Genomic DNA, 72,036 nt, shown 5'->3' on the forward strand with positions numbered 1-72,036 from the left:
TTTCTTTAGAAGTTGTTTTAACAATCTTTTGATTGTGGGAGCCATCTTCAACCTTCTTCTTGCCATTGATATTCTTTGGAGGGGAGATTAGAGCCTTTTGAAGGGAGTTGTGAAATCTTTCGGGATTTCAAGGCTTCTTAGGACTTATCTTTTAATTTCTTGCTGTCAATTTTTTCTTTTAAATTCTGCTTGTGTCGATTTTATTTAATCACTTTGTTTGCTATTCTTGTTGCGTTTCAGGCGTTCCAAAGCATTCCAAATCTGATTCGCCCTCTTCTTTACTAAAGATCGGATCGCCCCTTTTGTTCTTGGCGGCAAAATTCGTTCAAAATCCCTAAATTCCTTGTTCTTGCCAATTTCTTCTTTTCAGATTTGGGTTGTTTTGATTGCTAGAATTTTGGGAAAATTTAACTTGTTGTTTGTGTCTTTCTTTTCAGATTCAGTAGATTGGAGTATTCTTTGGGTTCAATTACATGTTCTTGATTCCCCAAGAACATTTATTAACACTTATTCCTATTCTCAATTTGATTCTTTGCTGATTTGGGGATTTTTATTCCAGATCTGGAAATTCAAGGTTCTAATCTTTTTAATTTCTGTTTTGTTTCAGATCTGTTCGTTTAGAGCCTCGTAGGAGTTTTCTCGTGACTTGGCAACTCGATCTTGGTCCACGCGCAACCCCCTATCACATTGGCTATGCCAACTAAGTTCGCAGATTCCCCTACAAAATCCAATGAGTTTAACTTTATGCACAGAACCTTTTTTTCTTAGAAATTAAGTAGTCTTTTATAAATTTGTATGAATAAACCCCACTAGGTTCCTTTAAACTTATAAAAACTTTTGCTTGGATACAAGGTAAATAAAGATTTGGAAATCAAGTGGAGGGATCAAGTCAGTCTCCACCAGAGTTAGGAGTTGGGAGTGATAGCTGACTTATGTATATAGAGGGGCACTCTCAGAGGCCACACCTCAGGGTCTACATTCATTGCTTCTGTAATTTGATCATTAATTTAAATCTAGTTAATAATAGTCATGTTTACTTAAGGTACCAAAGTTGTTATAATTTATTTTAAATGAAATGAGTCTTAGCTGTAGTTAGTTGTTGTAAAAGTTGGGTTGTCTGAGTGCGTAGTAAAATTAGAAAAAATATTTCTTAATATATTCGGATTGTGGCTGACATTCGATACCAAGATCTGTCGATCAGGTTAGGTATAGGGTGTTACAAAAAGCCTCAAGAATATCTGGAGGTAGTTGGGTTGAAATGTATTGAAGCCCTAATACTTCCCACCTCTCTCTAACTTGATTAAAAGTCCACTGGCTTTCATCTCTCAGAAGTGGACCCTGCAAGATGTCCTTAATTGCTCCCAGTCGAGACTAGTTATTAGTCTAGAAATTCATCATTCTCCCATGTAACGACCCAAAAGTTAGTGGTGTTGAAAAATGTTGTTTCAGAACCCCGATTCCATAAATCGTACTCGTAAATATTTTTATTAAGTAATTACAGAGATATATTAGAACTGAAATGAATTTCAGTTAGGTAATTTCGTTGAATTAGTACTTATTTAGAGTACAGGGACTAAATTGTAAATGTTTCAAAAGTTCAATTATTAAGGAAATTTACAATTAGAATTTAATGTGAGGGTCTTAAATATCAAATATACCCTAGTGTTTTTATGGTCGGTATAATGTTATAAAATTTTAACAATATAATGAAAATTTATAACAAAATAACATAAATAGAACATTTGAGTGGAATGAAAGAGAAATCAAAATCTCTTTACTCTCCCATACTCACGAAAGCTAGAGGAAGAAGAATGAAAGTTCGGCCATCAAGGGTTTTCATCTTTGGCTTTTAATTTGGTAACATCAACCCAGATCCCTCGAAAAGGAAAGGAAAAGATAAAATTGTTTATAATTAGCTGTAACGCGGTTTGTGCAAGTGTACACAGCCATTCAAGTAATAAGTAAGTAAAATGAGTCATCGTCTCCACAGGGATTGTATAAGCTTAACCAAATATTTGTACAATTATAACTTCACAATTTTATGTAAAAATTCAATAATTTGGATGGTGATGATTAAACTAAGTAAAATTAACTAGATGCAAAGATTGATCCCTATGCAATTCTAATCTAGATGCAATTTACCTAAATATATGGATGAATGGCTTTAGCAACAAAAAAAATTAACATTAAATGGGCTAGGATAATTATATTAATCAATTTAATTTACTTTATCACGCTTAACAATGTTCAGGAATACTTCCATTGCAACTCGATCTTTCATGAGTTTGGAAACCAAATTAAGTCCTTTTGAAGTCTTTTACTTAGTTAAATATGCATTTTACTGATCATATTAACTAAGGGTTTCTTAGCATTTATGTAAGGTCACAGGGACATTTACGTTTGTAATAGTTTAATTATGTAAACCTAAAAACTGTGCAAGATAATAGAGCTAACTAAAGATATTACGAACCTCAACCTAGTCGGGTTTAAGGATCTAAATTGAGCATTGTAGTTTTCAATTATGTGTCTACTATTCGTCTTCCAGTTAGGATTGCTCAACTAACCTGAGTGCACCCAATCACATATGAATGAAATGCATCATGATATTAATTGAAAACATGATTGACTGAGGCTTAAACATATTAAACATATATAAAATAGATATTATTGAATTAACATAATCATCCTAGCAAATAGGATTTAAAATATCATTTTTGATGTCAAAAACAATAAACTCAAAGCAAACATAATTAAAATAAATAACAAGAGGAAAGAGTAAACTCTATTCAGCTCAACAGCCTTTCGGATCTATTCTGACTAATTTGCTCCTCCGTTCTACTCAATGCTTCTTTTGCTAAGGAGTTCCTACGGTGGTTGGCCAAAGAATGCTTTTGACAAAGCCTTTGTTGGCTAAAAGGATGAGAGGGAAATGGGCGACTATGCAGGGGAAGGAAAAGGGAAATAGAACATAGAGAAAATGCTAATGAGAGAAGAGAAGGCAAATTTCTTTACATAAAGCAGATGCATGTACAGCCTCGCCCTTATATTCCAAGAGACAACTTCGATCTTTTCCTTTATTCGCATGTTTAAGATAAATCTCGCAAATTTCCAATAGATTCCACTGCTAACTCCCTTTTCTTGATCTTGGTCACGATCCATCATTTTCCTATCCTCGTACTACTCATCAGCTTCTTTAAGGGAATTGGAACATCGAAGGCTCTTGGACAATCATCTTGAATCCTCGGGCCATGAAGTAAAGTCACGAACTCTTCCATCGCCCTTCTTGTGTTTCTCAAAATATATTTAGGCAGCCGTATTATTTTCCACTTTATCAAGAAATTTGTATTCCACGACAAGCTTTCCAAGTTAGTAATCAAACTTGAATCAACATCTCTTTTCTAAGATGCAAATGCAATGCAATCATAATCAAAACAAAACAAAACGGGTTAGTACAAAACAAAAGCAAACAAAAAGAATCCTAGTCGGGTAAGTACTAAGGGTTGGAGTGGCTCTACCTAAGATGGGTTCCTAAGGTCTTCTATATACGGTTTGGCTCTAAAGTCAAGGTACCCGAACCAGCAGATTCCTCGATCCTCACCCATTAAGGCTCATACAGACCGAGTTCGGTTCAGGGGAATACATTTCCCTATGGCTGCACGGAGATGAAAATCTCACGAAGACATAGGTACGGATGTATCCCGAAAGTGATCCACTATCCTGCACGGAGGTGAAAACCTCACGAAGGAGTAGCTTCTCACTCCCACTTAAATAGGTAAGACTAAACAGTCTTTATGCGATATGATGCCAAGATATAAAACTCGATTTACAGTAATCATACAAACAAGTGCAAAAAGAGGATCGTAATTTTTCAAATCAAATTTTCAATTTTTGACAACAAGACAGAAAACAAATCAATTTTACGGCTTGACTCTCTAAATGTCCCCAGTGGAGTCGCCAAGCTGTCGAAACCATTTTTTTGTATTTGAAAAATGAGGATCGACTTTGAAAATGAAAATGGGAGTCGCCACCAATCCTTTTTCGAGGTGTGATCGGGTCACCTTGAGATTTTAATAAAACATATTGATTTATTAAAATAACAATTTTGGTCTTCGAATTTTGAGAAAACAGGTTCGGGAGTCAGTTAACCACAAGAAAGTGTTAGCACCCTCGCTACGCCCAAAAAATTGGTACCAAATTGATTGTTTAATGTCTTAGTGCCGAAAATTTGAAAAGATTTTAAAATACGATCCTTTAAAAATAAATTTTGAATAAAACGAATTAGGTGATAAGATTCACTTATTTCAAAGAAATAAATTGTCACATTCAATGAGTTAGAGTGCAACATTTTAAATCCTCAAAATTAAGTTTATCTTTTAACTTTTGAAACTTGTGCATTTTGAGAAGGATATCTGGTTATTCGGGTCAAATGAAAAATTAAACCCAGTAAGTTAGGATTCAATATCCCGAAATTCCTAAACACCGAATATTGCCTTTATTTTAAAAATCCTTAATTCGAGGTAACAAAATGTCATATCCAGTTAGTTAGGATTCAACATTTTGAAATCCCGAAAAAAATTTATTTTGAATTTGTATGGTTTTATTACAAATAAATACTTGGCTATCTAAATTCATTGAAAAGAATCGAAGCCCAATAAGTTAGGACACGATCCTCTCGAGAATCGCGAATACTGACTATTTTGAAAATCTACAGAATAAAATGATTTTAATGCTTTAATGAAACATAAATTTTTTAAAACAAATGTAATATGATTGAATGGTGATGTAGAACGTAAAAAAAAAAGAAAAAAGTTGGTAATCCAAATACACAGTTAAAAGAATAATAAATGAGCAATAGATAAATATAAATAAGAATAGCAACAATAGTTTTATTCATATTATACAAATATACAAACTAATATGATAATAACACCTATACTAATAGTAGTAATAGTAATAATAATAGTATTATAATTAAAATAAAAAAAAAGTAAAAAAACAAGGACAATTCCAAAAATAAAACAAAATATCAGGGTCAACTTTGAAATAAATACGAAGACGACCAAATTGAGAACCATTGCACACCAGAGGGACTATTGCTGCAATTAGACGCACAAATTCAGGCTTTCAAACTCAATCAATGAGAACGACACCATTCAAACATGGATTTAATTGGAATTGGAACCAAATATGAGGTAATAATAAAAAATCAAAGAAAAAATGATTTGAAACGAAAAAGAATGCGGAGGGACTCATTGCGCAAATTTCCCTTCGATCCAAAAACGCGCGGATCTGCCCTCGTCCAGGTTGGGTTCAAGCGCGAGTCATGGCCACCAAAATGGTACCGTTTGGAAGCTACTGATGCAAACTTCAACGGCGCCGTTTCAAAAGTTAGCATAAATAATAAAACCCTAAACTAAACCCAATTTGCCATTTGAAACAAAAAACCTAATCAATCTCCTCTCATTCCTGCACCGTTTCATGCCTTTAACCTCCATCCAACTCCGATTGCGACGGAGTAGAAGGCAAGTCGACCACCAAGTAAATGTATTCTTCTTTTATTCATCTTTTCTTTCATTTTCGCACATGAAAAATGAAAAAAATAAAAGAAAACAAAAGAAAATAAATAAATAAATAAATAAAACTGAAATCACCTTTGAATTTCTGCTTTTTGTTTTTTCTCTCTGAATATTCTCTTTGATTTTTTGTATTCAATTTCTCTGAATGCGTAAGTAGTTTACACTATTCGAATAGCCTTTTTATAGCCAGAATTACAGAAAAAATAAAAATAAATAAAAAGAAATCCTCCCAAATCCCCTCTATTACCCCTTTTTCTGTTATTTCTTTTGCTGGTGTGTGTTTGTTGCAGGTTGTTGCAGGTGCGAGGCCAGGAGAAGACGCGCATAGAGGAGTCAGAGATTTCTGGCACACGCACGAACGAACCTAGTGGCTGGAGCTGAATGCTTTTGAAGGCTAGGGTTTCATTTTGAATCGGCCATGTTAACTGGGTTAGAGTATTTTGGGCTCAGGTTTGGGCTTGGTGTTGGGTAATGCGATTTAGGCTAGTGGGTTTTGTATTGTATTGGGCTTGGGCTAAAGTAATTTTGATTTATTTAGGTCTGTAATATTGGACTTCGAAAGTGGACTTTTATTTAATTAATTTATTTATTTAGTTTTTATATTCGGGTTCGGGCCGGGCAAAATTTGGGTATTACGGTATGTATGTGCTCTTTTGGTTGGTTTTTAAGTTGTTGATTAAGGTACCAATTGTGGCGTATTGGTTAGGTACTTAGGATGGTTGTTAAAGTGATATTTTTGGTATGGTACATAATATTTAAATGGTTTAACATGTAAGTTAGTTTATAATTTTGGATAGATATGAAATGGTAAGTATGTGATTTTGTTGGATATGATTAGGTATGTCCTTAGCTGATTATTTTAATGTCTATAATTGTATTTGAGGAGTACCATTTGAGTTTAGGTGATTTTGGCATGAAATAGACATTCTAAAGATAGAATTTTACCATTTATGAGCTCAAGTATCGATATTTTGGCATTTGTTATCGATACTTGGCCATATGAATAGTTTTAAAATAAATAGAATGTCAAAAATGGTATCGATATTTATATGAGTATCAATACTTTTCATTAAATATCGATACTAGAAAATAAATATTGACACCCTTGTTTTGCATAACAAACAGATTCGTGATTTGGTATCATACAGTATCAATATGTTGGATTTGGTGCCCTAAGTGTAGTTTATTCGTCAACAAACACTTATAACACCCCAATCCCCGAACGTCAATTGAAGTGTTACTCAAGTAGAAAACAAACATATGCATAGTTAAATATTCAGTTCAATTGCTATACATATAAACTTATCCAGGCAAAGGCTTAAAAAACTTCTTCAAAACACAAGTTTATTTAATAGTATACGCCATAGAATAAAAGTAAATATATTTAAATCTTTTAAGTGAAAACTCTTCTGTGAAATACAATACTAGAAGTAATGATTACTTATATAACAATTTCTTGATTACTTATAAAACAATTTGGCGTATACGAGTAGAAATCATTTCGTAAATTAGAACTTAACAAACTTTGACAAATCCCTCAAGGGGTAACATTCTTTTAAAAACTGTAGCTGAATAAGAAGGCTATTTATTATAGATTCATTTTCAAAACAGAGTTACATGCTACCCCCAAAACATATGCATGTTACAAAACAAAAATAGACGAAGCTCACTACACAGATTGCTTCTTCTGGCTTAGTTCCCTTCTACAAGCTTACAACTCAAGATCACCTGAAATAAGGGAAAGAAAAGGGGGTAAGTTCAAAAGAACTTAATGAGTTCTAGCAAGGAAAACTCAACACTTAAATAAGAACAGATACATTGAAAGTTCATAACATATACTAATACATTAGACTCTATACGCCGAGACATATGGGTGAACACTTAACCTTGGCTTATACCCCCTTTCAGACGTACTCAAATATATGGAGCATACCTTCTTTCATAAGATTGGTCATACACTTTTATCCTTTCCTCCACTTATCACTATAGCCTTAACAGAACAGATGCTTCTCCGTCATTATAGTATTTTCTCACAAGTACCTTTGTATCACAACCTCTCCTTAGGCGGACTCAAAGTTGCTTTCAAAACTTACTAGGGCAGATTCAATATATCAATCATCAATTCTTTACGAATACATTACGATCTCAATGTATCAATAGGAATCATAACATACCCTCTTAGTCATTAATCTTTCTTTTCATTTCAACCAATATATGTATCACAAAAACATACACAGTATCATATTAGCTTATTCTTTTCAATACATATCATATAACAAATACAATGACATATTAACTTACTCTTTCATAACCTTCATTGGGTTGAACCTTAGATTTCACTTATCAAAACAGATATTTTATATCATGTCATTTTAAACACCTATGCGTTCCTATGAGTTTAGGGTTCTTTACCAAGGTTAACAACTAACATGTCCTACCTTAGGCAACTCCCATAATGTTAGGTTGGTTAGCAACTAGCATGCCCTACTAAAACCTAACACTCACACCAACTGGTTAGTAACTAACATAGCCTACCAGTGGCCACCAAACTGGTTAACAACTAACATGTCCTACCAGTTGCCTATCATATATCCCCATCTAGTTAGCAACTATCATACCCTACCAGTGGTCACACATATCTACCATTCTAGTTTGCAATTAGTGTGCCCGGTCAGTGACCCATCTTAATTGGGTACCAAGTTCATATCCCCAAGGAAGTCATTTTTGTTTCATGCCATAATCATGCACATACACACAAACAATTACATATAACATATTTCTAGGATTTAAGTTCATGTTCTTACTTAGACCTTAACTATGACATCCACACTTTAATGTTGTACACAAGACAAAGTACAACACAGAAGAATCACACAATCTGGATACTCACAAATGATTTCAAGGAAGTTAGCTATTCTATCTCTAATGTTGCATTCACAACTCTTTCTTTCTAATCAATTACTTACTGCATCTTTTCTAACGAACTCCACTTAACAGGATTTTAAAGTGTTATAGAGAAAACAAAAATAGAAGGAAAAACCCCACTACAAAGATTTTCTCTGATATTTATATCACACAACTTCCTCACTTAGGGTTAACATGTGGCTAACATGCAAAGATAAATTCATTCTATCATGACCAACATAATCATTGCAGGTCATTATACATAAAAAGTAATTATAAAAATTTGGTACATTTCTAACTGGTTCCCAATTAAAACTCAACTAGAACTAGACAGAGATCATATATGCACAAACAGACAATATTCAGATCCACAAATCCATAATCCTTTACTAGCGTACATAAACAGAAGGTCTTAACACACAAACGTTCCAAGAGAAACACTAATTGGCGGGTTCCTCACCACGACCACGCCAAATCATAAAAGTTACAATTTAGACTTTGCCCAAAAGCAAATCATAACAGACTTATAAATCATACATTCTGCCACCTATGGTGCACAACTTATACAATTACCACACTGGCGAATACAACATAAATCAGTGTTACCTTAACATAAATCTTAACTTTAACTTTTAGCCCATACAAACCACCAACAAGACTACGTCGAGCAGGGTACTACAACACTTGTAATTTTTTCTAACAAATTACTTAATAAAATAAATTCGTTGATTACATTAATATACTTTATATAATTTTTCTCACATGGTTTTTGCACGCAAAGAAAAATAGAAGCAAATGTTTCTCATTGGTTGTCTAAATTTTTAACTAATATTAAGCGGTATTACGTGGTCAGATTGTAGTACAAAAAGACATATTGTATTAGTAGATGAACCTAAACATATCCATAGTCTAATCAGAAATGAGCAAACCGATTCAAAAACTAATATGTCATCTATCAAGTCCAATTTGGGAGATGCCTTGTCATGGGCATCGAAGGGGATAGCTCCCAAAAGATAGACATAGATGTAACTGACTGGACTGACAGTACATTAGACAAGACCCAAACAGAATAGATCTTGAATTCGTTTATGAGTTTATTCACTTGTAACGTTCATAGTGCGACATACCTAAATCTTGAATGGATGGCAGACTATGTATGCGTGACTCGTACATTTTGATATAAGTAAACGCCTAAGTTCAAATAGATAAGGAACAAAAAGCTGGTGTGTTTGGTGTACGACTTCTTTAGTATGTAGCGTCATCCACAACAATGGAATTCATAACCCAAAACATAGGTAGATGATATACTCTCATCGGCATTACATGGTTAATGAAAAGTAAACATGGCCACGGGTTGTCCGTCTCTGTGATGGATGACTTGATCACTATTTGATAGTGATTGGCTTTTCATGAAAATTACCATGAGGTAAAATAGGATCATATTGGGAGAACGTATATTATCCCAAAGAGATCAATGATATCCTATGAGGGTAACACAGTAATGACAAGGTCATTGGATGAGCACTGATTAGTTGCTTTTGTAATGGTATGTCGTTGAGGAGAGCTCAATCACGATACATAGTGGAATAACTTTGTGACCAAATGAGTTTATAATTAATAGGAAAAAAGTCAGAACTTAATTGTAAATCATTTGAGCCTCAACTACATATGTCCAATCGATCCCTCCGCTAGCTTGTTGAAACCAAAAATGAATTGCATGTTTGAATAGAAATGAATAGAAAAACAAAAATAGGAAACATTCAGGAATCATTATGGTTTTCTCCAAAATAGAGAAATGGAATCATTTCGAAATGAATATAGGTTTCCAAAAATGGAAATTAAAATAAAATTGAAAATGAAAACTTGTAATCCTATATAGGATTATTTAAAAAATGATGGAATAATGATTTTATGTTTTTGGACTATTTTGAAACCCAAAAAAGAAAATAAATCATTCGATCATAGTGAACATGTTGAGTTGAGACATATTGAACGAATTTTGTCAAAATTTTACTAGGGGTAAAATCGTTAAAATTTTACTAAGGTAAAATTGGAGTGAGAAAATTATTTAATATGTAGATATTAAAGTTTATTTTGGGAAATAGAAAAACTAAATTGAGTTGGATCATATAATAGAGTACTTGGTCAAAATGGCCCAAAAAGTACTCGTAATTGGACCCAATGTGAGAGAGGTCTAAAACCCCTCAATTAACATAAAGGGGGTGGCAACGCTAGTAGAAATACAAGGGTGAGTTGTTCACCCCACTCCTACTCTAAGTAGGATGTTTTTTTTTCTATTTAAAATAAACCTCTACAATTCTGTCTATAAATAAATGGCACCGGTAAAGCTATTTACACAACTTTGAGAGATTGTTATTCTACCAAAAAAATAGCGAATTTATTCTAAACTTATAAACATGTTTTTTAGAAAAAGAATTTTACTGATTTCTATTAAAGAAGAGAGAATTTTTATTTTCACCCCAAGAAGAAAACTCTTTCTAGTTCTGTGTTTTGATTTAATTGGTTTGAGCCCACACTAGAAGGAACTCGTGGTATGAGAATAGCGGAGAAAATCGTTTGGTTGAAAGCTGGAAAACATCAAGGATTCGCTTATCCAAAAACACAGGTACAAATTTAGTTAAGGTTTATTTATATAAATATCACAAACCGGGTCGGTTCTCAAAATTTTTATTTTTCGCTGTGCAAGAAAACCATTTCAAATCGGGTTTTTTCCAAATAATTAGTATCAGAACCAGTCTAACACCCTATACCCGGTCCGGTTGCCCGGTCTAAGTTATAATATATTACAACTACAAAACTTTAACATCGTTCACAATTTCATTAAAAATAACCAAATAATTCATTTATAATCATTTACATGCTATTCAATTAAAACGGGACCTAATTCGAGCTTACAGAATATTTAAAACAAACTGGGAACAATTCTGGATTAAAACGAAACTTTTACAAAATTTTGAGTAAAAAGTAAAAATAGGGGTCACACGGTCGTGTGGTCAAGCCATGTGACAGAGCTTAGCCCCTGTGGCTCAAAAACATGATTGTGTGGCCAAACCATGTAACTCATTGTGCTCGTGTTACTCAAGGTCACACGGCCGTGTCGCTTGGCCATGTAACTTACTGTGGCCACGTGGACGAGCCTACACCAAAAATCAAAGAGGCCACATGGTCGTGCCATGCAACTGTGTGGGACACACGGCCATGTGGCAAACTGTGTGTGCCCAAAATACCTTCAAACACAAGCCATGCATTTAACACCGCACTAACCTAATAAAAGATGTACCAAAATATACTAATTCATATTCAACCTATGTGCCTAACCAATATTCCCTAGTTGGCACCACATTTCAATATAAACAACCATATAGAACAAGACATAACCAATATATCAATCTTATTGAATAATCAAATAAATTCCAAGTAACATAAGCTACAATCAACCATCTATACCAAACTTTCAAATGCCAAATTACCTCAATCGAAGTTCCAAGATTTATCAAAACAAAATGACCATTTCCACAAAAAATCAATAAGTAAGACATTAAATGACAAGTTACTATTTCCATGATACCAAATACCAAAATCATGTTTACAAACCAAATAGAACAAATCATTATCCCCCAAAATAAAATCAATATAATGTTCCAAATTAGTTTCACACATTCATCACAAGTTATTCATGAAATATGAAATTTAACATTATATACCAACTTTAAGCACATTACAAATCCAACTAAAACTTTAAATTCATCAACTTCAAAACCATATATACATGCGACAAAACTGAAAGAACAAATAAAAAACTACCAAAACAGAAGCATGATAGTGTGATTCTTGAAGTTGATCCGTCCAACCAATTTCGCAAAACGTTAACTACAGAAAAAAGAGCAAACAAAGTAAGATTAGGTACCTTAGTAAATCCATATCTAATATTCAATTCAACTTGCCTCAACTAAACACTTGAAAACTAAAAACACTTAGATTACTTAATCCTAACAATCATTTACAATAACATATACAATTAATGTTGAATTAGTTCATCATGTACTTCATGCTCTTCAATGATTCAATCAAATTCATTCATATAAATATATCTAAATTTCCTTACATCAATATTAAAATGAAACATTCTCTCATGATCATACCGTAATATAAACCTTCTAATAGATAAACATTGGAACTATCAAATCATTTTACCATTAGTCACAAATTTTCGTAGCTCGATGAACTATAGTAACATGACTCAAATACTTGGGTAACCCAATCGCACCAGAGAGCATAGAAATGCTAACAAAGGCACCGAAGTGCATACAAAGGTACCGAAGTGCAAACAGAGGCACTACAGTGCATACAGAGGTACTAAAGTGCAAACATAGGCACCAAAGTGCAAAAAGAGGCATCGAAGTGTAAATCCCGTACAAGCACGCATTCTAACCCTGTTGGCATGCCAATCTATCCTAATTGTATACTACATTCAAACGAGCATTTTAATTGAATTCATCACATTAACAAATCAAAGGCACTTCCACCTAAGCAATTCCATATACTGCAATAATTTACATTCATTCATAAATCATATTATTAATATTTCTCAATATCCAACAGTTTACACTTAGTCCGTACTCACCTTAGCTTTCGTTTATAATAAATTAATCACAATGCATAACATTTACAATCTCATAATTTCAAGATTTTACAACAAGTAATAAGTATAAAAATATATTTATTAATACACTATAAACTTACCAAAATACGATAGCTATCAAAACGCAATGAAGACTACCTGACGATTTTTCCTTTCCCTCGTTTATCAACCAACTAGTTTGTCTCTTTATCTAAATATAATAATTTTATTCAATTAACCAATTCAATATCATAAAACATTTAAATTTACATTTTTGACCCATTAACAACATTTTACATTTTTACCCTAAACTTGAAACTTTCAAATCTATCACCATTTCACCTAATTCATGCCAGCCAAATTTTCTCTTATACTATTACATCCCATAATGATTCAAATTTCACAAGAATTTCATGTCAAATTTAATATTTTTTAATTCAGTTCTTTAACTAAAAACTAACTAAAATCACTTTACAAAATAGTCTTATTTAACTATAAAGCTTAATAATCTATCATCAAACTTAAAAAACATCACAAGTTCATCCATGGAATAATTCTAAACATTTAATAGTTTTATGAATTAGTCCCCAAGTTAGGTAGATTAAGCTATAACGATCTCAAAAACATAAAATTTACGAGAAACGGATAAAAATCACTTACATGCAATAATCTAAGCTTGATCGAATTCAAAGCTCCAACAATGGAGGTTTTAAGTTTGGTTTTCAGTGGAAGAAAGAATTTTTTTTAATGTTTTTATGTTTTAACTAATGTTTATAATTTTAATTAATTAACAAATACATTACTTTAATTTGTTTTATGTTTTTATGTTTTAACTCATGTTTATAATTTTAGTTAACTAACAAATACATTATTTTCATTAAAACAACATCAAATAACGTCCACCAAACTTAATAATGGTTTAATTGTCCCGTAAGTCCACTCACATTTACTCACTAAATCATTTAATTCATAAAATTCAATAGCGATTAAGTTTTACATCTTTTACGATTTAGTCTTTTTTTTCTTTAATTAACGAGTTAAGCGTTAAAATTTTCAAACCAAAACTCAACCTTTATATACGAGGTCTCAATACCTCATTTTTTAACAACACTTGACTTTAAGGACAAACCGCTTATACTTAACTATTTGTTTAATTATCAAAAAATTTATCAAATCAAAATTCAATATAAACTATATTTGACTCATATGAATTAAATAATAATAATTATGAACTCATTGTAAGATTTGTGGTCCCGAAACCATTATTTTCAACACCACTAAAAACAAGTTGTTACAGCTACGTTGTGCTATGTTTATGGTGTAAACCGAGACTGAATCTCTCTCTTCATCTTGTTTGATTAATATTTGATAAGATGTGGCATTCTTTTAATTATTCACATGTTTAGGGGAATGTATGTGAATGAATGCAATATTATATATATGTTATATAATTATTATTTTTTCCAAGGTTGTAGTTCTTAAGAAATACACTGTGGACTATCATTTCCATGTAAGATTATTTTTTATTTATAAAATTCTTGTGAGCCAGAAACAAACATAGGACATAAATGTAACTTTTCCAAAAAGGAGTCCATGACGAGGAGAAGATAGAGCGATGGCGATCGAAGAGACAAGGAATGCCTTGTGGCAAAAAACTATGTAAGTTTTTGGTTTTTCATTTATTTTCCAAAAATAGAACTATAGAAACCTTGACTGAAAATTTTATTTTATTACACATCTTTTTATATAATTATTTATCATATAATTTTGATATATATGTATGAGATGATTCATAGTTGATCTATCAAAGATAAGAAGTGTAGTAATGAGAAAATACATGTGTTGTACAGACACAGAGACGCAAGGAAAGAGGGTAGTAGGTAAGGAACAGAGCAGAAGCACAAGGAAGAAGGAGAAGCATTCAACCCTGGGCTTCGCGAGATATTACAGCATTAGAGTTGAGGGTTGGATTGGTGAAAGCTTTCTAAAGTTCTTCCTTCATTATCTTAATTGGTTTCTATGAATTTTAACTGTGGAAATATGTTGTTGATTGATACTTTCATTTTGGATTTTAATTTCCAACTCATGAGCTAATCTCATCAAGTTGGGATTACTGGATGAATCTTTAGTTCATTTAATGACCAAGGCATTATACTGATTAGATTTACTATTTCATTCAATTTTCACTATTTTAAAATGTATACATTCAGCCTTTAGACATAGATGAATGTATGGTATGTCCATAAACTTGATTTAATTTTGAAAAGGTTAGATGAGTTGAATTGTGATCAAATGATACAAGCGAGTATTCGATAAAATAATCATAAGATTCTAGACATAGAGCTGCTCTCTATATAGAGAAAGGAAGAAACAGTGCCGGGTATCCTTCTTAAGGCTTGCAGACATGCAAAGCCTTAGGTAGGGCAGCTTGAAGTCTAGCTCTCGAAATAAGAAGACTACCTTAGATTTAATCTGAATAATAGATTGGTTAAGATTTTTCCATGGCATTATTGTGTTATGAGGAAAGAATCTTAGTAATCTCAACCTTCCCATTCAACAGCGTAGATCCTCTCAACTTTGTCTCTATATCTTTGCCACAACATTTTTAATTAGTTATTTGATTTTAATATTGCATACAAGATTATTTCTCTACAAATTGTTATTCTATTTTGCCACAATCTAATTCATATAGTTTATAGTAATAGCTTAACTGAATTAATCCTATCCAATCCCTGAGGAGATGATCTTACTTACTACGTTATTACTTGATTTGACGTGTACACTTGCACATTCGCATATTATTTTCACACGTGACAAGTTTTTGGCGCTATTGTTGGGGATCGAAAATTTTGTGAAATTTGGTTCTATTATTTTCTTATATAATTCCATTAGTTTTATTTAACTTTTTTGTTTTTAATTTCTACATGTTTATTGTTAGTGCATGATTAGAGGCATTCTTGCTAACAAAGAGTATCCTTTTGACCCAGAGATCGAGAGAACCTTTAGAAAAAGGAGATGAGAATTGCAATATATGGCTAAGATTGGAAATGATCCAGGTAGGGAAGATCCATTACATCTGAATGGTTGAGATGTTGATTTTCCTATCCCTCGTGTGATGGATGATAGAGAAAGACCCATTCAGGAACATGTCGTGCCAATTTTGGATGATTTGAATCCAGGAATAGTAAGGCCACACATTCAAGCTCAGCATTTCAAGTTGAAACCGGTAATGTTTCAGACGCTTCAAACGGTAGGATAGTTCAGTGGTTTGCCTACTGGAGATCCATGACTGTACTTAAGACTTTTCTTGAAAGTCTGTGACTCATTCAAGCAACAGGGTGTTCCTGAAGCCACCCTATGACTTAAACTGTTTCTATATTCATTACAAGATCGTGACAGAGCATGGTTGAATGCTTTGCCATCAGGGATGGTGGCATCTTGGAATGATCTTTGTCAAAGGTTTTTGCTATAGTATAATCCACTAAATATGAATGCCAAGTTAAGGAATTTTATCACATCTTTTTGGTAATGAAAGGATGAGACGTTGTATGAAGCTTGGGAGTGATTCAAGGAATTACTTAGGAAATGTTCGATGCATGGTTTCGAACACTGGACATAGATGGAAATGTTTTACAATGGATTAAACACGCATAAGAGGATGGTAGTTGATGTGCCTGCCAATGGTACTTTGCTAGATAAATCATATAATGAAGCGTATAAGATTTTGGAACAGTTGCCAAAACTGATTATCAATACCTTACTACAAGAGTGGGACTGGTAGAAGAGTTGTTGGCACAATGGAGCTTGATGCAATCACTTTATTAACGGCTCATGTATCATCTTCAGCTAATATGATCAAAACACTAAAGTGACCAGCTGCTGTTCAGGAGATGAAAATAGCTGAGCTATCATGTGTTTATTTTGGGAAAGTTCATTTTTTTTAAGAAGGCCCTCAAACCCAGCCTTTCTGTATTACATGGGTAATTTCAACCGGAACAATAACTCATATTCCAACACCTAAAATCCAGGGTGGAAGCAACATCCAAACATTAGTTGGAATAATCAAGGAATGGTGAACTCCAACAATGTTGTTTGACAGAATGCCACAAATACACCACTTAGTTATAATCAACCCATGCCACTAAAAAATGTTCAACAAAGTTTAGCATCATCTTCTTCATCTATGGAAGCTCGATTGAATGAATATATGGCCAAAAATGATATCGTGATCCAGAGTCAAGTTGTATCTGTTAAAGCTCTTGAGAATCAAGTGGGGCAGATAGCAAATGCTCTAAATTTGAGGCCATAAAGAGCTTTGTCAAGTGATACTGAGAATTCGAGATCATAAGGGAAAAAGCATTGCAAAGTGATCACTCTTAGAAGTGGAACTCAGTTGAATGATGTTGCTTAATATGTCATGGCAAGAAAGGATAACTCGAATAACAACCATGTGAAAATCCTAAAGCCATCTGAAAAGTACACTACGGTTGAAAAGGCTAAGCAAAATATTGTTGCAGCAGAATCAGATCATGTTGCTAACAAAAATGTCATAGCAAAATAATATCAGTATCCTGAAGGACGACCACCTTCACCTTTTCCTCAATGATTCCATAATTCTAAATAGGATGTTCTGTTCAAAATATTTTTGGAGGTCTTGAAGCAACTCCACATCAACATACTGCTAGTAGAAGCTTTGGAGCAGATGCCCAATTATGTGAAATTTATGAAAGATATACTATCAAAGAAGTGAAGATTGGGAGAATTTGAGACTGTTTCTCTCATTGAAGGGTGCACAGCAATGTTGATGAATAAGTTACCTCCAAAGTTTAAGGACCTAGGGTGTTTCACTATCCCATGTTCAATTGGAAATCGTTATGTTGGTAAGGCATTATGTGATTTAGGAGCGAGTATAAATCTAATGTCTCTGTCTATTTCCAAGAAGTTGGGAATTGGGAAGGCAAGATCTACTACGGTTACGTTGCAACTGGTTGATAGATCCTACGCACATCCGAAGGTAAAACTGAAGACGTACTGGTAAGAGTAGATAAGTTTATTTTCCTAACATATTTCCTTATTTCAGATTGTGAAGCTGACAAAGATGTGCCAATTATTCCTGAAAGACCTTTTCTTGCTACAAGCAGGACTTTAATTGATGTGTAGAAAGGTGAATTGACCATGAGGTTGAATGATCAGTAGGTCACATTCAATGTATTTAATGCACTGAAATGTGCCGATGGGAATGAAGAATGTCGTGCCATTGACTTGATAGGAGAAGCAGTCAATAAAGAGTTCACGAGATTTTGTCACAACAGTTCTAATAGTGATAAAGATTCATTTGAGCAGAGACCCTTGTGCACTTTGCTGGTGCAAAACAGACCTTTCAATTTTGATGAACAATGCTTATTAGCTCATGTATATGCGTGGAACTATTGGTATCAAGGACATGAAAACGAGGGACACATTTAAAGTTAATAGACAACGCTTGAAGTACTACTGGGTTGCTCATGTAGAGCGAGACAAACATTCCATTGTTCTTCAAGATGTTTAACTTCAACATCTTGAAAATTATTTTTATTTTTATTTCTATTTCATTTTTTCGATCCCAATTTCTCTTAGTTATTTTATTTCCTTTGTTTAATAAACTACAAAAGGGGAAGGGGTCGATAAAGTAGAGGTTGATGAGACCAAACCTACCCCCACGCACTCTGTCACTGAAGAGAATGCCACAAAGAACTAGAGGGAGATGAGGAGAAGACTAAATCAGTGAGTATTGAGATTGACAATGATGGAGAAGAAGCAAACTCATCTTCTCCACCAGCTACGGATGCTACTGCACCTGTCCCACCTCAATCGACTGCGCCAATGATACAGCATGATCGTGAGATCAATAAGCTTATTGATGATCTCAAAAAATCGGATGATGAGCAAGGCGAGGTGCCAATCAACATGTTGAAAAGGAAGTAGTGCTACAAGCATGTTGCACAAAAATCCACTCACCCAAACTAAAGTAACAACAATTTCACTCTAAGCTTCATTCATTTTTTTATATGTTATTTGTTTTTCATTTCATTTTAGCACGCATTCATCATTTTTGTCCTATCATTTTCTGTCTATATATATGTTTGTACATTCATAATTTTTTTCTGTTCATGCATTGAGGACAATGCATCCCTTAGGTTTGAGGGTCTGTTATGCATATAGGTTGTATTCAAATAGTTGTTCATTTTGTCTTTGACATTCATTTTGCCATGACACATAAATGCAAAAGAATTGTTAGACTATGATGAGTATATTTTTTCCTATGATGTTCAATAAGGAATTTAATTCTTCGACATTCCTAGAAAATTATGGTAGTGAATTAGGTGAGTTTAGCTTAGGATAGTTGCTTGAAAGTTGACCCCTAAAAGTAGAATGCACTAATTTCAATTACAATTAGTCTATAATAGGTTTATTTTAATAGACTTAGAAATTATTAAGGCTAAGTTTAGTGTAATGGCAATACTTAATGATTAAAATATATAATATTTTAAAATAATAATATCATCAAATACTTCAATGCTTAGAATTGCCTAGTAAGTCAGCATCACTTTGTTTGCTCCATCATGTTGTTGATTAGGAAATAAAGTTTAAGTAAGAGTGATTCAATAAAAGAAGCAGTTTAGGGACACTCTACTGTAGTTCTAGGCTGAGTAGCTAAGGGGGTAGTTACTTACTCCATCAATCTTCTAAGTTAAAATCCTTAACTTCATGAGTGAGTATTCAAATTGTGACATAATGGAATACTTGGAAATTTAGTGTATGCTCCACTGAGATTGCCAAGTAAAGAAAATCATGTGACAAGATGGATCCCCTAGTAAAAATACTTGTAATTGAGTTATGCAAGACCAGATTGTTAAAAGGAAACTGAGGTTAGATAACAGATACACTAAGTACATTAGAGGGTGCTTGCTATAGTTGAAATTGCATGAGTAATTAGAAAATTTTATTTTTAGGGCAACATTTTCTAAACTTTTTTTTTTTTGCTAAACAAGCTTATGAAACTTGAGCAAAATTTGGAAACAGAAGATTGTTGAGAACTAAAGTATAAAATAAGCGCTACATAATCTGACATTACAAAAGGTAATTATATTGTTGTGGCAATTCATTCATTCATGCAATCATGCATATTTTCCATGAGGACAATCAATAACTTAGGTTTAAGGGTGTGATAACTCTTGAAATGAGTTATACTTCAGGCTTCTAAACTTGGTTAATTGTTCGTACTTGAGTAAATTTAGTTTCATTTTAGGAAATTATATTAGTATTCTTGTAACATTGCATCATAAAGCTTGGATTATGTTTTCAATGTCACTATATGTTACTTTTACTTGTGGCATAAAGGAATTGCATGTTGTTTATATCAGGTGCAGAAAAGAGGAAAAAAAGTGAATGAGTGAAGTTTTCTCATAACAAAAGGTTGGATAGATTGCCAGCACAAATGCCATGGCAATTCCATGAAGATGTTGACTCAACTGTCAATCCCTGCCACTCTCAGCCAGCTGTACTTGTACCAAAAATATCCACAGAAAAATAGGGAGAAAAAAGTGTGTTGAAAGAGGGACCTACCCTATAAAAAGAAGAAAGAGAAAGAGAGGAAAGAGATAGTTTTTCCTATGAAAAAAATTATCATGGGAGATCCAGATATGCAAGGAAAGAGGGTGGCTGATAAGGAACAAAGCAAAAGCACAAGGAAGAAGGAGAAGCATTAAATCCTGGGCTTCGCAAGATATTGCAACACTGGAGTTGAGGGTTGGATTGGCGAAAGCTTTCTAAAATTCTTCCTTCATTATCTTAGTTGATTTCTGTGAATTTTAACTATGGAAATATGTTGTTGAATAATACTTTCATTTTGGATCTTAATCTCCAACTCATCAGCTAAACTCATTGGTTTGGGATTACTAGATGAATATTTCGTTCCTTTAATGATCAAGGCATTATCCTGGTTAGATTTATTATTTCATTCGATTTACACTATTTTAAAATGTATGCGTACAATCTCTAGACATAGATAAATGTATGGTATGTCCATAAACTTGATTTAATTCTGAAAAGGTTAGATAAGTTGGATTGTGATCGAATGATACAAAAGAGTATTCGATAGAATACTCGTATCACTCTATACAGAGAAAGGAAGAAATAATGTTGGGTATCCTTCTTAAGGCTTGTAGACATGCAAAGCCTTAGGTAGGGTAGCTTGAAGTCTGACTCTCTAAAGAATCAGACTACCTTAGATCATCTGAATAGTAGATTGTTTAAGATTTTTCCATGGCATTATTGTGTTATGAGGAAAGAATCTTAGTAATCCCAACCTTCCCATTCAATAGTGTAGATTCTTTCAACTTTGTCTCCATATCTTTGTCACAGCATTTTAAGTTAGTTATTTGATTTTAATATTGCATACGTGATTATTCCTCTACAAATTGTTATTTTGTGTTGCCACAGCCTAATTGATATAGTTTATAGTAATAGTTTAACCGAATTAATCCTATCTGATCCCTAAGGAAATGACTTTACTTACTACTTTATTACTTGATTCGACGTGTACACCTACACATTTGCATATTATATTCACATGTGACACTCCCCCTCATTGTATAGCCATTCATTGAGTAATAGAATTCTTTAGAACATTCACTGAAACATTCTCTTTTGTGTTCTTACTTTTTTGTGGCTTTGTTCATCTTTCGATTTCTTTCAACTTTTGTGTTGTTTCCATTTTGTTTTTCATTGGTGCCTTGAAGGAATTCTGTTTGAATCCTCAAATTTTCAGAGTTAAGTTGACTTAGGCATTTTTGTAGTGAAGAAATTACAAAAGTCCGCATGAATTACGAGACTAAAGTTCTAGCCTCATAACAGTAGAACAAGAATACATGTCAAAAATATAATATGAAAATTTTATTGGTAGCTTAATGTATGCTATGGTATGTATAAGACCTCACATTTCACAAGCAATTAAGGTCATGAGAAGGTATATACATGATCTAGAAAATGAGCATTGGTAAGCTGTGAAATGGATTTTGCGATATATGCAGAACAAAATGGATATTGGATTGGTTTTTTAGCAGGAATATAATTAGGGTGTGGTTGGATATTGTGATTCAAACTATGTTGGTTATACAGACAAACGAAAATGAACTACTAGTTATGTGTTTACACTTGCAAAGACATCAGTTAGTTGGAACTCTACTTTACAGCCAGCAGTTGTTACTACAGAAGGAAACTATATGGCAATCACAAATGTTGTAAAAAAAGGCAATTTGGTTTCAAGGGTTGCTCACTGAATTGAAAATTTAGTAGAAATATGTCAAAGTACATTGTGATAGTCAGTGTGTTATTCAGTTTATCATGCAAGGATGAAGCACATTGATGTCTGGTATCATTTTGTGCAAGAGATTTGTTGAAAAAATCGAGTTTAAATATGGTTTTTTTGCACAACGAAAAATAAAAATTTAAAAATCGAGCCGATTTGTGATATTTATAGCAATAAACCCTTTATCAAAATCGCATCGGTGTTTTTGGCTAAACGGATCCTTGTCGTTCTTAGCTTTCAATTAAATGGTCTTCTCCGCTATTCTTGTACCACAAACTTCTTCGAGTGTTGGCTCGAACGATTTGAATCAAACACAAAACCAGAAATAGTTTTCTTCACTTTTAGTGTGAAAACAAAATTTTTTCTCAATAGAAACCAACATAATTATTATTCTGGAAAATATATTTAATATTTGAGAATCAACTCTCACTATTTTTGGGTAGAGTAACAATATATTGGAGCTTTATTATGTAGCCCTACCGGTGCCATCTATTTATAGAGAGAAGAAGTAAAACCTTTTTTGAATTGTAGAAGTTTATTTCAACCAGAATAACAAACTCCTAGTCTAACAAGAAGTATGGTAGGCTTTTGGCCTCTCTCATATCGGGTCTAATTACAAGTACTTCCTAAAATTTTAACTCATTACTTCATAATTTGATCCAACCTGATATTCTTTTTGTATTTCCCAAAATAAACATATCAATTAACTTCTCAATTAAATAATCTTCTCAACCCAATTCTAATTTTGTTAAAATCATGATGACTTTATCATAAAAGAATCTATGATAAAATATATTTAATATTTCTACATTCAACGGGTTCACTACAACCAAATGATTTATTTCCATTTTTGAACTTCATTTAATTCAAAAACCATAAATTCATTTTCCAAATCATTTTCATTTTCATTTAGGAGAAAACCGTATTCATTTCCAAATGTTTTCATTCTCCATTTTCATTTTCATTTAGGAGAAAACCATATTCATTTCCAAATGTTTCCATTTCTCCATTTTCAATTTCCTTTTAGAGAAAACCATAACAATTTTCAAATGTTTCTCATTTCTCCATTTTCACAATTTCTATCCATTTATATTCATTTGATTCAACATGCAATTCATTTCTGGTTGCAATAAGCTAGCAGAGGGATTGGCTGGACATATGCGATAATTGCTTAAATGATTTATAGCTAAGTTCTAGCTTTTCACCTATTAATTATAAACTCATTTTGTCACGAAGTCATTCCACAATAGTATCCTAACTAAGCTCTACCCAACAGCATGCCATTACGAAAGTAACTCGATTTATGCTTGTAAAAGCTCGTTTTATAGTGGTGTCAAAAATAGTGGTTTCGGGACCACAAATCCAACGAGTGAATTCGTATGATTAGTATTTAAATTATACAAAGTCAATAATAATTTTTATATTGAATTTCAATTTGATGAATTTAACCAGTTGAATTAATAGTATAAATGGTTCAGTTCAAAAGTCAAGTGGTTATTGAAAATAATGTATTATCATTTTCGTAATTTAAAGCCATAAATATTTTTATTAAGTATTTATAGAGTTGTATTATATGTGAATTGAAGCTTGGTTCGATAATTTTGATGATTTACTGCTAAATTAATGTAAAAGGATTAAATTGTAAAAGAGGTAAAAGTTAATTGCTATAGATTTAAAATAGTAAAGGGACCAAAATGTTAATTAAACCATGGTAAAAAAGTCCAAGCATGGTGGATATGATTAAATCCACTGACTTTTAGGCTATTTTCTCTTTTAGTCCTAATTAGTTTAGGATTAAATTGAAAATAAGTTTATTTAGTTAAAATTTAATAAAATTGAAGGACCAATTATGCAATTAAACCCTCCTTGAATGGTAAATATACCATTAGATGAGATAGTGGACGGTATTGGGCTTTAAAATGTTGAAATTAATGACTAATTAAAACGGCAATTTGGTAAATTAGGAATTAAGCTAAATGTAATAGATAAAATAAGTAGAAAATCATTTTAATTTCTTCTTATTCTTCACTAATTGAAAGCAAACCCTAAGAAACCATAGGATGGAGCTTCAGCTAACTTGATTCTTTATTTGGGCAAGTAAATTTCGTCCGTTTTTAGTCATTTTTATGTTTTTGAACTCGTATTAGCTCAATCAAACTAACCCGAGGATTAATTTGCAAAACTTTAAAATGTTATGGATTGTGACATTGATGAATTTGAGTTGTTCTTGGAGTTTTAAGGTAGAATATTAAGCTTGGTTGCTCAATAGGACTATTTTGTAAAGTAGTTTTTGTTGATTTTAATGTTCAAGGACGAAAATGAGAACATAGTAAAAGTACAAGGACTTGAGGCAAAATAATTGCAAAAATGGGCCGAATGACCCTTGGATATTCGGCTAAGCTAAAATTTGAATATAAATGGTTAAATTGCATGTTTTGAGCTAGGGACTAAATTGCATAAAAGTGAAATATTGGGGGTAATTTTGTAAAAATTCCAAAAAGGACTTAATTGCATAAAATGAGTTAATTTTACTGCTAGAATTAGTTAATTGAATGAAAATGTTATTTTTAGATCAAGAACGAGTGGAAATCTGAGGAAAAGATAAAAGTACCAAATAGTCTTTGTAATTTTGTCATTGCTGCAATTTAGTCAGGTAAGTTTGTTCGGTTTAATTTTAGTCCATTTACATATGTATTATATGAACTTAGTTTCATGATATTGGATTATATTTATTTGTGTAATTAGAGATGGAAATAATGAATTGAAATGACATCGATCACTAATTGAGTTATTATGAGTCGTTACTGCAAATCAATCCTATAAGTTCGTGCATTTATTAATGCTTCTAATAATTCTTAGATTCTTGGTTAATATACTATTATTTAATGTTATATTATATACCAAATGAATTTTAGTGAGTGATATCCACCGATATACTGAATGAAGCTCAAATAAGCATTATCCACTGATATATTGACTGGTGCTCAAACGAGTGATATCAATTATGTCCGTTTGAGCCATACCTAGTGAATCTACTAAAACGTATGTTCTTTCGAGCCATACCTACTGAATCTACTGAAATGAATGCGCTTTTGAGCCATACCTACTGATTCCACTGAAACGTATGCGCTATCGAGCCTTACCTACTGATTCTACTGAAAGTATGCTTTATCAATCCATACCTAATGATTCTAGTGGAAGTTGCTCAAACGAGCATTACTCATTGAATATACTGAAATATTGTATAGATTGCTACCTCTCAGACAAAGTTGCAATTTACAGGAATTTCATTATTTAATTTTAAATTGATTACTATGTTTGGTTGGAAAAGCTTACTGATTTATTAAATGACTTACTCAGCTTTATTCATGCTTACCTATATTTGTTTCATTTTGTAGATTTCATTTTGAGGGCTTGGAAGATCAAATCAACACAAGAAATCACACTAACCGAGAAACCTTTGGTAAACTTTGATTTCAGTTGGTATATATGGCATGTATTAGGACCTTTTGTATGCATGACAATGGTTTCTAGTTTTTGAGCAAGTTTTACTAGAAGTTGTGTTGTGTGATTGAACAATAAGTGGAATTAGGCATATTTTACTAAGTTAAGCTTGTTGATTAAGAATGATATTGCCAATATGTGGAACAATGGTATAAAATAAAATAGATTTTTTTTATGTGTAAACCATATCTTGTATATCAACCTTGGATATTAAATGTCATGAAATGTATTGTGGTGTCAATGATGGGACATTGGTTAGGCACATAGGTTGAATTGTTTGACATGTTTGAGTGTTATTAAAGATGGTTTTTGGCTTGTAAAGTTGTGTGTTGAATGTGTTTAGATACTTAAGCAAATGGGTGAAAATTTAGCTTGAAATTGGTCATTTTTTGGCACACATGGCCTGAGACACAGGTTGTCACATGGTTGTGTGATATGCACGGGAAACCCATAATGGCATGTGCCCTGAACGTGTATCAAAATAGTATAGGTCCAGTTTTCACACAGGTTGACACATGGCCTGCGACACGGCCATGTGACTCTACATCGAATGTTACATGGGCTAGCACACGGCTAGCGACACGGCCGTGTGGCGTCATTTCGAACAGTAACGGTTTGACACACAAGTAGTGACATAATCGTGCCCTGTACCACATGGTCTAGGTCATGTCACACAGCCTGGCCACACGGCCGTGTGACCATTGTTTTAAAAATTTACAAATTTTCCCTAAATATTCTGATTTGTTTCAAATTGGTCCCTGATTGTTCCCAAACTAATTTTAAAGCCTCGTAAGCCCGATTTAGGATCCATAAGTGTATGCTTACTTCCATCTGAATTATTTTAAAAAAAGTATTATTGTTAATCATTCTAGTGAACTGGATGTTATTGTTACTGAATGTCCTAAAATGTATAGTAGTACTTCGTAATCCCTATTCTGGCGACGAAACGGTTATGGGTGTTATAGTGCTTGTCCAATGACCTTGTCATAAGTGTGTTACCCTCATAGGACATCTTTAATCTCTTTAAGATAAATTCATTCTCCCAATATGATCATATTTTATCCCATGCTAACCATTACATCTTCCTTTATGAAAAGTCAATTACTATCAAATTATAATTAAGTCATTCATCACAAAGACAAACGACCCGTGGCTATGTTTACTTTTCACCAACCATGAAATGCCAATGAAAGGATATCATTTTCCCATGTCTCATGTTATGAATTCCAATATTATGAATGATGCTACATACTGCAGAAGTCTTATAACCAACACACCTACTTCAAGTTCCGTATCTATTTGAACTCAGGCTTTTACTTACATCAAAGTATATGAGTCACGCATACATAGCCTGTCATCTACTCAGGATTTAGGTATGCCACACTGTGAGCATCACAAGTGAATAAATCCATAAACAGATTCAAGATCTATTCTTCTTGGATCCAGTCCGATGTATTGTCATTCCAATCAATCACATCATGTCTCTTTCTTTTAGGAGCAATTTGCTCCAATGCCCATGACAAATCATCTTCCCAACTAGACTTGATAAACGTCATATTAGTCTTTCAATTGGTTTGCTTATTTCTAATTACACTAAGGACATGTTTAGGTTCATCTACAAATATAAGTTGTCTTTCCGTATTATGACCTGACCATATAATATCGCTTAATATTAGTTTAAAAATTAGACAACCAGTGAGCCAATATTTGCTTTTAATTTTCTTTGCGTGTAAAAACCACATGATGACAATTATACAAAGTATATTAATGTAATCCATGAATTTTTTTATTAACCAATCTATTCGGAAAAAAATAAAAGTTTACAAAAGAATATACTACACTCAGGGCACTAAATCCAATAAGATTCTAGAAAAAGGTGGAGTAAATATCCAAAAAAAATTCAAACATTAAAAATCCTGTTGATATGATGACTAAAGTTGTGACTGCGGTCAAGTTCCAGCTATGTTTGGACTTGGTCAATGTTAAAACACAAAATTTGAAATTTGAATACTATCAAATGTTATTTTGCAAGGAGATTGAAGATGCAAAAATTTGCTAAGGTGGAGATTTGTTAAAATAGCATAATCCCACATTTAAAAAAAACACAGATTTTGAGATTTTGTACTACTATAAATAGAGGTTGTTTCCAATCTTTCAATCATCCCAAACTTTTCACATTCTTCATACGACAACTTTTCCCTCCTTTTTTTTGTAATATTTCACTTGTATCTTGTAACAACCCATTTTTTGTGGTATCAAAAATAGTGATTTCGGGACCACAATTTCGATGAGTAATTTCATAAATATTATTTATTTAATATTTACGCGGTTAGTAGAGTGTCATATTAAAGTTTGGTCCGGTAATTTTGATGTTTCAATAGTTAATTGTGTATAAGGACTAAATCGTAAAAATTACAAAAGTAAATCATTACTAGTTTACATGGGTTAATTGAATATAAAAGCATAATATAAAGGATTTAAATGGAAATTTGACCATGTTAGATTATAGTGGACAGTTATTATATATTTTAGGTGGAAAAAATATGTTATTATAATATTTTTTTATAATTAAAATTTTGTTAAAACATAAAACAAAGTATGTGGCTATTTTATTTTCACTTTCTTCCTCCTTTCTCCATCGAAACTCCATTTTTGTGAATAGATAATTTTGGCCAAGCTTTCAAGCGTGCATGTAAGTGAATTTGATGTTTATTTTTAGTAAATTTTATATTTTTGAGATCGTTATAGCTTAATCTAACTAACCCAGGGATTATTTTGTAATACTGTCAAAGTTTTGAAAAGTTACCATTTTTTTTCTTAAATATTTTTGAATGTTAATGGTTGAGTTTGGAGTTTGGTGTTTAAATAGGACTATTCTGTAAAGTGAATTTAGGTAGTTTTAAGTTTAGGGACAAAAATGATAGAATATTGAATTTAGCATGAAATTCTTATAAAATTTCATTAATCGAGAGTTGTAAAGGAGTAAAAGTGAATTCAGTCAAAAGGTTTTGGGTTTAATTGTGAAAAATAAGTAAGTTTCGATTTTAGGGACTAAATTGAATAAAAGGTAAAAGTTTAGGGAAATAATGTAAAATATTAATAAAGGGTCATATGCATATGTTTAGACAATAAAAGGTATTTGAAATTGTTAATAGAATTAAATTATTATATAGATCAAGAAATGGATCAACCGGTCGATAAACGTAGAAAAAGAAAAATTACGGATTAGTCCTCGGTGTGGTGTTTGTTGTTGTTTTGTTTAGGTAAGCTTGTATTAAGTTCATTTCGATTAATATTTGTTTATGTTTGTATTATGTATATATATGTGTTGGCATGATTGGTTTGAAATAAACATTGAAATTGATATTGAAGGATTGAATTGTAAAGTATGGAAATTTATGTGTTTGGAATAAATTGAGAGATGATATAGAATGTGAATGACCATGATGAATATGAAACTATGTTATAATGATGGAAAGAGTGTGAGAATAGAATTAAGACCCGTGTGAGCTTAGTGAATGATTATGATACAAGTGACATGTCATTAGGGTTATCAGACACTATGTGCAGATGTTATATTTTATCAGGCACTATGTGCCGATGACTATATTATCAGGTACTTTGTAGCGGTGTTCAGATTATATCAGGCAGTGTAACACCTCGAACCCGAAACCGACACCGGAGTCGAACACGAGGTGTTAACTGGCTTTAACCCCTTACAAAATTTATTTTCCAGACACTGCCCAATCTGTGTACTAGTCGTTTTAAAAATCATATCTTGAGTTTCGTAACTCGAAAATCAGTTTCGTAATTTTCCCCAGAAACTAGACTCATGTGCCCATCTATGTATTTTTTTCTAGAATTTTTGGTTGAGCCAATTAGTACAGTTTATTAGTCAAAGTCCCCCAAGTTGCAGGGGTCGACTACACTGACCTTTGCCCATTACGACTTGGATATCTCCCTGCACGGGGCTTCAATACTGATGCCGTTTGTTTCTATGAAAACTAGACTCAGATAGGAATCTGTACATATATGGTACGACCCCTAATTATCTCTGGTTAATTTATAATGAATTTCCAAAGTCGGAGCAAGGAATCCAGAAACCGTTCTGGCCCTGTCCCACAAAAATCTGATTATCTCTTAATATACTGCCCATATGATCTTTTCGTTACTTCCTCATGAAAGCAGACTCATCGAGCTTCGATTACATAATTTATTCATCAATTAATTCCACTCCTACTATTTTTAGTGATTTTTCAATCTCATGACACTGCTGCTGCCAGCATCTGTTACGAAAGTAACTAGGTCCATTTCATGCCTACCCTTGATCCAACTCAATCGAACATTCGTGCCATTTTCGCATGGCTTAAAGTTTACATGCCATAATTCAAACACAACGTACTAGCTTATACATGCCAAAATGATCTTCTAAACACACTAAGAAGAAAGTACCAAAACTTGCTATCCGGTGTGATGACTTCGATGACGGCCCGACCCCGCAAAAATAGATGAGTCCAAGCAACCTATAATGGGTGACAAGGAAACACCGGGTGAGTTTATAACTCAGTAAGTCATAAGCAATGCACTACTATATATCAGTAACATTATCACAAGAGGAAACAAAATGGAATGAGACAATTTACTCCATCCATACCGAACCATGCCATAGTTCCTCCAACCTATCGATTCAATTTCATATCAATTCATGCATTCACAATCCATATACTCATCAATAGGACATTGAAGCATTTTCATAAATCAATTTATTTTCGTTACCATCAAACAACAAAACGGCCTTTCACCCATCCTACGATAAATTTTTATGTACGTGACTTCAAGTATAATTGTCACATAGGTTCAACTTATCGAGCTCAACACCAAGTATAAGCATAGCACATATTAGCCATGTACTCAAGACACTTACCCGATCCGCTGTCCGCGATCGACTCAATAGTGTCGCACACATAGTGTCCATAATGATTCACGAATGTATATTGAGCCCGCACACTCAGTGCTATATAATCAACTCGCACACTTAGTGCCACGTAATCAAATCGCACACTTAGTGCTACATAGTCAGACTCGCACACTTAGTGCCGCATGGTCAATTCGCACACTTAGTGCATCATATTCATTTCGCACACTTAGTGCAACATAGTCAAATCGCACCCTTAGTGCTGTACAATTTAATCCCGCGCACTTAGCGCCAATCTCATGGTCATAAATGGTCATCCCGTACATTTAGTGCCGAGATCAACAACTCAGTACATCTTACCTCTTTTCTTTCATTCAACAATTTCATCATCACATACGTACATGCATATATATATGTATATTTATTCATTCCAATCAGCATCAATACATACACATTATGACCATTTGAAATAATACCAAATACATGCTTAATGACTTACCTCGTGTTGGGTAAGACGGTTCCAACTCGGCTACTCGATAACCTTTTCTTTGCCTTTGCTCGATTCACCTCCTTTAACTCCTTGAGCTAGATCAATAATTTAACTAGTTTAATCACCTTGCTAAATATTTACAATCCAATTTCGCATGTATATGTATGTGAGTATATTCGGCTAATAACCTCATGCAACTACCAAAGCCGAATCAACTAAATATACTTATGAATATATATATATCATCATCGAAATCACCTAAGCTTAGACATCAATTTTTAATTCCAAGCAAGTTGCCGAATGCAACCTTACTAAATTTTCATGGATTCAATATACCATTACCATGGAATCAACAACCAAAAATTCATAGACAATTTAGGAAAATCACATTACAAATCTCATATTCAAGCAAAGACCATGGCCGAAATGCACATATGACCTCATAACAAAAATATTGAACCTTTGGTTGCCCAATTAGCTTAACATCCATCAAATTTTAAATCAAGAAACTCACCTCATCTATAATCAACCCTCAATGCCCTAAAGCATCAAAAACAACATCAAAGAAATACAACCATCCATGGCCGAATGTCATAGCCGAATTGTTTTAACCATGAGTAACATAACAAGCATAGATCGTGTTTATGGATATACCATGGCCGATTCAAGCTAATCACCTCCAAAATCATCAACCATTTTCGTTGCATATAACATATATAAACATGAATAAGTTTCATATAATCTCTTAACACATTAATTTCTTTCATCAACAACCTTTTGTTTCTTTATCCATCAAAACTTAAAGGTAAGAAAAAATCAAGTTCTTCTCACACATACCATAACCGAAAGCTCCATCCAACACTCTAAATTCGAAATTTTAGTATGGCTAGGTAAGAAAAACGTGATGATTAACCCAAACAACTATTATTTCAAAAGAAAAATTAACAAAATTTACTAACCTCCTCTTCATTCAAAAGGCCGAATGCCTTTGCTTCACCTTCTTCTCTTTTTTTCTTTCTTTAGGTTCGGCTATTGTGGTAAGGAAAAGGATGAACACTCCTCCTTCCTCCCTTATTTTATTCATCCTTTCTTTTCTTTTTATTTCATTTCTTTTATTTTCTAATCCACTTACCAATATTAAATAATAAACAACATAAACTTGGAGGAATGGAACCATGCTTGGCCGGCCACCTATCAAGAATTGGGCACCTTGACATGCAAACCCAAACTTTCTCACCTTGTTATTATTTAATCCTTATAATTCATCTATCATCTTTTCTAACTTCGTCAACTAGGTCCTTTTTGAATTAATTCACAATCCTAATGCTAATATTAAGCATTTAATTTCTCATATATTCACTGTCACACAACAATTTATGCAATTATAACACGAAAATAAATTTTTGGCTCGGTAATGTGGTCTCGAAACCATATTCCGACCAGGGTCTAATTTGGGTTGTCACAGGTAGTATGTGTCGGTGTTTATATTTATTAGGCATATCGATGATTGAGATCCATCATTTGTTGCGGATTCTCCACAGCTCATGTGAGTAGCATCAAGTAATGGTTAATGTCCCGCTTTACGACTTGTGTGAACAAAGTTATCCAAGAAGTTAATTTACTATAGTTCCTTGAGAAGAACTAAGTATGAAAAATTTTTGAGATAAAAGATGTATTTTGAACGGAGTTGTTAACTATGAATTGAACATGGTTAATATGCATATTATGTTATTTGAATGTATGAAATGATGTGCTAACTTATTTTGGTTATGTCATGAAAGGTATAAATTGACTATGGAATAATAAGTATATATGTTATTTTTCACTAGAAAAATTATGAACTGACAGGTATGTTGTGTTTAAATTTATACGAACTTACTAAGTTTTAAGTAAGCTTACCTTGTTTCATTTTCGTCCTTGTAGAGTGTCGGAATCATTCTGTCGATTGGATGATCTTCGGAGCTCACACTATTTGTTAATCCTTTTGTTAGATTTTTACTCATTTTGTCCCGATTATAAGTGGCATGTAAATAGGTTAATGGCAATGTAAATATATATGTAGTTGAATTATGTTTTGTGCCATCTTAAATGTGAATTATGTGTATAGATGTAAACCTTAATGGTTGTTTTTGTTGGTTGAGGTATGTATTGGTATAAGCATGTTGTGGTACTTATAGTGCATTTTGCATGTTGAATTTGGCAATTGGGGTTGATTTTGTTTTGGTGAATAAATAGGCATGAAACTTTGGTATGTTTATACATGAATGGTTAGCGATGAATTTTTGAATTCAGGTGTCAATTGTGACATATTAGTTAGACACTTAGGATAGATGATATGTGTATGTTTTTTGCAGGTTTTTGGTGTGTTTGAATAGGCTTAATGGTTGGCATATTGCATTGTTTGTGGCTTAAGTGAACATAGGATGTTATAACTTGACTTAGAAGGCACTTTTGGTACATACGATTTGACACATAGCTCTGTGACACATATGGCCATATAGCACGACCATGTAGTCTTTATGTTTTGGGAGGTTTTTACTGTACATGGCCTTAGTGAGTTACACTAACCAAGACATAGTTCTGTGACTACTGTTAGTAATTTTGCATTTAGGTCCACATGGTTTCAGTTTATTACACGGTCTGGGGACACTGCCGTGTGACCTTGTTATACACGGCTTCAATTTATTGTACGGGTTAGGCACACGATCATGTTATCTAGCTCCACACAACATCAACCTGTCAGACGGCCGTGTGACCCCATTTTTTCCTTTTTACCTATCTTTTTTTAAAAGTTTCAAATTAGTCTTGAATTGATTCCGAGTTGGTTTAAAAGCTTCGTAACCTCGATTGAAGCTCAGTTTTGGTTGTAAGTCATATTATACTTATGTTATCGAATGTTTCCTATTTAATTGAATATTTAAGCTGAATTCATATGTGATAAACGTTGTTAACTGTCGTAACATCTTATAACTCGGATTCAGCGACTGGACTAGGTGTAGGGTGTTACATATCTTTTGCAATCAAATATATTTGGTATTGTCTGAAGACAAACATATTTTGCCGAACCTTATTAAATTTCTGGTGTTCTTTATTGTTTTATATTTATCTTTCAATATTTTGTAGGGTATAATTGTAGTGATATATTGTGCTATTAAATTGCATTATAGGAAAATTTTGTCTAGGAGCAATGGCAGAGTGTAGTAGAGGCCTAAGTGGGCCATGGCCCCCCAAGGTTTAAAATTTTTTCAATTTAGCCCTTTGTAGATATACTATGGCCCTCCCAAAAATATAAGTAGGCCCCCCAAGGTTTAAGCTTTTTGCAATTTTTCCCTTTGTATATATACTATAGCCCTCCCAAAAATACAAGTAGGGCCTTCCAATATTTTTATAGTACTAAAAATAATATTAAAGATATACAATAATAGGAAGTAGTATGTTTAAATCGATTGTTATGTTGGAATACTACTTCTTTTGAATCAATTGTTTATATGTTTAAATCGATTGTTACGCAACACATCTAATTTTAGCTTGGCTCCCCCAAGATTAACATCCTAGCTCTGCCACTATCTAGGAGGTTGGGTTTTAAGTGGGACCATTTATGACCCCCTAATTTTTCTTAAATGATTTTCTAGTAAAAAAATTTACTCTCTTTTTCATAATTAAAACATATCAAAATATAATTACGAAGTATCAAAAAAATATAATTACATAGCTTATACAAAAACATTATATTTTTTTTCTAAATGTAAAAGAAAAATCAAACAAAAATGAAAAATAAAAACAAAAGCAACCCCTAGAGTTTGAAAAGAATAATGTAAATATAACCTCTCTAGCAAAACATTTTTAATCAAATTATCTATATGTATCTGTCTAAGACTGTCCTATTTATATTAGTAAAGTATTTAAGGTATTTTGAATAGCAATAACTTAGTAGTTGAAATATTTACTCACTAACAACAAGAAAAAAAAAGGAAAGTAGTGAGTAATTTGCGAAAAATTAATGAAAATTTCCATTTAATAGTAATTTAAAGTGGAATTTTGAAGCGACTTGTCATGTAATCAATGGCTCCATGTTTTTAACTTTGAGAATTATTTAAATTAATTTATTAAGAAACTTTGATGAATAATTAAAATTAAAGTTGTTAAAAATGTAAAAAATTAAATTTACAAAAAAAAACCTTAAATTATATGTCAAAATAGATAAAAATTCTATTTATAAAAAATAATTTTTTACAAAAATAAAAAAATTGTCATTTACTAAGATTTTACACTTTCCCATATTTAAAGGAATTGAAATATTACCATTTTAATTTAAAGATTATAATTTATTATAATTCTTTGACATTTTATTTATTTATTTATTTTATGAAACTTACTTTTACATTGAAAACGTCATTTATTTATGAACAATACAATTGAATTTTTTTGCTCAATCAAAATATTTTTATTAACGAAAATAGAAACATCTTACAAAATCGCCCCAAATATAAACATTAGACACCCAAAATAGAAACTATCGAACACCTATAAATTAAAACAAAACAAAAAGAAGAGACACGTTAGAACAAAAATCAAACACAACCGCCAAAACATGGAAGAAACTCATGTCTTCACTCCACCCCTTCTTCCCATGAAGTCAACAAGCAAATATGCTCCCGATGAACAAGAACAACATCGATCATCCCCATCACCTCAAACACAACCATGATAAAGCCACCAAAGAGCTTATTTTTATTATTGTTACCCATGGAAAACGCTAACAGCTTCATGACGATTAAAGTAGGAATCACAATTAACATTGGATATGAAACACCATGAGAGCCAAGAAATGATCCGCAAATGGCTCCAGAGAGATAACAAAAGACACAATCAGAACTGATGGCTCCGTATACCATGCCCCAATAAGCAACCCGATAATAAAACCTGCAAATCATATCACAAGCCACATTACTTATTAGCTCCATGGCAATTTCGAACACCGTCCATTTCCCCTCCTTTAAAGCACTCCTTTTCTTTCTTAGTTTTCATACTTCTACTCAATTATAGTCGCAACTCGTTTGATGTCTCATTGTACGAATTAATTGGGTTATAATTAAAAATTATGGATGCATTGAAATGTAACAATTCATGCAGTTTTATGTTTTAGTAGAATTATGTTATAATATTTGAAGCAGATTGAATATCCATCAATCGGCTAATAATCTCAGTCATCGTTCTAGACTTATCCATCCCCACTGAAACTGATTTAGATTTTGATTGATTTGTTGATTCCGAGCCATCCTCATCAATTTCGTCTTCCTTGTTACTGCATTTGTATATTGACGACACCACTGGATCGATCTCAACTATTCTCACCTCAAAACATTTATCACCAACCTGTAAATCAATAACTTTATCAATCTTTTGCAGGTGATCTGTTATGATCTCTATACTTCCCCTAAAAAGAGAGACTCTGTTTTCAGTATCCTTGTCAACTCTCAAAAACTTACCCCAGTGGCATGCTATATTATGGAAGGTTCCTTTACTCCATACATGAGGTGGAATTCCATAGCACATGAGCCATGTTCTTCGGCAATTGGACATACCATCATCATTCCATGGCTCAACTTTAAAAAACCATTTCAATAAAACTCCCCATTTTGATTCCTTAAGGTCCTAAATTAAGTTTTTGTTATTGAATGATAAGATAACAGAGCAACCCGATAATTTGAAAACATCCACCCCTGCAATTCCTTCAGCCAGCAGCTGATCTCTAAGCGTTTTCATGATTGAGAGATCCTCAATCCATCCTACGGCGCAATGCTCCAGCCAGCTTAGTTTATTAATATCTATCACTCCTTGTTGCACAACAGCCCTCTTTGATTCAAACTCCTTTCTAACACCCTCTAAATCCACCTTAGCATCACAACGTTTGGCATCATTCCCATCTACTTTATTTGATTCATCTTCCTCTTACTGCTGAATCACCTTCACGTTAGCTCTTGCTTGAAAATCCCTATTCCAGAAACCATTACGACCCTGAATCAAATTTTCATCTACACCAGACTTTCTCCAGAAAAAGCTCCTGATTCCAAATCGTGCCGTGCTCACTTCAATTCGAAATCCATAGAGTCTGAATCTGTTTAGTCTCTTAATCGCCCTATTTGCGTTAGTAATACTTCCATATCTTATAAAACCAAATCTTTTCCCACTCTTTCCTCTTTTGAGAGGAATGAAAGCATAAAAAACTCTGATGTAAAACTATCTCGAAATACACTTCAACACACTCGAATCCCTCCTCCTACTTATAATAATGTGTCTATCAACCAAATTAAGAATCAATTAGCACCAACTTTATTTATCTTGAAATTTAACTATTGAACATACTAATTTGTTTTCTCGTGCCATACCATAGATAAGTTAGTTTGGTTTATTAACATTATAAGCAATTTTTAAATTATTTTCATAATCATTTAAAATAATCAAAAATAAATTATCCAATATGGTAATAATAATAGGGAAGTAGAATTTTATCATATAATTATATTTTCTTTTGTAAATTTCTGTAATTATATTTGATTAATTGGTTAAGAAATATAATTACTCAATAATAATATATTGTATTAATTGCAATTTTAAGTCATTTATATATCGTGATTATCATATGGTGTTTAATGCATGTGTTGATTAGTGAGGATATTTTTTAAAAAGTAATTATAATGTTAATAAACGATTCCATCTATTATCAATAAAGCAAATTTAATTATCATTACCGATTGATGTGTCATTTTATAATTTAATACATCATCAATAAAACTCTTTGCAACTCAAATAATTTACCCAAAATTTAATGTTTTTATATATTTTTTAAAAGTATATAAATTAAGTTTAATTGAATTTCTTTTTTGAAGAATCTTATTATAGGTTTTGATCATATTTGCTCTTTTTGACACAGTACCTAAAACTATCCATAACCCCTCCCCAACTCATAAATAAGAGGAAAATGCATTTTAGCACACTCAAACCCACGTTCTCTTGCATTGCCCACACTACCCATGCCAATCGAGCTAAGACTCAATCAACATGTTTAACTGAATTTTACTTACCCATGTACTGTCGTGTAAAAAATCTTTAATTAACTAAAAAAAATTAACACTCAAAATATTTGTGGGAATTTTATTCATGAACTTTTATTTTGTGCAGTTGTACACATGAATTTTTAATTTGGTCCATTTTTTTACAAATTACTAACATAATTATCGTTACAACATCATTTTATGTTTATAGGTTGCATAAATAAATAATGATATTTATCCAATATAGAAATAAATTGATGCATTTATTTCTTTCAATTTATATAATTGAATTAAAAATAAAGTTTTATGTATAAATTTGAACCACAACCAAAGTTTCATTTGCATAGTTACACCAAATAAAAGTTCATGTATCATCCAATTGAGCTTTAGCTTAGTTGGAATTGTGGGTTATAAATAGAAGTATAAATTGTATAAAAAAATTTCATGTATGAAATTACATGTTAAAAATGTTTTTATATAATTTTAAGATTTATCCCTAAAAATACTTCAATAAAAAAATCTCCCACTTTCGTTCTTTCCTTCTTTTATTCACTCGCAAATTAACTAAGATTTTGTTTGAAAAATACTAAAGCTTGAAATCTGTCAGACCCCAAAATAGGGCCTAAGAGTTTTAGGGGTATTTTAGGAATTTTAGCCTTCGAGTGTTTGGAATTTTGTGACATGGCATACCGGTAATGTTTTCAATTATGAATTTTAGAAAATTAAATCAATTTCTAAAATTGAGTTTTAAATACCTTTAATTTTAGAAAATGGACTGATTTGTAAAAGAGTCAAAATTGTAAGTTTTTGTGAAACAATTAAGCCAAATTTTAAAAACCAATCTATTTCTTCCTTCCCACCTACAATTTTTCACATCAACTTTTCCCTAACTAGTGTTGCCATCTCTTGATTCTCTCTTACTATTTCAATCAATTTTGAATTCCAATTTTTAATCCTCTTTGATTTCTATCACTCTTGAACCTTAAACCTCTATAAAAGGCCAAGAAAAACACCCAAAAATACTATAGTTCCTCCATTGTCAAGCTTTTGGATTTTTCGGGTTTCGATCAAACGTTCGGTTTTCCGTCAACTAAGGTAACAATTCATCTTCCTATTAGTTTTAAATGTTATTTAGTCTTTAAAACCAAGTTTTTAGCCATTAAATCACAGGTTTTAAATAAAAGCCAAAAATCGGGTCTTTAATGGTGAATATTGGGTTTGTGGATAAAAATGTAGTTTCGAAGTGTTTTTCAACTTTTTTTTAACATGATCAGAAGGTTTCTAAACTTACTTTAAAGTTTTGCTAAAGATTTCTTGAGTTTTAATGAATTTTCAAAAAATAGCTATAAAACATGTTGAAAAAGTCAATATCTTGAATTGAGTAGTTTTGTGTAGTTTAAAGGTTGAGAATTAGTCGTAGGTGAATTATAAGATGAACAGGATTAGTTTTAGGCGAAAAAATTAAGTATAGATCAAGATATTCAAATTTAAAGGTTGTTATTTTATAAGTTTCAGTAACATGAGAACTTAGTTTAGGCTTATATTTTGTATGCTTGTAATGAGTCCTTGGTTGATTTTTGGATGTATTGTTGTGTGAATTTATTGTGTTGAAGTTCTGAATTCAATAAAACCTTCTACGAATAGAGATAAAGGCAAGGAAAAGCTACTTTGAGCTTTCGGCTTTTCAGCGAAAACGTAATCGATGAGTGTTTGGAATAATTACTTGTGGACATGATTCAATGCTCTCTTGTGATTTATGTACTTATGTGAATATGAATATGTGAACCGGGATGAAATGCTATAGCATTTGATATGTGGATATGATAATTATTGTGTAAAGTGCAATTATATACATGAAATAAATGTGTAATTTATATATTATATGACTATGCTAGTGTTTTGGAAAAGATGTTAATATGCAATGATAGTACACAGATAACCGATACGAGATATGTATTGTTTTTCAGATATTTTGGCCTTGTGATCTTGGAACCATTGGATATAATTGGCATGCCATAAGATTATGAGTACTCACCTACATGTACAATGATTTTGGGCATTGAAGCCTAGGGACATGTTGGAGGGATAAGGGAATGTGAGCTAAGCTCCATTCAACGGGACATGAGAAGGGTAATAAGGAGAGTGTTGGTATTATGCTTCACTTTTGGGACATGTTTGACTCTATGAGTCTATGTTGGTGTGTTGGAGATCCGTGTATCCGATGAGTGATGGTAGAGCTCACTTTTATGTTTTATAGCTTAAGCGTCAAATTATCTATAAATATGATTACGTGTATTGTGATATATGTATAATGTGATGTATGCCCAAATGAGTATGTGGTTGCTATGCAAATTATGTTAAATTGTATATATGTGTAATGTGTGTATTGTGATATGTGTTTATATGACATGTGACCATTATGCAATTTATCTATAAACATGTTTTTGAGTATTGTGATATATACTTGAATGTTAGGTGATTATATGTATAACAAATATTTATGCTTAAAAGTGAATATGTTTACCATCTAAAAAAACTAGAAAATAATACACGAATAAGTATATTATAATACTAAAGTTGGAACTGTTGAGGTTATGTTATATGGTTGTTTTGTTGATACTTGATGAATTGTTTGCATGATAGTTATTCTAGGCATTCATTGAGCTTGTTAAGTTCACTCACTCCTTCTTAAACTTTGCAAATTAGTTGTGAGCCAGTATGAACGGTGTAGCTTTCTGAGGGGTGATCCAAGCAAGTCCATTTTCGTTATTCGTAGGTGTTTATTATTTGGTTGTGTTTTTCAAAATAAGACAATGTGGTAGTCTTTGTGCTAATATTGGACATAATATTTTGAGTTGTCTCCACGATTTAATTGCTCTTAAAATTTTGGGATTTTTTTCGTAATATGTTAGCTATTGCTCAAATTTGCTTTTGATGTTTGAAACTATTATTATGGCCGTTTTGGTGTTTATTTGATGGCGATATGATAGCATGTTGAATCAGTACAAGTTGGAATGACTTATATGTTTAAAAATGTTGTATTTTTTTATCAAAACAAAAGTATCGATATTTGTATGTTAAAAACGATACCTTTAAAAATTTCAAAGTGCAAGAAGTTAGTCTTGTTAATTGGTATCGATACCTTGGCCCGAGTATCGATACTCGAAGGTAAAATTATCGATATTTGTTCAGTGGTACCGATATTTTCCGATAGTTGGGTTTTTGATTGAGAAATAATAAGCTAGTTTGGTATCAATTTTCCATGAGTTATCGATACCTCTTGAGCAAAATATTGATACCATGTCTTTAGTATAGATACCTACGTTGATGTTTTGAGATTTTGCTAAAACAGACCATATGCATGCTTAATTACTATTTTTAAGGCTAATTGATGTATGTTAGCATGTAACGATGATAACTAAAAAGTAAGAATGGTTTAACACCTATATAAATACTAAAATAAGAAGACAATTCTTTTACAACAAGACTTTAAAATGTTTTGTATGACACGAGACGGTAATGTGGCATTCTGATATTTGAGCTTGGCAACCAAGCCAAGTATGGGGAGTTAGAAAATCCATGTCTGAAATATAATGGTCTTGTTTGATAATTGATTGATAGCTGACTGCTGATTGCGGTGATTAATTTGATCAACTGATTCTATTAACTGATTTGACCAACTGTGTAACACCCCAAATTTTGAACATTTGTTTGATAAATTATGTCAATAATTAAGTCTCTGTATTTGTGGTTAAGTGTTCTATTTATACGTTTGAGATCGTGAGCTCGAGTTTTCTTTTTTGAATTTTACTATTTATTTTGGTTTAGCCCTTATCCTTAAACTCTCAACTTAAATTTATTTTTGTGTTAATCTATATCAAGAATGAGCCTACTGGTTCAATGGTTAGGCCTCTGTACACCTTCTAGTTCTGTGTTGGAGTCTCTGCGTATACAATAAGGAAATATTTTTGTTACTACTCCGTTAAGTATGGTTAGTTTCTTTTTAAAATTAATTGAATTCTTTTCTCCTTCTTGTTACGTTTTTTCCTTCTTCTCTTCTTCTTATTTTTTTTCTTTTCTTCCTTCTTTTCCTTTCCTCGTGTTCTTCTTCCTGTTCTTGCCTTTTTTTTTATTTCTTGTTGTCATTTTGTTACTGTTACGACAAGGAAACTTCGTATTTCATTGTCTTCGATTGTCGAGATAATTGCGTAAGTTTGATATGAATTTCTGTTAGTATTTGGTTGTTCATTTTGTCGAAGTGGGTTTCGCTTAGTTGCTTGAATTCTTTGATTAAGTGTTCGTTTGGTCTTTTCGTAGGCAAAGATAATGAGAATAACGCTCCCCAAACATTTTAGTTCTGTGAATTATTGTTTGATGCGAAGGTAAGGAGTGGAATCCTTGAGTTCAAGGTTCGTCGAAACTTTTCGACGCAATTCAGTTTTGTACTCTAATTCTAGCGTTTCATTGTGATTAATTGTGTAATTGACCTTTGAATTGTCTTTTTTTAGGCTTTAAATTCACCTCGGTCGCTTCTATGTCGAAACCGTGTCAGGTGTGTAACAAAAACTCAAAATTTTGCGAACGAAAAAGGCCAAAAAATATGGTTGCTAACGCCACACGGTCGTGTAACTCACTGTTTTGGAATTAAAGGCATACGGGCTAGGGACACTGTCTTGTGTTCAGGTTGTGTAACTCGCTGTTTTGAGCCACACAAGCCAACCACCTAGGCCGTATGAATCCGCATGGGCGTGTAGGAAAAAAAATCAAGATTTTTCCCTAGAGCCGTAAATGATGTTCAAATCGAACGTAGGCTTACCATAGGGTCCATATGATTGGAATTGGACAATGTAACCGTTATCTAATGATCTATATATTATTTTCATGTAAATACTTTATATGAAATCTGATAAGTAAGTGTGATAGCATAACATGAGTATGACCTGAATTTGTATACTATATATGTATATCTGATATCTGTTAAATAGACATTGGGTTGGGATTGTGAAAAGAAAAAAGTGTGGGCAGTTTAATCTATCAAATGTGGTGGCTTAACCACAAACATATATCTGACTTTAGCTATTTATCGCATTTGATCTGACAACTATACTGCAATTATTTTGGAACGTGACATACGGTCACTATGCAGTGTGCAGGGATGGAGTACTTGATACCCTATATGGTGTTAGGGTTGGACAGAGATAGTGCGTAACGATTAGGGTTACGAATCTGCATCTAAATCTGAAATGTTTTGCAACTGTATCTAATGTTTTCTGTTTCTGTTTCTATATTTGATTCCGAGAATTGACTGGTTAACAAAAACCAAAATCACATTTATTATGTTACGGATTAATTATAAATGTAAGTTACACACTGATTTGTAAACTCATTTAGTCTATTCATTGACTTACAGGTAACCCACAGACTTAGGCGGGTTGGCGTGGCAAGAGCTCAATTATTTTCCTTCTAATTATCTATTATTTTATCCAAACTTATACTATCGTGTGTTTTATTTTGGATGACTGGTTATAAGCTTTGATTTTTATGTTAGTTTTAACTATTTAATTAATCTTCGACTATTAAACTTTAAATAGTTGAAGGTTTGAGTTTTTCTAAAGTTATTTTATGTAGCTCTCTAAAATTGGTCTTAACATCTAGGTCAAGTATAAGATTTACAAATTGATCCTATTAACTGTTTATTTAAAAGTGTTTGGTAAAACTTAGCTGATAGTTGAAGGCTAATATTTTTAAAATGACAAATAAGGGCATTACACATTTTAAGGTTAAGTATTTATTTGTTTATAATATTTTAGTCTATATTGAGTGAAATTATTGAAATAAAATGCTATTACCAAGGAATTAAAACATCCATTATGGAAATTAATTAGTGAATATTTTTGAAAATTTAAATAAACAGATTTCTTAAGTTCCTTATTTGTAAATATTAACCTTGTGAAAATTGATAAATATTAATAGTGTATCAATATATGTAAACCATATTCTTAGTGATAATTATGTCATGTTTTTAGTATGTAAATTAGTAATAATTATGTCACATTCTGAATAAATTTGTCAAGTAGCACATTTCAATTTATATAAAGTTGCATAAGAAATCAATTTACACAAGTAAATTAAAAATAAATTAAGAATATATAAATATTCAAGGATAAATGAGCTCGATTGAAAATTTCTCGCGACAATGTTAATTCACAATGGAGTTTTTTTGTAGATTCACGGTGGAGTTTTTTTTTTTTTGAGATTTACTTTGGACTTTGGAGGTGAAATTGGAAATGAGAGAATGGAGGTTACTGATATCTTGACACCCCTATTAGGTTTGAGAGTATGTGGCAAAGGGAGTAATTTTTTAGCAAGCATTGTCAAATACATAATTCCACATATCTCATTCTCAATTAGCTAAACAAGTTTTTACAAACCTCCATTCACCAAATATTACAATGAGAAAGCTTGACTACTCAATCCTTTATTTGTGTCCAAATCAGCTAAAAAAGCTCAAAACTCTATTTATTAAATACCCCCAATAACTTATTCAATAAAATAAGTGAAAAATGTAATATTAAAATTTTAATTATAAAAACTAATTAAATTTTAGCTCGATTGACATCAACATTTTTGCTAATGCATGAGAATATGAGTTCGAGTCCGTTGAAACGCATTATCTTTCTATTTAAAGGTTAAGGAGGGGTTATGGATAGTACTAGGCATTATATTAAAAAAATAGATATGATAATCTCCTATAATGATATTAATGTTAAAAAAAATATAATTATAAAAAAATTAATAATTGAGTTATAAGTAAAACGATAAAAATGCTTAGGAATAAAAATTTTTAAGGTTAGGTTCAATCATTTGATATTGCATCTTTAATTGTTTTATTTAAATATTTCATATAAAAATAGTAAAAAAATGAAAATATCATTATATTAATAATTAATCATTTATTTTTAAAAAAAAGTTTTTAAGTAATTTTATTAATCGAATTGGTGTCAAATTGACTCACGATACCAACTCAAACAAATATATTAAATAAGTGTAGATACATGATTTTTTTTTAATTCTTACCCTTGTAATAATTTCTTTTTTTTTTCTTTAAATATTAGTTGTTATAAAAAATTAAATCTTATCAACAAAATAAGATTTCAACACTATCAAAAAACCATGCATTTATAAAAAAAATGTAACTACCGACCTCTTTTTTCTCACTTATAAATAAATTATTCAATTTTTTTACGATGATATCTCAACTAAATCTATTCATCAATTAGGTTATTCGTCTAAGTTTGAAAGTTCATTTGAAATTGAGAGGGTTTAGATAAAAATATTAGGCTCGAAAAATAGATTTGGGCAAAAAAATTCAACCCATTTAAAATATAAGTTGAGCTTGGACTCCAGTATTCAAGGCTAATCATTTTCTAAGGTTGTATAATATTATATCATGTTATTTTTATATATCAAGTAATTTTTAACACATAAGAATTAAATTTATAGTAATAAATTAATACTATAATGTAAACATACTAAAAAAATGTTAAATTTCATATATATAAAATTTTAATAAATGAAAAATATTTAAAATAAATTAATATTTAATATTTAATTAAAAAACAATATAAATACTTTTGAAAAAATTTTATAAACAATATGGTCGGGCTTAAAATGGATTAGGTTAACCATTTACAAATATGAGCGCTTTTGGTAAAATTTTTTAGTTTTATATTTTAGGCAAGGCCGAACTTGTAAACATAAAATTTGTTAGGTTAAATTTTGCTATTAGTCCTTGTACTTTAAAAAAGTTACAGATTTGGTCCTTTTACTTTAATTTGATCAATTTTAATCCATATTTTTTGATTTAGTCAATTTTAGACCTTATACTTTTAGAATTTTGAACTTTTAATCTTCATCCAAGTTGTAGTAGCTAAATTCATCCGATTAAATTCAATTACTATTCATGTACTATGCGTACAATTGTAGATTTAGCCCATATTTTCTAATTGGATCATTCTGAGTCCTTATACTTTTCAAATTTTGAAATTTCAATTATAATGCAAAATACTGTCGTTAATCCATTAACTAAATTTTTAGTGATTAATATGTAGAAATAACAAGTTGACATGACATTACATATAATAATATGTTTCTCATAAGATTTTGGAAATAGTAAAATTTACGTGAATGGATTTAAATTACAATTGCGGTTGCGTTTTCAATTGCATTTATCGTGGTTGCACACATAATGGATGCTATTGCGATCATTGCGGTCTTGAATTTTTTTTAAATCAAAAACTTATTATAAAACATAATAATTATAATTATAAAAAGTCACTTTTAATTATTTTTAGAGTGTTTTCTAACACTTATGAACTTTTATTAATATGATAACACAATTTTTACAATCATTAATTATTCTTATATTTATTTAAGAATTTTTTAAGAATATTATATTAACTAATAACAAAGTAAAAAAAAATAGGAAATATTAAACATTCATCATATTTAATAAGTTTGAAAGTTTTTATAGATAAAATAATTAAAAATTCATACATGAGAGAGGTCTTCAATATTTCTTCACAGCTTTGAAAATGGTAAAGATATCAAACCATTCTATGTTGCAAAAGGAAAAAAAAGGAATATATAAATGTATAGATTCTCATTCTTATTATTTATTCTCACTCTCATTCAACTTTCATATATAGTTTAACATGCTTCCATTCTTAATTATCTTTTCATAAAATATACTCCATTCATTTATTTATAGATGTATTTTAAATGTTTTAATATCATTAAAATTAAAAACATTAACAAAAGTTTTCTTTAAAAAAAACATACCTTACAAATAGTGGTAGTGATACAATTTAATTTTCACCAATTAATAGAATAACAAGGATGATTAGATCCTTCACCTTCACTTTGAGAGCGTTCTTGACTTTATTCTCGTGTCCTTTGTCCAAAAATATATCCAAAAAAAAAAAACATTGTCACCTTGGTTTTCATATAATTGATATTTAGAATATATTTGAGGAGGGAGATACATGAAAGGTGGAGGTGGATGATACATTGGTGCTGGAGGATGCATGTGAGGTTGATATGGCACACCATAATTAGGAAATAGTAGATAATAACCATATGGTTGTGAATAACCAGGTGGATGTTAAAAATATGAAGGTTGGTCCGGTGGATAAAAACATTGTGTGCTAGTGTCATGGGTTGCGCATACTCTAAGTCCATGACACTAGTAGATGAATCACTATACCCAAGGTTACTAGAACTCGATCTCCTACCAAATGAATAGCCTATAGAAGTATGCTTCTTACCTTTTCTTTTAATGGAGCTCTAGGTTTACTTCTATCTCTCCTAGGTTCAGGAAATATATTTCTATTAAATTTTGATATATCACAGAAATGTCCACTAATGGTACTAACCCCACATTCTCCTCCATACCGACTAGAAGACCTAATTTCACCTCTATGTCCATGATCATCATCAATTGGACTTAAACCACCACCATCAGGTCCATCACCACTCTGACTTGGCATTGCACTAGAACTTGAATGAGATAATTTTGTTATTGAGATTTATTAACATTTATTTTATCATCAGAGGTATCCACATGCAACACACCAACATTTTCACCATCTAACAATGAATTCTCTTTCTCTTAAAGTCATTCTGATAGTGGATCAACATCTTCAAATATATGATCAAGGCTAATAGGATTAAAACTAGCATTTATATCATCAATGCTCATTCTTTTTTTATGCCTTATCTGAAGCCTCATATTATAGTAGGTAAACACTAGTTTATCAAATTTTTTATACTTCAACTCATTTCTTGCCTTGATGTGAATATAACTAAATGTGTTCTAATTTTGTTTGCAGTTTGATGCAAAAGTTGTTTAACTAAGCACTTTAATTGCTAATATTTATAACTCAAGAACACATGTCATATATTATCCACCACTCAGCTGCATAATATTATTTAAATTTCAAAATAACTTCAAAATGTACAATATAATTAAATAAATTAAATAATTTAATTAACTACTTACCCAGATTCATATGCTTCCAAGCTCCTTGTGCTTGTGAAGTACCAAATGTCTCATATTTATCTTTAAATAGTAACAACTAAATAAATAAAAAGATAGTAAAAATAAAAAAAATAATTCCATTTCAAATTATGTAACTAAGTTATAAATAATAGTACTTGAATATAACTTGATTAACCATTCTAACTTGAGTATCAAAAGAAAGTTCTAATCTTTCAATTATTGATGTTGTACCTTCTAATGTTTCTATTACTACGTTCTAAGAATGTTCCACCCCAAATTGAAATTGAGGATTGAGAAAATAACCTAAGCATACTTTATAAGAATATCATCAAATAATAATAATCTAAAGCTTAAAATAATAAAATATAAAAATAGTTCTTAATTATATAAAACATTTTATCTTACCAGCTGAATGCAAGTCAGAATGCATAAAATTTCATCTATTGTCAGTAATCTGTTCGTACTCGGTGAAATATCGACAATCTTGTCGAATTGCTCGTTTAGCTCTATCAACAGCCTCAAAAATAAAGTCCATTGTTGGTTTTTCATCACCATCCACAAGTTTCAATAATTTTACTAGGGGCTCGTAAACTTTAAAAAAGAGCCACTGATCTTTTTAAAATCATTAAAGGTTGTTATATTTAAGTAATTATATTAACTAATTATAAAATATTTACATTTAAATTAAACATTTCTCTCATATCTTACTTTTGTCTTGTTATCTCTTCAAGTTAATGAAATGATTTGCAAATCGAGTAAGAGCAGGTCGAAGTATTTATTTCCCTTGTGAATACTTCATCAAATTAATAGTCCAATTGTGATTGTATATAACGCAAGTCACTTTCTTAGCCTCATCTAACACTTTTTCTACGATGAGTTTTTTCCCAATATCTTCAAGGAATAAATCTAAACAGTGAGTTACACATGAGGTCCAATATAAATGCTTTCTTTTCAACATTAATTTTTTCCAACAGCTTTCTCAAATTTCTTCTACAACTAAATATAACAAACTGTAGTAGAATTTAGCATCTCTATTATGAACACTCGAGACATCCACAGATTTCTAAGAAACGGTTCCTTTACTGCAATAAAGAAGGAAACTAATTATGTGCATTTGATTCAAATTGTTGGTCCAACCATCACACAGTAGAGTTGCATTCAATTCTTTCCATTGAGTCTTTAGTTCATTTACCCAATCACGAACTCATTGACACTCTGACTTCAAATACACATTTAAAACCTCATAAGGTGTTGAGAGCTTTACACCTTATCCAACTTCTATTGACACTTGAATTAAGTTATACAATTATGGAAAAGTTGCTAATTGAAAAAACATTCATATATTAAAAATTTAGATATCGTTTCACTTATCTCCCTGCGTAAAGTCTTTAAAAAAAAGCCACTGATCTTTAGTTATTTTGAGCTTTTGCTTTTAGCCAATTCAAGTATAACTCCCCTTAAGGTAAACTCAGACTCACTTGAAATGGATTTACTTATTCTTTCTCTATGATATTCTCCAAGTGATCCATGAGAAGATTACTATTCTTCATAAATGTTACTCCAATCATTAGTACTTCGTCTAAATTTTTTCCTTCTATACCACTCGTGTTGTGACAGGACACTTTTAAATCGATTATCGACTTATCGGTACAAGAAATTTGTTCAAAAAAAGAAAAAACAATCCAAACTCTAAACTTTCACACTCAAATTTCACTATCCAAATTCCAAACCAAACAAAATCACAACACAATTACAAAATTCTCTAAATAAAATCTTTCATAAATTCATAACTTTTAAGTACATGAATTTTTTTTTGTCTTAATTCTTGCTTCTTTTTGTTGTAACATGCAAAGATTGACGAGAAATTTTTGACAAAATCTTTACAAATCATTTTTATATTTTCGGGTATTTTGGTAGTAATCAATGGTAGCCTATGTAAAGTTTAAAGAAATTGGAAAAAAAATGGAGAATGAACGGATCTTGTAAAGAAAAGCAAAGAAAACTTAAACCTTAATTTTTTTTTCTCTTTCATTTTTTACTCTCTGCCTCACGATAGAAGAAGAGGAAGGAGGTTGAGGCCTGGGGGAACTTGGGAAACTTTTTGTTTTAATTTTTAATTTTTGGGTTTTGAGTGACCCGGCAATAATGGGTTGTGGTGGGTTATTTTTAAAAAATAAATTATAGATATACAATAAATTTATTTTTTCAATGTTAGTGATGATAAGTTATAAAAGTAACATATTTTAATTTTATTCTTAATGCGTTTTTGGATGATTATTTATGCAAATTGATAATTTCTAATCCTTTAAATTCATGTTTCTATACTTATTAGAACATTTGGTAGCAAAAGGAGCGAAAAAAAGATAGCAAAAATCAGACAAGTAGAGCAAATTTCAAGAGCCACACGGGCTAGGCCTTCCCACACGGGTTGGACACACGGCCATGTGAGCCACACAGGATGGACACACAGTCATGTGCCAGACCGTGTTGATTTCTTGACTCGTATCCCAAACACGCGAAAAAACGCAATTTTTGGGCTTTCTAGTCATTCGAAAGTCTATAAATATCAAATAGAAGAAAAGAATATGAGACATCAGAGAATATTGAAGAAAACAACTCGAAGAACACCACTGAAACCAACTCTAAAGCATATTTCCATCAAGATTGAAGGCCTCCTTTTAATTTCTTTAAAGTTTTTATGATTTTCTTTAATTCTTGTGGTTATATTGATTTTGAGATAATTTTATTTACAATTATGAATTAATTTCCTAGATACCTAAGAATGATAAACTCTATGATGAAATCTATTATTTGATTTATGTTTTATGTGATAAATATTTTATTCTTATTCTCAGTAATGTGTGCTTAACTATTATTTTAATGTTTCTAGGATATTAATTCATATTTATTGTGCTTAAACCAGAGGAGAAAAATCCTTATTTAAGAGTAGATCTAACATAATTAAGTGGAGTTGCATGCAATCCTAAAAATAGAATGACATAAATCTATCGGAATAGAGTCAAATCTAATAAAGGAAGAGTTAATGTGATAATAAGGATTTTAATTAAAAAGAAATTTTAATTAATTAACCTAGAGTCAACTGTTCTTACTTAAGAAAAAGATAATAGCAAAATTTAAGGATTTTGCGGATCAAGATATCAAGTGAATAAATCATTTAATTCAAATTCATAATGATAGATTAAATCTAAGTGAATTCTTTCTTGGGTATTATTTTACTTCTTGGTTATTATTCAATTATTTTCCTAATTTATTCTCTCTTGAGTTCTTTGGTTAATTAATTTAGTATATTTAGCTTCAATCAATCATATCAAATTATCAATTAAATAATAGGAAAATGGTTATTACTAGTACTTTTAGTGCTCGTGGATACGATACCTCTACTCAACGTTGCTATACTACTTATCGACAGGCGCACTCATCTTTGTCATATTTTTAGTTAGTTTCGTGATACATCAAGTGATATTTACTTTTTTTTTGTATTATATTGTTGATAATATAAGTAACGAATTACTTATATTTCTAAATATAATTTTATATTTCTTGTATATAAATAAAAATAAAGCATGTCACCACTTGAAGAATTCCCAACTAAAGGATTGGAGGGTGCACCAAGTAATGATATAGGTTAACACTTTGGAACTCTAGTGTCATATATGAAAGGAAATGTCGTATGAAAACTTTGTAATAAAGTTGTGAAAGAAGAAATAACACGATTTAAAGAGCACATTGCTCATAAAACCGGCAATTTTGCACCAAGCCCTAATTTATTGGTATGTAATACTTTATTATTATTTTTTAAATATTATCGTAAATTTATCAATAAAGATTATACATAATTGATAATAATATAAAAAGTAAATTATTTTTATTTTATTAACAGGTGTCCGTAGAGAAAGTATGACGAATATACTGAAAGAAAGCAACACAAAGAAAATAGACAAAAAGAGAACAAATGAATTCTTATCCCAATTAAAAGGAGGGAAGGATAAACACGAGGGATTCATTGATGACGTTTCTGTTAGGCAAGCAACTCGAGAAAATATCTAATCACAACACGAGTGGCATAGAAGGAAGAATTCAGACGAAGTACTAGTAGTTGGAGTAACATTTATGAAGAAGAGTGATCTTCTCATGGATCAATTAAAGAATATTATGGAGAAAGAACAAATAAATTCATCCAAAGTGAGTCTAAGTTTACCTTCAGGGAGCTATACTTGATTGGCTAGAAGCAAAAGCTCAAAACAACCAAAGATAAGTGGCTCTTTTTTAAAGACATTACGCAGAAAGATAGGTGAAGTAATATCTAAATTTTTAATATATGAACGACTTCCTTTTCAATTAGCAAGCTCTCCATGGTTGTATAACTTATTTCAAATGTCAAAAGAAGTTGGACAATGTGTAAAACTTCCAACACCTTATGAGGTTTCAGATGTGTAATTGAAGTTAGAATATCAACAAATTCGTGATTGCGTAAATGAACTAAAGACTCATTGAAATGAATTGGGTGTAACTCTAACGTGTGATAGTTGAACCAACAATTTGAATTAAATGCACATTATTAATTTCCTTGTTTATTGTAAATGAATCGTTTTTTGAAAATCTGTAGATGTCTCGAGTGTTTATAATAGAGATATTGAATTCTACTACATTTTGTTAGATTCAATTGTAGAAGAAATTGAAAAAAGTTACACTGTCCAAATAGTGACTGATGAGGCAACAATAAAAGCCACTGGAAAAAATTAATGTTGAAAGAAAATATTTATATTGGACCTCATGTACAACTCACTATTTAGATTTATACTTCGAAGATATTAGGAAAAAGTCAAGTGTAGCAAAAGTGTTAGATGAGGCTAAGAAAGTAACTTACTTTATATACAATCACATTTGAACTATTGATTTGATGAAGAAGTATACATAAGGGAAGCAAATAGTTCAACCCTCTCTTACTCGATTCGCAACTCATTTCATTAAACTTGAAAAGATAATAAGACAAAAAGCAAGATCTGAAAGAAATATTTAATTCAAAGGTCAATATTTTATAATTACTTAATATAATTACTTCAATATAACAACCTTTAATTATTTTATTAATTTCAAATAATTTAAATTATATTATTTTAAAAGTTTTCTTATAAATATATAGGAATTTAAATAACCAAAATGGGGACGATAAAAGTTAGGGCCTACTTATGAAGCCAAAACAATTGTTTTTTAAAAAAAAAATTAGAAAAAAGCCAATGACCTAATAAAAATTTACGAGCCCCTAGTAAAAGTATTGAGACTGTGGATAGTGATGAAAAACTAACAATGGGTTTTATTTATAAAATTTTTGATAAAACTAAATGAGCAATTCAACAAGATTGTCCATATTTCACCGAGTACGAAAAGATTATTAACATTAGATGAAATTTTATGCTTTCTAACTTGCATTCAGGTGGTAAGATAAAATATTTCATATAATTAAGAACTATTTTTATATTTGATTATTTTAAGCTTTAGATTATTATTTAATAATATTCTTATAAATTTTACTTAGGTTATTTTCTTGATCGTCAATTTCAATTTGGGGTGGAGCATTCTTAGGATGTACTAGTTGAAATATTAGAAGGTACAAGATAAATAATTGAAAGATTAGAACATTCTCTTAATACTCAAGTCAGAATGATTAATCAAGTTAGATTCAAATATTATTATTTGTAACTTAGTTACATAATTTGAAATGAAATTATTTTTTTTCATTTTTACTCTATCTTTTTATTTATGCAATTGTTACTATTTAAAAATAAACATGAGAGATTCGATACTTCACAAGCACAAAGAGCTTAGAAGCAAATGAATCCAGATAAATAGTTAATTAAATTGTTTAATTTAATTTAATTTTTATTATTTAATTATATTGTACATTTTGAAGTTATTTTGAAATTTAAATAATATTATGCAGCTAAGTGGTGGATAATATATGGCACATGTATTCCTGAGTTACAAAGATTAACAATTAAAGTACTTGGTCAAACAACTTCTGCATCAAATTGTGAACGAAATTGCAACTCATTAAGTTATATTCACACCAAGGCAAGAAATAGGTTCAATTATAAAAAACTTGAGAAACTAGTGTTTACCTACTATAATATAAGGCTTCAGATAAAGCATCAAAAAAGAATGAGCATTGATGATATAAACACTAGTTTTAATCCTATCAGCCTTTATCATATCTTTGTAGATGTTGATCGACTAATCAGATTTACTTCAAGAGAAAAAGAATCTATTGTTAGATGGTGAAAATGTTGGTGTGTTGCATGTGGATAACTCTAATGGTGAAATAAATATTGATCAATTTTAACAACAAAAGTCTCATTCAAGTTCTAGTGCAACGCTAAGTTAGAGTGGCGATAAACATAATGGTGATGGTTTAAGACCAATAGGTGACGATGATGGACATAGTGGTAATAGAGGTGAAATTAGGTCTTCTAGTCAATATAGAGGAGAATGTGAAATTGGTACCAGTAGTGGATATTTCCATGATAGTTCAGAATTTGATAGAAATATTTTTCCTGAACCTAGGAGAGATAAAAGTGAACTTAGAGCTCCATCAAAATGAAAAGGCAAGAAGCATACTTCTGTAGGCTTTTCATCACGTAGGAGATCGAGTTCTAATAACATTAGATATAGTGATTCATCCACTAGCACTCAAGGTTTTTATCCACCTGAACAACCTTCATATTTTCAACTTTCACATGGTTATCCATAACCATATGGTTATTATCCACCATTTCCTAATTATGATGTGTCATTTCAGCTTCAAATGCATCATCCACCACCAATGTATCATTCTCCTCAAATATATCCTCCATATCAATTATATGAAAACCAAGTTAAAAATCTTACATTTTTTATATATATTTTTGGACAAAGGTCATGAGAACCAAGTCAAAAACGCTTTGAAAGTGAAGGTGAAGAATTTAATCCTCCTCGTCATTCCACTAATTAGTGAAAACTAAATTGTACCACTACCACTATTTGTAAGGTATTTTTTTTAAAGAATATATTTGTTAATGTTTTTAATTTTAATGATATTAAAACATTTAAAATACATTTATAGATAAATGAATAAAGTAAAAACAATAATTAAGAATTGAAACATGTTAAACTATATATGAAAGTAGAATGAGAGCGAGAATAAATGGTAGGAAATAGGAATAATTAATGAGAATCTATACATTTATAACGACCTATTTTTTGCAGTAACAATTTTGGACGACACCGCTACTGCTATATAACGGCCGCTATTTCGCTACCCAACAATTATTTAAATCCCTGGATTTAACAATTATTGTCTAGTGAGGATTAAAATTTTAAAAATTGAAAAGTACAAGGGTTAAAAATGAACAAAGATTAAATCCACAACTTTCAAAAAGTACAGAGAGTAATGACAAAATTTACCAATTTGTTAATACTATACTTAAGCTTGACCTGACCCGTTTCGATCCATAAACACTTTTAATCCTAACCCAACTTTTTTTTAAGGATTTAATCCATTTAATTTTAAACTTAAGATAAAAATTTCCTAACTCTATCCACAAATATTTTAATAAAACTATACTACTATATATAAAAAGTCCATCCTTCTTTGACACCCTGTCCTTTACTTTTCTTTTACATTACTAATAATAATGGTTAAATTTCTATTGAGGCCCCTCTACTTTTTAATTATACAAAAATGGTCAAATTTTTATTTCAATCCTTATAACATGCTTAAATTTAATATTTGATTTTTATACTTTAATTTCATACATAGTTTGCTACCTCAAAGTTTATAATGTTATTAGTTAGACTAAATATTTTATTTTAAATTAAAATATTAAAGTAAATTTAAAGAATTGTTAACGTCATTTTTTTTGTTATATTTAGTCCTATTACAATGCCATTTTTCTGACATGATCATGGAATGAATACTTTTTTAAAATTTAGAATGTCACACCAATAAGTTTAATAGAAGAATTTTAGATTTGAAAAAATAAAAGGACTAAATTCTTAAAAATAAAAATATAAAAATTAGATTCTAAAAATATAGAGAGTAGATTATAACCTTTAACTTTTAACTATTTAATCTAAAAATAATTAAACATGAAATGAACCATACGAATTAAAAATAAAAGGTAAGATTTGGTGAAACAATCCCACGAGATAAAGACAGAAATAATTGTCTTTTCCTAAGTCATTATACCACATATAATTTAGAGATGCAAACAAGAACCAGAAGAATTAAAAGGTTGTGTTTGGTAGTAATTATTTAGTAAACAAAATATTAGAAATTTAACTTTAAGTTATGGTTTATTAGTGGAATGTTCATTTTCTTTAAAAATAGTTTGAGCTTCAATTACGATAGTAGAAAAAACATTAAAAATTGGGGAAAGAATAATTAATTATTTTCTTTCAGGACTTATATTTTTTTTTTTCAAATCTTGTTATATAAATATTATTCAATGAAATATTGCTTACTCTCACAAAACAATTCTTTGTTTATCTTTGAGATTATAATTAGTCTTGATTTATGCTTTGTATTTATATTGGATAATTTTACTATTTAAAAATATTTGAATAATTTAAAAATATAGTTATTAATTGATATGTAGATATTAGATCAGTTAAAGACTTTAGGTTATAATGATGTACGACGGTCCGTTTCATAAAATATTAATTTTAACCGAAATGGATATGCAGGGTTTATCCTCCCACAAAGAAAAGCATGTTCAGGGGTTATCATTCGAAACGAGATGGGCCAAACTTTGGTAGCTTGCAGTAGACTTACCAGTTGGGTTCCATCGGCGTTTGCCGCCGAAGCTCTAGCTGTAATTCATGGCCTTCGCTTTGCACTCGATCTTGACTTCCAATCTGTGATTTTAGAAGGGGGCTCAAGGTCGGTCATCCAAAAAATAGTGGATAATGGGAAGGATTTATCGGAAATAAGCGCGCTTACCTGGGAAGCAAAGGAACTCGCGAAATCTTTTCGGTTTTGCAGGTTCCATTTTGTAGATCGATCCGGAAACAAGGCAGCGCATGCAATGACGCGGGACGGGCTGAGGAGAGACGAGGATAGATTCTGGGTGGAGGAGGTTCCCGATTTGGCTACTGTGACTGTCGATGATGATTACAGATCTGTAGACCCTCCGTAGGTGTGCTATTCAGGGTTGGTTTTGAGGGGATTCATTTTCACTTTTGGCCCTCGTATGTCTTTGTTGCTCCCTTGGGTCTTCTTTGTTTGGTTAAATGGTAGTGAAGGGAGCATCGATGGTCGGAATTTCTGTAAATTTTGTTTAGTCTTGTTTGGTGTGGGTTCTGTTTCTTTTTTGTTTGTGTGTTGGTTTTGTTTTGGTCAGGTTGTTTTGGGTGAGTCTGTTTATCTGACGTCTTAATTGTTTTTTGGGTTTTGTTTTGACGGTTTAATTTTCCAATAAGAGTGACCGGTATTTATTCAAAAAAATGTATAAAGATAATTAATTTTAAATTATATAAACGAATCGACCTCCTATGTTTTATACAATTATATTATTATATAATCCTGATATGTTTCAAAAGAATCCTATGATAAATATTTGAAAAATAATTGTTATAATCAAGAAAATAAATAATATGTGAATGATTTTATCATTTGCAAAGGAACGAAAGGTTTGAATAGTAAGGTATATTATACACTAAAAAAATATAACGTAAACTTAAATCTTAAAATAAAACATAAATTTAAATCTTAAAGATAATATTATTAAAAATTGTAATAAATCAAAACCGTCATAAAAATTAATATATATTTTTATGAATTTTTTTATTTTAAAAATAAAAGATATGGACGGCTGAAAAGTTTTTGTCAATTAAGGGATTATATTCAAAAAAAAAGAAAAAACATTCATATTTAATATATATTTATCACGCGAATCTATGTGTCTTGTAGGTAGAGACAAAGTAAATAAATTAGTTTAGATTTAACATAATGAGAAAAGGTTGTATGAAATAATGATACTATGTCATTTAATATTTATTTTTTAATAATTTAACTTCATATTAATACTTTTATCTTTAAATTTTTTTTATTTTTTGAAATCAAATAAGTTGGGCTTTATTTACTAATTACTCAAAATAGTACAACAAAAAAAACAGCCTAACAAATAGACCTGTGGGCCTATTATGAAAACAATAAAACTAACACCTAACCTATAGTCCGAAAAGAAAATAAATTTGGAAAAAACAAAGGATAAGATTTTCCTGCCTAACCACATTTAATGCAGAAACTGTGCTTTCAAACCAACACTTTTCAAAAAGTATACGGTTATAGCTTCCAAGGAACCAAACCCCATTTCCAATCTACCGTTCCTTATTCCTTTTAATTCCCTACACACCCCATTTCAGTCCAGTTCACATTGTCTCTCCGCCTCCATTCTCCGCACGGCGAAGCAGGGGACTCCTCCATACATGTAAGCTGGTTCCTCTCCTTTTAGACTCACAGTAGCTAAAACATGGGCTAGTTGATTTGCTACCTTGTTTGTGTGTTCAAACCGAATCCATCCAAACTATTGTGAAATCTGATGAATGTTTCTGATATGAGCCCCGATCCCTGATCTGTCTATTTAAGCTGATTGACATTTCTTAATGATGGTTAATGCATCACCTTTTATGACCCAATTTCTATACATGTTTTCACTACCCATAAGCATGCAATGGCTTCCGCTGCAAAAGGCGAGCCAACGTTCGGGTGAATAACTGCTCGTGAAATCGGAACCTCATCGTGGGCATTTCTTGCTATTATGCCAGAGCACAATCTACATCTCTCTTTCTCAAAGACACCATCAAAATTGATTTTAACAATCGATCCAGTTGGGTGTCTCCATTTGGCCATCGTTCTACTCCTGGTATACTTCCTAACCTCTATACCATCTAGTTCCCTCAAATACTATTCAATAGTATCTGAGATGTCCTTTCCAGACTTTTTCTTTCTCTCATGTACTGTTTTATTTCTTTCAGACCAAAGAGTCCACAAAGCACATCCAAACATTCGACTCTGATGCTGAGAGCTCTCCACAAAAACCTGGGTAAGCCAATCCAAGTGCTCCAAATCTGGCCTATTCAAAACCTAGATTAATCCTAAACAAGTCCAGACTTCTATTGATGTAGGACACTCTCTAAAGATATGGTCCACAGACTTCATTTCTCCACCACATCGAGGACATCCTATGTTCACCATCAATCTTCTTTGTCTTAAATTTGGGAAAATAGGAATAAAATCTTTCGTAATTCTCCATATTGTAATTTTTACTTTAGTTGGAAGCTGTAAGTTCCACAACTTCTTACAGAAAGCTTTAGTAGCAGTCTGTAATGCATTAAAATTAGGGCCAAAGTTGCCTACTTGTAATAGTTTATAGGTACTGCGGACGGAGAATTCACCCGACGGTTCGCCTCGCCAAACCATCAAGTCGTCATGACACTCCTTTGCCAAGGGAATCTGCAATATCCTATTAGTATCTCTTACTGAGAAGGTATTGAAAATTACTTCCTTTTTTCATCCTTTACTAGTTTTATCAATCAAATCCGCAACTAAAGACACATAATTACTTTGCATGTTACCACATAATCGATAATCAATTGAACCTGGAATCCAAGCATGTTCAAAAATTAAAATATTGTCCCCTGAACCAACCCTTCATCTAAAACCATCTTGCAAAAAACCCCTTGCTGCCCATATACTCTTTCACAAATAGGATGGTTGGTTCCCTAAACGCGCGTTTAAAGAAATTAGAATCAGGAAAATATTTTACTTTTAACATGCAAATTAATAAAGAATCAGGACGATTTATCAACCGCCATCCCTGTTTTGCCAATAGAGCAATATTGAATTTCTTAAATCTGTGAAAACCTGTAACGACCCGATAGTTAAAAGTGTTAAAAAACGTATTTTTGGGATCCATTTTCGTAAACTGAACTCGTAAATATTTAATTAAATATTTACAAAGTTGGGTAGTTAATTAATTTTTGGATGTTATGACGATATTAGTTAGCTCGTACTACCGTTTGCAATGTAATTAAATATTTTGATTGGTTGTAATGCCTGTGACCTTAATTCAACGACGAAGAATGATTAGGGGGGTTACATTTTAGTGGTATCAGAGTTACAAGTTTAGTCAATTTTTGGACTAAATCAAGCTTAAAATTGAGTTTAGAGGTACATGTCAAAGTTGAGTCGAGATTTGGATGCTGATTATAATTATTTTTATTTTATAGTTAAAAGATGGCAAATGAATGAGATAATGAAGTAGAACAAGAGTTCTATTCTAGTAATGAGCATAGTGATGATTGTGAGGCAACGAAGTTGGTAACTCCGAATGTTAACCCAACCAGTGCTCAACGACCTAATGTTGAGCGAGATGATAATGATGGAGCAGGTGATTCACATTTACTTAAAGCTACCGTTGGTGCACTTTAGCGTGTTGCAGGAACTACATCTGCTACAATGCCTACACCTATCGTTCGACAGACTCCGATAAAATAACTGTGGAGATATGGTACGCTGACATTTTGGGGTTGAAAGGGGTCGATCCTATAGCAGTAGAAGTTTGGATTGAATCCACTAAACGCGCTTTGCATCAACTTGAGTGCAACTCACGTGAAAGCGTGATTTATGTTGTTTCTCTATTGTAATGAAAAACGTATATATGGTGACAATTAGTAACATGCCACGTTCCTATTGAACAGGTCAATTGGGAATTCTTTCAAAAGGAATTTCAAAAGAAATATGTCAGAGGATTGTACATAAAAGATAGAAGGCAAGAGTTTTTGTTGTTAAAGTAGAGTGGGATGTCAATGGCCGATTATGAAAAGGAGCTTGTACGACTTGGTAAGTATGCTATTGAATTTGTGCCATCTAAAATCGAAAGTTGTAAGCAATTTCTACATGGGTTACGTGATGAACTTCGGTTACATTTGGTATCGCATCAGATTACAGAGTTTGCTAATCTAGTTGAACGAGCAAAGATGGTAGAACAAGCCTTGGGACTAGATAAAAAGGCTGAGGTTACTCGTACTTTTGAGAAGCGGTTTGGAGCTGCTAGCTCATATTTGTAACCAAAACGAACCAAGGAATTTTACGGTGGCTGAAAATTAACTTTTAAGTTCAATAAATCTGATAGAAATCGTGATCGACAATAGACTATTTCTACGGGTAGTGTGCGAGGTTCGTATAGGGATACTGATATCTCAAATTGCGAACATTATGGGAAAATGCACTGTGGTGAATGTTGGAAGTTAACCTGGGCTTGTTTTCTCTGTGGATCTATGGAGTATTTTGCTCGAAAGTGTCCAAAGAATGAGAATGCTACTCATGTTTCTTCTCAGAGGTTTATGCCTACATCTAGGGGACGTGGAACAAGTTGCGGTGGTTCTTTTGCTAGAAGTGGTGCTAGAAAGGGAAGCGACACTATTACTTACTAGGAAGAGGCCAGAGCGCCAGCGCAAGCTTATGTTGTATGGACACGTGAGGATGGTGATGCTACTGATATTGTGGCAAGTATATTTTTATTGCATTCAGTACTTGTTTATGCTTTGATAGACTCGAGACCTTACACTCATATGTTAATGTTGAATTAGTTAAATCGGGAAGTTTAAAAGGTGAGACGTCTAGAGTATCGATAGTTGTGTCAAGTCCTTTGGGATAGTCCGTAATAGTGGATTAGGTGTGTAGGCAATGCCCGTTAAAAATACAGAATATAACATTCCCTGCTAATTTGTTGATAATGTCATTTGGTGACTTTGATTTACTATTAGGAATTGTTTGGCTTACTAAACATGGAGTGATTCTGGATTGCTGTAAAAAGAAATTTGTGGTTCAAAGTGAATAAAGTAGTATAATTGAAGTGAATGATGTTCAAACGAGTGGGTCAACTCGTATCATTTCGACAATTCGAGTTAAGAAACTTCTTAATCAAGGCTGTGAAGCTTTTCTAGCCTATGTAATCAACTCGAATTCTAGCGATAGACAGAGTAGCAAGATTTGCACTGTTTGTGAATTTCCTGATGTGTTTCCCAGGGAATTATCGGGATTACCACTAGATCGAGAGGTTGAATTTGCAATTGAAGTATTTCCTTGTACAGCTCCTGTAACACCCCGAACCCGAGACCGTCACCGGAGTCGAACACGAGGTGTTAACAGACTTTAAAAAAATAATTTCCTAGACACTGCCAATCTGCGTACTAGTCACTTTAAAAAATCATATCTTGAGTTCAGAAACTCGGAATCCAATTCCATAAATTTTCACTGAATCTAGACTCATATGCCCATCTACATATTTTTTTCTAGAATTTTTGGTTGGGCCAATTAGTACAGTTTATTAGTCAAAGTCTCCCATGTTACAGGGATCGACTACACTGACATTTGCACATTGCGACTTGGATATCTCCCTGTACAGGGCTTCAATACTGATGCCGTTTGTTTCTATAGAAACTAGACTCAGAGAGGAATCTATACATATGTGGCTTGACTCCTAATTGTCTCTGGTTAATTTGTAATGAATTTCCAAAGTCGGAACAGGAAATCTAGAAACCGTTCTGGCCCTGTCTCACAAGAACCTGAATATCTCTTAACATACTCTCCGTATGATTGTTTCGTTACTTTCCTATGAAAATAGATTCATCAAGGTTCGTTTACATAACTTATTCACTATTTAATTCCATTCCTACTATTTTTAGTGATTTTCCAAATCTACATCACTACTGTTGTCAGCATCTGCCTTTAAGGTAGACTTTACCTATTTCATAGTTTCCATGATTCAACTAGCCCTTTTTTGCATAAATAGCACAATTTATGATAGTGATTAACCATTCCCATGGCCAATCCTTGTCAAGCATATCCACACCTCTCAATAACCATATCCCTACCAAATGATTATAACATTTTACTCAAACATATATAAGCCATTTTCGCATGGCTATCCAAAATTATACAAGTCCAAAGGGTCCATGACCCACAACAAACGGGTAGTCCTATACATGCCATTTCGAAGTTCAACCAAAATTGTACCAAAAGGGGGGGCTTTGATAGTGTAGGCGACTTCAACTTCAAAATCCCGAGTCCGATAGCTGGAGAACCAAAATCTATAAAATAGAGGATCAAAGAAACGGAGTAAGCAATTTAAGCTTAGTAAGTTTTGAGCAAGGAATTCCAGCACAGCAAAAGTATGGCATTCATATAGCTAAACGGATAATTTCATATGCACAAATTTTCGATATCATACTTGCTTCACATTACCAACCCTTATGTACATACACAAAAGATCAACTTAGCCAAAGGTCGGTAGCTCGTTTATCAACTGAGCGAATACTTATTTGTAAGGGCTCAACTAAATTCAAGCACATACGAAACATACCTCAATGTTGGGATGTTTCTAGAGTATTTACTGAAATTTTTACAGCAAGATCATTCATTCCCAAATCACGTACCTTCGGAATTTAACCGGATATAGCTACTCGTTCAAATGCCTTCGGGACATAGCCCGGTTATAGTAACTCGCACAAATGCCTTCGGGACTTAACCCGGATTTAGTAACTCGTACAAATGCCTTCGGGCTTAGCCCGGAATTAGTATCTCGCACAAATGCCTTCGGGACTTAACCCGGATTTAGTAACTCGCACAAATGCCTTCGAATCTTAGTCCGGATATGGTCACTTAGCACAAAGCCTTCGGGACTTAGCCCAGACATCATTCAAATAACCATGCACATTTAACAATAAATCACGGCACATTCGTATTTCATTTTCGTTAGCAAAACTCGAACACAAGACACTTATCATTCTTGCAATTTCGGCTCAATAGCCACACACAAAGAGCATGATTTTGATTTTCTTAAAACATGATCTAATCAAATCATAATTTAAGCTCTATTACTCAAGAACTTACCTCGGGTGTTGTCGAACGATTCCGATAGCTATTCGACCACTTTTTCCTTCCCTTTATCGGATTTAGTTCCCCTTTGCTCTTGAGCTTAATTAAACAAATAAATTGATTTAATCATTTGAGCATCGAAAAGAGGAACACAAGGCACTTAGCCCATATTTATACATTAGACATTAAAGTCACATATGTACGGAATCATGAATCAAACTCAACATTTTAGCTAATTTTCCCCCTTGGCCGAATTTTCTAAGCCAAGACAAAAGCATCAATATGCTTGCCTCTAACCGAATACATGCAACACCAATCTCCTTCCTATGGCCGAATATGCATGTCTATGTTGGGGCCGATTTCAACACTTAATACATTCTACAAGTATGGTCACTTGTATTGACTAAACACCCTTTTGTTTCAAGTTCAAAACTTGGCTAATACACACATATATACACTAGTAAAGCATCCTCTCCCTTTCCATCAATTTAATACATGCATTACTCATTAATATACAAAAATTATATTCGGCCTTAGCACACAACTTGCTAGCCGATTCTTCTCCATCTAGCAACCAATGCACATATGTGCTCACTCAAAAATGCTAAAAAGAAGATTCAAGAATCATCAATCCACCATCACATGCATCATTAACAAACTTCATATTTAGCATGCAATGGCATTAACACAAAATCTACCTAGGCCGAATATCATCCCCATGACATAGCAAAGATTTGAACCATGGGCTAATTAGAACTCAAGCTAGCAACTAAAAACATGTATGAATCTCATGGAACAACCTCAAACATACCTTGATCTAGATACAAGTATGGCCAAACCTCCTCCTAATCCTCTTCCAAACCAAACATGAAGCAAGAACTCCTTCTTCCTTCCTTAGAATTTTCGGCCAAATGAAGATGAAAAAGGATGAACAAAATTTTCTCTTTTCTTTTCTTTAACTCACGGCAATGGGGGGGAAACAACCACACATTTTTTTTGTTTTCATCATATTCCCTTTCATTATTTTATGCCCATGCTCCTTATTTTATTTTTTTCCACCCATGATGCACCAACACAACATGTCTATGACATGTCTTGCCCATCACACTTGGTCTACCATGCTTGTCATGGCCGGCCACTACTAATTAGGGGGGAATTTGACATGCAAGTCCCCCTTTTTATTTCATGCACTAATGGGTCCTTATGCTTCGACCTATCACATTTCAAAAATGTCGCAATAAGTCCTATTGACTAAATTCACATGCAATCGACTAAATCGAAGCTTGAAATTTTCACACATTCATAATTACATATTCTAGACAATAAATATCACATTCAAACATTTCGGTGACTCGGTTTAGCGGTCCCGAAACCACTTCCCGACTAGGGTCAATTTTGGGCTGTCACAACTCTCCCCCACTTAAGAAATTTTCGTCCCCGAAAATCTTACCGGTAAATAGGTTTGGGTATCATTCTTTCATCGAGCTCTCGGTTTCCCAAGTAGCTTCCTCGATCCCGTGTTTGAGCCATAACACCTTAACTAACGGAACCCTTTTGTTTCGCAACTCTTTTACTTCACGAGCTAGGATACGAATCGGTTCTTCTTCATAACTCAAGTCAGATTGAATTTCAACTTCTGAGGGATTAATCACATGTGACGGATCGGATCTATAACGTCGAAGCATCGAAACATGAAAGACATCGTGAATCTTTTCAAGTTCAGGGGGAAAAATCAATCTATACGCAACCGGACCAACTCGTTCGGAGATTTCGTACGGCCCAATGAATCTCGGGCTCAACTTGCCCTTACGGCCAAATCTGAGTACCTTTTTCCAAGGCGAAACTTTAAGAAACACTTTATCTCCCACCTGATATTCAATGTCTTTTCGTTTCAAATCCGCATACGATTTTTTTTGACGATCTGTGGCTGCTTTCAGACTTTCACGGATTACCTTTACTTTCTGTTCGGCATCCTTAATCAAATCAACTCCGAAAATTTTACTTTCATCGAGCTCGGTCCAAAACAATGGTGTACGGCATTTACGACCGTACAAAGCCTCGTAAGGTGCCATCTTAATACTTGATTGAAAACTATTGTTGTAAGCGAATTCAATCAAAGGTAAATACCGTTCCCATGAACTACTGAACTCGAGGATGCAACATCTCAACATATCCTCAAGTATCTGAATTATCCACTCAGATTGACCATCGGTTTGGGGGTGAAAAGCAGTGCTAAAATGCAGCTTGGTACCCAAAGCTTCTTGCAATTTCCTCCAAAATCGCGAGGTGAATCTCAGATCTCTATCCGACACGATAGAAATAGGTACCCCGTGTAATCTCACAATCTGAGAAACATACAATTCGGCTAGTTTATCCAATGAAAAATCCGTACGCACGGGGATAAAGTGAGCCGACTTAGTCAGTCTATCGACAACAACCCAAATCGCATCTTTCTTACTTGCTGACAATGGCAGTCCGGACACAAAGTCCATTGTGACTCGATCTGATTTCCACTCGGGTATCATGATCGGCTGAAGTAATCCTGAAGGCACTTGATGTTCTGCTTTCACTTGTTGACATATTAAACATCTTGAAACAAAGTCGGAGATGTCTCGTTTCATACCATGCCACCAAAACCGATGTTTCAAATCGTTGTACATTTTCGTACTCTCCGGGTGAATTGACATTCGGCTACAATGGGCTTCGTTCAGAATCATCGAAATGAGTTCCGAATTCCTTGGAACACACAAACGACTTCTGAACCTCAAACAATCATCATTATCAATTTGAAACTCCGATTCCTTGTTCGGAACACACTCAGCCCGTTTTGTAACCAATTCATCATCAACTTTCTGGGCTTCACGAATTTGATGAATTAATAATGGTTTGGCTTTTAATTCAGCTACTAACACATTGTCGGGTAGAACAGACAAGTGCACATTCATCGCTCGTAAAGCAAACAATGATTTTCGGCTTAAGGCGTCCGAAACCACATTAGCCTTTCCCGGGTGGTAATCAATGACAAGCTCGTAATCTTTCAACAACTCAAGCCAACGTCTTTGTCGCAGATTTAAGTCTCTTTGAGTCATCAAATATTTGAGACCTTTGTGATCCGAAAATACATGGCACTTTTCACCAAATACATAATGTCGCCATATTTTTAAAGCAAATACGATGGCAGCTAGTTCAAGGTCATGGGTCGGATAATTTTTCTCATGTGGCTTTAATTGTCTCGACGCATAGGCCACCACTCGACCTTCTTGCATCAATACGCAACCCAACCCAAGTAGGGATGCGTCACTATAAATGACAAACTCTTTGCCTGATTCGAGTTGCACTAAAATTGGAGCTTCAGTCAAATAAGTTTTCAGTTGATCGAAACCTTTTTGACATTTCTCCGTCCATTCGAACTTAACATCCTTTTGAAGTAGCTTCGTCATTGGTGTGGCTATCGTCGAGAAACCTTCTACAAATCGTCGGTAATAACCGGCGAGCCCCAGGAAGCTCCGAACTTCGGTAATATTTCTTGGAGGTTTCCAGTTAAGTATGGCTGAAATTTTGTTCGGGTCAACTCGAATACCCGATGCGGATACCACGTGACCCAAGAAGCTAACCTCTCTTAACCAGAACTCACACTTACTGAACTTAGCATATAACTGCTTATCCCGCAAAATTTGCAACACTAGTCTCAGGTGCTCAGCATGTTCGGTCTCATCTCTTGAATAGACCAAGATGTCATCAATGAACACAACTACGAACCGATCCAAATATGGTCTGAAGATCCGATTCATCAAATCCATAAATACCGCAGGGGCATTAGTGAGCCCAAACGACATCACTAAAAATTCGTAGTGACCATATCTCGTTCTGAAGGCAGTTTTGGGTATGTCCGAATCTCGAATTCGCAATTGATAATAGCCCGATCTCAAATCTATTTTTGAGAACACTGAGGCTCCCTTCAGTTGGTCGAACAAATCATCGATACGCGGTAACGGATATTTGTTCTTTATCGTCACTTTATTCAGTTGACGATAGTCAATGCACAACCTCATGGTTCCGTCCTTCTTTTTCACGAACAATACTGGTGCACCCCAAGGTGAGAAGCTTGGTCGAGCGAAACCTCTATCCGTCAATTCTTGCAACTGAGCTTTCAACTCTTTTAACTCGGTTGGTGCCATATGATACGGAGCCATCGAAATCGGCGTAGTCCCAGGTACAAGCTCAATACAAAACTCTATCTCCCGAACAGGTGGTAAACTCGATAATTCTTCAGGAAAAACATCCGGGTATTCACAAACCACCGGCACAGATTCGGGTTTCTTTTCTAATTCTTTGTCATCAAGTACATACGCAAGGTATGCTTCGCACCCTTTTCTTACATATTTCTGGGCCAACATTGAGGATATTACAGCTGGCAACCCATCCAAGTCCGTAGACTCAACTCGGATTACTTCGTTATTTGCGCACCTCAATTCAATAGTCTTGCTTTTGCAATTCACAACCGCATCATGCACGGTCAACCAATCCAACCCAAGAATAACATCAAATTCATTAAATGGCAAAAGCATCAAGTCCGCCGGAAAACAGGAACCTCGAATTACTAGGGGACATTCCTTACACACTTTGTCAACAAGCACGTAACGACCCAAGGGATTTGACACCCGAATTACGAACTCAGTAGACTCAATAGGTAAAGTCTTACTAGATGCTAAGGTTTCACATATGTAAGAATGAGTAGAACCGGGGTCAATCAAAGCAATTACATTAGTATCAAAGAGAGTAAAAGTACCGGTAATAACATCAGGCGAAGAAACATCCTCGCGGGCACGTATAGCATAACCTCTAGCAGGCGCACGAGCCTCGGATCTGGTCGTAGCATCTCTAGATCCTCTCTGACCACCACCAGCATTGCCCGTATTTCCAGATGGTCTACCTCGAGCAGTGGTAGCACCCGGTTTCCCACTCTGATTTACATTCTGTTCAGACAACCTCGGGCAATCTTTAATGAAGTGGTCAACTGATCCGCACTTGTAACAGGAGCGGTCAGGGAATCTACAACTCCCCGAATGCCATTTACCGCAATATCGACATTTCGTTCTGTCTCGACGTTCATTCCCAACACTGGCGACCGAAGTGCCTCGTGTACCCACAGGGGGTTGATCACGATCTCGTCTAAAAAGGCCCGAAGTGCCTCTAGACCGGCCCACATCATCTCGAAATTTCTTCGATGCCTGTTGAAGAGACTTTCCCGAGGATCTTTTACGAAACTCTCCAGTTCCCACATTAACTTTTGTTTTTCTTTTCTAAGCTCTTCGGCTTTACAAGCTCGCTCGACAAGTACTACGAACTCTCGTATTTCAAGAACGCCAACGAACATTTTATATCTTCATTCAGCCTATCCTCGAAGCGTTTACGCATGATAGCCTCGGACGAAACACATTCCCGAGCATACCTACTAAGTCTAACAAATTTTTGCTCGTAATCAGTAACCGACATGGAACCTTGCTTAAGCTCAAGAAATTCCTTCCGTTTTTGATCAACAAATCTCTGACTGATATACTTTTTCCGAAACTCAGTCTGGAAAAACTCCCAAGTTACTTGCTCTCGGTGCACAACAGAAGTCAGAGTACTCCACCAATAGTAGGCAGAATCACGTAGCAAGGAGATAGTACACTTTAGGCATTCATCGGGTGTACAAGATAGCTCATCGAGTACCCGGATAGTGTTGTCCAACCAAAATTCAGCTTGCTCGGCATCGTCGCTATCCGTAGCTTTAAATTCAGTAGCCCCATGTTTTCGGATTCTGTCAACTGGGGGCTTATTTGACCTTATTTGGTCAGTTTCCGGAGGTATTGTAGGTGCGGGGGTGGTATTTGTCGGGAATGGAGGTTGTGGAACAGCCGTATTAGTTCAAATGTATTGGTTGAACCAATCATTCATCGCTATAGAAAGCTTGTCTAGCTTCATCATTCGGGTTACTAGCATTAGGTTGAGAGTCCGCGCGCTGTCCCTTGTGCGGGAGCAGGCCTACACCTCAAGATCATCAGCACCGCCGTCGGGATCGGGATCCATACTATAAAAACACATTGCAAATGTCAGAATCACACACTATCAAATAATCACATAAAGGCATGTATAGCTAGACCAACGCATTACGGTAGTCTAGAATCGACTAAACCGAGCTCTATACAATCAAATGTAACACCCGAACCGAGACCGTCACGGAGTCGAACACGAGTGTAACAGACTTTAAAAAAATTTCCAGACACTGCCAATCTGCGTACTAGTCACTTAAAAATCAATCTGAGTTCAGAACTCGAATCCAGTTCTAAATTTTCCTGAACTAGACTCATAGCCATCTACATATTTTTTTCTAGAATTTTGGTTGGGCCAATTAGTACAGTTTATTAGTCAAAGTCTCCCATGTTACAGGGATCGACTACACTGACCTTTGCACATTACGACTTGGATATCTCCCTGTACAAGGCTTCAATACTGATGCCGTTTGTTTCTATAGAAACTAGACTCAGAGAGGAATCTATACATATGTGGCTTGACTCCTAATTGTCTCTGGTTAATTTGTAATGAATTTCCAAAGTCGGAACAGGAAATCCAGAAACTGTTCTGGCCCTGTCTCACAAGAACCTGAATATCTCTTAACATACTGTCCGTATGATTGTTTTGTTACTTTCCTATGAACATAGATTCATCAAGGTTCGTTTACATAATTTATTCACTATTTAATTCCATTCCTACTAGTTTTAGTGATTTTCCAAATCTACATCACTGCTGCTATCAACATCTGCCTTTAAGGTAGACTTTACCTATTTCATAGTTTCCATGATTCAACTAGCCCTTTTTGCATAAATAGCACAATTTATGATAGTGATTAACCATTCCCATGGCCAATCCTTGTCAAGCATATCCACACCTCTCAATAACCATATCCTACCAAATGATTATAACATTTACTCAAACATATATAAGCCATTTTCGCATGGCTATCCAAAATTATACAAGTCCAAAGGGTCCATGACCCACAACAAACGGGTAGTCCTATACATGCATTTCGAAGTTCAACAAAATTGTACAAAAGGGGGGGGGCTTTGATAGTGTGGGCGACTTAACTTCAAATCCGAGTCGATAGCTGGAGAACCAAAATCTATAAAACAGAGGATCAAAGAAACGGAGTAAGCAATTTATGCTTAGTAAGTTTGAGCAGGAATTCCAAACACAAAAGTATGCATTCATATAGCTAACGGATAATTTCATATGCACAAATTTTCGATATCTATTGCTTCACATTACAACCTTATTACATACACAAATAACTTAGCAAGCGGTAGCTCGTTTATCAACTGAGCGAATACTTATTTGTAAGGGCTCAACTAAATCAAGCACATACGAAACATACCTCAATGTTGGGATGTTTCTAGAGTATTTACTGAAATTTTTACAGTAAGATCATTCCAATCACGACCTCGGATTATATAGCTACGTACCAATAGCAAATAGCGGTCATGTAATCAAATGCTTCGGGAACTATAACCGGATTAGTACTCGCACAAATGCCTTCGGCTAGACCCGGTTATATTCCCATG

At 32.8% G+C, this 72,036-nt stretch overlaps 1 protein-coding gene across 1 annotated transcript; it reads right to left on the reverse strand.

Annotated features, from left to right (window-relative positions):
* Positions 1-35,800: 35,800 nt before the first annotated feature.
* On the reverse strand, positions 35,801-58,047 carry LOC107954809 (uncharacterized). The gene is made up of 3 exons (XM_016890491.2): positions 57,494-58,047; positions 57,326-57,408; positions 35,801-36,303 (listed from the first exon to the last, which is right to left on the reverse strand). The coding sequence occupies exons 2-3, from the start codon at positions 57,337-57,339 to the stop codon at positions 35,991-35,993; spliced, it is 327 nt and encodes a 108-aa protein (XP_016745980.1). The 5' UTR covers positions 57,340-57,408; positions 57,494-58,047; the 3' UTR covers positions 35,801-35,990.
* Positions 58,048-72,036: the final 13,989 nt, after the last annotated feature.

This window comes from Gossypium hirsutum, chromosome D07 (genome assembly GCF_007990345.1).
Source record: "Gossypium hirsutum isolate 1008001.06 chromosome D07, Gossypium_hirsutum_v2.1, whole genome shotgun sequence".
Taxonomy (NCBI): Eukaryota; Viridiplantae; Streptophyta; class Magnoliopsida; order Malvales; family Malvaceae; genus Gossypium; species Gossypium hirsutum.